The sequence below is a fragment of the Silene latifolia genome, chromosome 2 (assembly GCF_048544455.1).
Source record: "Silene latifolia isolate original U9 population chromosome 2, ASM4854445v1, whole genome shotgun sequence".
NCBI classification, from domain to species: Eukaryota; Viridiplantae; Streptophyta; class Magnoliopsida; order Caryophyllales; family Caryophyllaceae; genus Silene; species Silene latifolia.
The window spans coordinates 42,055,176-42,127,264 of record NC_133527.1 but is presented as its reverse complement, the minus strand read 5'-3'; positions in this window follow the sequence as shown (position 1 = coordinate 42,127,264).

Sequence of the window (72,089 nt, the reverse complement as noted above, 5' to 3'; positions counted from 1 at the left end):
GAATTCATAAAGTTCACTAAACCATCCTTGTAGGTGCGGTCACTCATATTTGCATCAATCATCCAAGTTCGAGTCATTATTCAACATTCGTAATAATAGGCAACTAATTCAGAAAATACAATAATAGGCAAACAAATAAACGAAATTCAGGAAAGCAATTAAGCTAAATTATCAACAAATTAGATAATAACCCAAAAAATCCTATATCTAGTTATAAGCGTTGCTAAGAAACATATATATACCTGATTGATAAACACGATGAGGAGAGAAGACGTGACAACAAAGTGACGGAGATGAAGACAGAGAGACGACCCAGGGGAGGAATGGAGGATGATATAGTAGCAGTATTAGCTTGTGTTTGTGTTTGTAGCGTATAGCAGAATAAAGCAATATGTTGTTCTAAAGATTTTCATAATATTAATAACAACGGTTATTGAGTCTACAACCGTTGTTAAAACGTATTAAAAACGGGTTCTAATATAACCGTTGTGATTACTTTTCACTAATTTGGCGCCAAACCATTAACAACGGTTAAAATTTAACCGTTGTTATTAGTTTTTTCATCAACAACGGTTGTTTAAGTATGACCCGTTGTTAAAACCAATAACAACGGCTAACAACACATAACCGTTGTAATTAAGTTTGGTAAAATTCGCGGAATAAATTCTACAACGTGTTTTGATGATTTTCGTGAATAAGCGTTGTTAAAGGGCTGTTGTGGTTGCCTGTATTTGTAGTAGTGGTCCAATTGGAGGTTACAGTTGTTTATGGCCTTAACCATCCTGCACAAAGGATTCCTTTATGGGAATTTCTTGCTAGCAATGCTCATTGCCCTAGGCATTGGCTGGTCATAGGGGATATAAATTGTGTTTGGAATAGTGAGGAAAGGGTCAGTTCTGACACCCCCCCGATTCTGGCTATGTATGAGTTTAACCAGGCCATTGCTGATGCTGGTTTGGAGGAGATTTGAGCTCAGGGGTGCTGGTTCACATGGACTATAAGCAGGAACATGCAGATAGTAAATGGATGCGGCTGGATAAAGCTTTAGATAATGCTCTCTTTTTTAGGGAGTATCCGGACTCCTTTGATGATGCTTTGACTGCTGGGATATCTGATCATTCTCCCCTTGTGCTATCATTGGGTAATCCTGAACCTAGGAGGAGATAATCTTTCAAGTATCTTAATTGCTGGAGTGAGGATAAGGGTTTCCTGTCCTTGGTCCAACAAGAATGGGGGACTAATATAAAGGGGTGTGGCATGTATCAGTTGGTTCACCATCTTCGTAGAATGAAGGGGAAATTTAGGTCTCTCCACAAGAGTATTTATGTTGGGGTTACTGACAAGGTCAACTTGTTGCAGCAGCAACTCCATGAGTGCCAGTTGAAATTACAGCATGATCCTACAAATCATGATCTTTTTCTTGAGGAAGAAGAGCTAAGGCTACAGTACTGTCAGTTTAGAAAGGTTGAACTCAGTATTGCTTATCAACGGGCAAAAGCTTTTGAGGTTAAAATGGGGGATGCCAGCACTGCCTATTTTTTCTCCAAGATTACTGGGCGCAGGAATTGATCTAATATAGGTAAAGTGCTTGACACTCAGGGGGTTGTCTGTACTGATCAGCAGGAGATTGCTAAAGCTTTCTTAGATTATTATATTGGACTGCTAGGTACTGAAGAAGTAGTACAAGATTTTGATAGTACTATTATGCAAAATGGTCATTGTCTAAATACAGATGAAAGCCTCTCTTTACTTGTGTCTGTTACCACCACTGAGGTTAAAGCTGCTTTGTTTTCAATTGATCCAAACAAGAGCCCGAGCCCTGATGGCTATTCATCTGGTTTCTTTAGAGATGCTTGGCCGGTCATCCAGGATAACTTCACATTTGCTATTCACGATTTTTTTAAAACTGGCAAGCTTTTGAAGGAGGTTAACTCTACACTCATATCTCTTATCCCTAAGGGTAACTCTTCTACAGTTCTTGACTATAGGCCAATATCATGTTGCTCTACAATTTATAAAACTATAAGCAAAATCCTGACTACCAGGCTCAAAAGAGTAATGCCTCTCATAGTTGGGGCAGAACAAGCGACTTTTGTTTCTGATAGATCTATTTTTGATAACACTATGTTAGCTACAGAGTTGGTGAGGGGCTATAGTAGGAAGCTTAAATATCCTAGGTGTGTGGTAAAAGTGGATATAAGAAAGGCTTTTGATACTGTTAGCTGGCACTTTTTAAAAACCATCCTTCCTTTATATGGTTTACCCCCTCAATTTTGCACTTGGATCATTACCTTAGTTACTAGCTCCAGATTTTTCCTAAAAATTGATGGGAGTAATGAGGGTTTCTTTAAGGGTAAGAGAGGATTAAGACAAGGTGACCCCCTATCACCTCTTCTCTTTGTTTTATGTATGGAGGTGCTCACTAGACTGTTCCAGACCATGAAAAATGTCTCCCAATTTAGCTATCATCCCAAGTGTGTCAGACTTCATTTGACTCACCTTATTTTTGCGGATGACCTGTTAGTATTTGTCAGAGGATACCTTCCTTCTGTGATGGCAGTCAAGAATTCCTTAAGTATTTTCTCTAGTTTCTCTGGTCTTACTCCTAATGTAAGTAAGACAAACATCTACTTTGCTGGAGTTAGGAGTGATGTTCATGACCTGATCCTTTCTGAAACTGGTTTTGTTTTAGGATCTTTCCCTTTTAAATATCTTGGTACTCCCCTCCATTCTTCCAGGTTGACTGTTGATCTTTTCCAACCCCTACTTGCTAAAATAAACGGTAGGCTGGGGGATTGGGCTAGTCTACAGTTAACTTATGCAGGGAGAATTTAGCTCATCAATTCTGCCATTTTTGGGGTTGAAGCATTCTGGTGTGCCTATTTACTTCAGCCAAAAGGGGTAGTCAAGAATTTGGAGAAAGCTTGTAGGCAATTTCTTTGGGGTTCTGATTCCAAAAGAAGACTGATCTTCTATAGCTGGGACAAAGTTTGTAGGAGTAGAAATCAAGGTGGGTTTGATATAAGGGAAATCTTGAGTTGGATTAAAACGTTACTATTGAAGGTTGTCTGGACTTTTTCTAATCACTGTACTTCCATTTGGATGGCCTGGTCCAAAGAGTACATTTTCAAGCACCTCTCCTGTTGGGATCTTGATGCTTCCTCCTGTGTCTCACCTATTTGGCAGAAGATTTTTCATATCAGAGATGAATTTATTGAAAATGTGGGATCTAGTGGGGATGCTCAGGCCTTATTTCAGGAATGGAGTATCTCTGGGAGGCTGCCATTGCAGAATATTTACCAGATTTTTCATGGATCCCATCGTGTGCTTAGATGGATAAAGCCCCTCATGGATAGTATTGTTCTCCCTAAGCATGCTGTTGTGGCTACACTTGCTTCTCAGCAGGCACTTGCCACTGTTGATAATCTCTGCAGGAGGGGTTTCCTCCTTGTCAATAGGTGTGTATTGTGCTGTAATGCTGCTGAAACTTCTCAGCATCTTTTTTTTCAATGCCCTTTCTCTAAGAGCCTGATGCAGACGGTCTTAGCTTGGCAGGGTGTAACCAGGGGTGTTCTGAGCCTTAAGCATGAGCTCTATAAGATTGCTCTTTGTTCTGGGACCAGATGGAGAAGGAAGGCTGCCTATTGTTCTCTTGCTGCTGCTGTTTATTATATCTGGCAGGAGAGAAACATGAGGGTTTTTGATGGAGGTAGTCTGAGGGTGGACCAGCTTATGCGTAAGCTTCAATATGATGCATGTGTTCGAATGTATGCATGGAGCAGAGGGATAGACAACTCCCCCATGCTCTCAATGCTTTTAGGTTAACTTATGGACATTGGTTTTCATGGTTTCTTTGTGCATTTAGTTTAGTTGGTCATTTTTGTAAGATCCGAGTTTTCTCTTTATTCTAATGAGAACTTCTGACTTCTTGCAAAAAAAAAATAAAAAAAAATAATAAAAAAAAATAAATAATAATAATAATAATAACAATACCAATAATAACAACAATAACAATAACAACAATAACAACAATAACAACAATAACAATAACAATAACAATAACAATAACAATAACAATAACAATAATAACAATAATAGTAATAATAATAGTAATAGTAATAGTAATAGTAATAGTAATAATAACAATAGTAGTAGTAGTAATAATAATAATAGTAATAATAATAATAATAATAATAATAATAATAATAATAATAATAATAATAATAATAATAATAATAAGGTATTTCTAAAAGTTTCATAAGTGTTTTCTAAAAACTGAAACAATGAGTTTAGATACTACTCTTAAGAATATCAAATTAAAATCAAAGTCAATGCAAGTCTCGGAACAAACCGAGTAAAGTAAAATAACACATGAGCATTCATAGAATGAATTACGTGATACTAGAACATCAAGTGTTGTTACAATTGCGCGGTTGATTGTCGAATGTATGTCGCGCGTGTCTTGCGCACATGTCGCGCGTTTGTCGCACAATTCCCATGACGGTGTTGCCTGGTTGATTTTTCAACATACGGCAAATATATACGACAAAGGCTCGCGTAAGAATCTCAAGATAGCATCTTAGGTCCTTGATCCCACTTATCCTCAAGCTTAGAGTCGATCTTTGACATGTAAAACCTACCCAAAAGCTCTTCTTCATCGTTTCAAAATTTTATATTCAACTTTGGGATCCAAGTTCCGCCATTGTTACAAGCTTCTAGCTTTGTAGCATTGTTATTTCAAACTCGGAACCAATTTTTCTAATCTGATTACAAACTCCCTTGGATAACAAAGAACAAGTGTGGTAGTTACACGATATAACTCATATGACACTTGAATTTTACTAATTCGACCCTCTTATTACATACTTAAACCGTCTCATCACATGCACATCCCAATAAACTTTCCAATAGGTCACCCATTTTAAGACTACTGTCAGCCAAACACGCTTAACTATGGAGTTCTTTTGCATAGATAACCAGAAAAGAAAGTGCACTTTGTTGATTATTTAACTAGTACTTTTAATCCCTTTAACCACTAGTCATTTAAGTTTATCGATGAATCTCTTCAATTAACGTGAGGTGTTAGACTTATGGTGATGCTACGCTACAACCATATAAAATTACCAAAACAACCTTTAATAATAAAACTTATTACAATTTCTTACAAAATCGTCATTATATATTTTATAACATACAAAATGAAGTGAATCAAATGACATCATTATTGTTCTTAGATTATTTTGTGATGTAAATATTCATTAAGCTTAAAAAATAATGGGTTATTCTACGTAGTAACCCTGTGTTTTTCTGAATTCTAGCTGGTAACCCTTTGTTTTTCAACTACCCACATGGTAACCCTGAACTTATGAAAAAAACTTCTCCATGACCCTCAACTTTTATTCCGTTAAAAAGCTCCGTTAGTTTGAATGTTTATCGAGACTTGGGCTTGTCTTTTACACTTTAAATGCTTAAATGACCAAGTAACTATGGTTTTCTCAACTCAATTAAAATAAATAAACCACGAAGTTTGCTAACAAATAATTATATTATAGGTGTGTTAAGAGTATAATTCATAACATTTTTATTATCATTCTTATTATTATCATCATTTTTATTGCTTAACAAAGAATATTAAAGTAGTAAATATATTGAAACACATCTTACTTTTGTTTTTGTTATAAATTATATTAGATTATAATTGATATTATATTATTATTATTTTTATAAAAAAAAAAAACAAAGGTAAGATGTGGATCGGTATTTTTACTACTTTAATATTCTTTGTTAAACAATAAAAATGATGATAATAATAATAATAATAATGATAATAAAAAAATTATGAATTATACTCTTAAGTCTTACCACACCTAGAATATAATTATTTGTTAGGAAAATTTGGGGTATATTTATTTAATTGAGTTGAGAAGACCATAGTTAGTTGGCCATTTAAGCATTTGAACTCTAAAAAACAAGCCCAAGTCCCAATAAACATGCAAACTAACGGAGTTTTTTAACGGAATAAAAGTTGGGGGTCACGGAGAACTTTTTTTGATAAGTTCAGGGTTACCATGTGGGTGGTTGAAAAATGAAGGGTTACCAGCTAGAATTCAAAAAACCACAGGGTTACCGCGTAGAATAACCCAAAAATAATTTACAAAGTGTTGTAACTTCTACAAATTCACAACCAATTAAGTTTCATGATTTATAATTAAAAATGACTTTTTAATTAAATTTTCTAAAAGAGAATATGTTAATGAGTTGATTAAAATTCTTTATTATATACTAATTTTTTGTAATTGGTTTTCATATGATGAAATATCAGTTGGAAATGTTATATATATTTCCTTTTGTAATTGTTATTAATTACTAAACTTGACTTCCATGATTCGCACCATTTAAAATTTACACATTTATTTATTTATTTATTTATTCATTTAGTAGTTATACAAACTAAAAAAATTGTGTAGCTTGATAATATTCTTAAAAATAAATATATTTTAATTATAGTCAACCGCTATAAGTTCAGTAACATAGAATTTCACATCAGTCTAACGATTTTCTTGAAGGAATTAGCGAATTTTGTTAATTTTATAGATGATGAAAACGGTAGGCTAATTAGTTGAGTCATTCTCAATATTTACAGACGATGACAGGATTATTAGTGATGAAGGATGTCGTGTGATATTTGATGATGCATGAAAAGCCGAAGTGTATTATGAACTAATACAATACAAGAGTGACAACATTTTGACTAATATTTATCTTGTATGAGTTTAACAAATTTGAATTTTGTTAATATATATATATATATATATATATATATATATATATATATATATATATATATATATATATATATATATATATATATATATAGGATCTCGTGCGAACTTAAAGTTCGGTGCGAACTTACGAACTAAATAAGAGCCAGTAGATTAAAACAATATATGGTCAAGATTAAAGCCCAATCCCTTCCATAAACTCCCTCCTGCTTCTAATTTAACTTCTTCTCGCTCTCAGATCAATCCTAGATGCCGACAACTGAGCACCGGCGAACACCCTACCATTGCACGTGAGAACTGACGACACGTGTGCGCCGCCGACATCTCCGGTGATCATTCATCGGTCTCGTGCTCTCCGGCGGCCACTCGTTCCTCCGTGATGCTTTTTTTATTCTCCGTTCTCTTATGTTCTCCGTTTTCTCCTCATGCCACTGACAATTCCCATTTCCCAGCGCATGCCTCCGGCCATCTCTCTCCATGCATCTCTTTTCAGCTAGATCTAGTCTCCTTACAATGTGGCTTGGTGATAGCGGTGAGTGATGGCGATGTCGTGAAACGATGGTTATGGTCGTCGGGCTTCACAAAAATCATGTAATACTACGGTTTTCTATGTCTATGAGTACTCTATCGTGTGGGACTTACTCTGTCGAGTAAGTATGTTTTTACGCAAAACAGTAGTCTGCCTGATGGGTACTCGATCGAGTACGTGTGTCACTCGATCGAGTAAGGGGCACTCGATCGAGTAAGTCATTTACTCGGTCGAGTAAGTGTGTGTTACGGGTGTTTTTGATGGGTTTTGTTAATAATGCGGGATTAGTATATAAAGCCTCCGTCATCTTTCTTAATCTCTTTTATCATTCTAAAAAACCCTTTTGAGAAGAAAAGAAGTTACGTAAGTGTGTTCCTCGCATTGTTAATAAATCCCTAAGGCTAGGAGTGTCAGATCATCTTGTTCTTTACGCCGTTGTGATCCTTGTGTCGAGAGTAAGCTTTTTATATAATTTTTATAATGTTTTGTTAAAGTTGGCTGAAACCCTAATTGGTTAATTTGGGGGTTTTGGGGAGTATGGTTGATGTTAGATTGTGATTGTATGATTGTGTGTTTATAGGAGATGATTTCGTTGAAGAACGATTGTGATTAGCTGATTGTGACGATCTTGGTGATTGCTTTCCAGGTAGGGTTTTCCCTACTCAGTATTAATTACATAAGTGTGGTTGGTGATTACTGTTGTTATTGTATATCGTATTGGCTTTGGATTCTGATTTGGTGGTTGTTGATAGCGTAGTATAATTATTGTTGTATAACTGTCTTTGATCTTCGGGGAGCGTCCCTGGCTAAGTGGAGTCACTTGCGGGAGTGGCTTCACGCCCTTGGTTCGCCCTCTGTAGAACCCGCCACAGGAAGGGATGTGCACATTAGGGAAACTTGGGTTTATCGCTCAGTGGTGATGAGCGGGGATTTGGTGGGTACGGCTGCGGTCCCCCACTGGCGGCGTGGAGTACTTGTTGCGATGGGTACTCTGGCAGGGCTACACACTTTAATGTGTAGTCAGTTGTGTGGAGATTGGAGATGGAGACTGGGGATTGGTTTGAGCTGTGTGTGTTTCTGTTTCATTGTGGCTATTGTTTTTATGTAATCAGTACTGACCCCATTAAATGTTTTAAAAACTGTGGTGATCCATTCGAGGGTGGTGAGCAGTTATTGAGCAGGTATGAGACGATGTGCGCGGGATAGTTGGGATGAGTCTTCACGTTGCAGTTTTAGAAGTCTTCCGCTATGTCGAACATTTTGTAGTTGTTTAATAGTTGGCAGTTTTGAGAACCTTGTATTTCAGTTTAACAGTTTTGGAGTTGACATGTAATCACTTTAAACCGTATTTACTTTTAAGTATGTTTCGTTATTCTCTTATGATTATCATTGCCTCGGGTAACCGAGATGGTGACGTTTCCATACTCCAAGTGCCTTACCAGGACCACTTAACACCAACTCCACCAACTACGCCTACCTCCATAAGACGGCTCATGATATCATATCAACTACATTATAGTATCTCTTGACACCAACTCCAAACACTACCAACTACTATCCACAAACGCTGCTAGCCCCGTAACATACACTACTACAAATCCAGGTGTAACACCCCCATATTCAGAGGAGCCTTAACTAGGCCTTTCTTAGCATATAAGGGCGTTACCATCTCGGTTGCCCGAGGTAAGTAATCAACCAAAGTCGATAAAAGAACAATTATAGTTTTATTACAAACGTTACAACCAACTTAACCAAAATAAAGATACAACTCGTGAGCTACACACTATCTATATCAAAACTCGTGAGAACTCCTCCCGCCAGGACTCCAGCTATCAACAACATCAACACCTGCTAAGACCAACTGCTCACCATAAGGGATCACGGCAGACACATAGAAACAACAAGACAACCACACAAGGTCAGTACTGAGATAAGACAAGACAAACCATCAATATCTATCAACACAACACAACACAATCAGTCACACACACAACCATACCCACTCCGATAAATCTCCGTCACCGACTGTCCACTGGACCAGCCCTGCCAGTGGGGGACCGCAGCCGTACCCACCAAATCCCCGCTCATCATACCGAGCGATAACCCTGTCCCATTAATGTGCACATCCCCTCCCGTGGCGGGTTCCACGGAGGGCGAAACTAGGGCGTGAAGCCACTCTCGCAAGTGACTCCACTCAGCTGAGGACGCACCTCGAGAACCAAAGACAAACAATCACAGACAACTGCAATACAACAACAACAACCAACAAACTATATATACCAACCGACTACCGCATATACGCTGCCACACAAACACAACCACAATACAACAACAATGACACGACAACCGACACACTAGACTATCCACAGAAACTGAGTAGGCGAACCTACCTTTAAGCAACTGCAACCACTCCATGCCAACATACGAAATATCCAGCAATCAAGCAACACCTATATCCACAACACAATCATCTATCACTACCAAGCAAACCCTAACTGCAAAGACAAGGATACGGATGATGACGACGACATACCTACAAGAAGAAACCTGACAAAAGACCGCTACCCGACTCAAGCTATGCTCTCCTAAGGCACAAGAACCTTCAAAGGCTTCCATGGAGGTTATATGGTGAAGGGAAGGGAAAGAGGCGACCTAAGGATCTGAAGAAAGGAGGCGGAAATGATTTGCGGATTTAACAAAACGCGATTATAAACCCTCGCTGAAAACCCGTTACTCGATCGAGTGGCCCACATACTCGATCGAGTGTCCCCTACTCGATCGTGTATCCAAGCTACTCGATCGAGTAGCCTCTACTCTATCGAGTACCACACATAACTCACAATCCAAGGTAACTTTGGCACGCACTTCTAAGGACTATTACCGCTCCCAAGGTCAGTCAACGCTGGTCAAAGGGTCTTTAAAAGGGTGGGTATTACACTCTTCCCCCCTTAAAATAACTTCGTCCCCGAAGTTCAACTTACCCAACCAAGGCACACAAAACGGAAACGACACAACATCACTATCTCTTTTTTTTTTTTTTTTTACATAGGTTACTACTCCCCGGAAATACCATCCCCCATGTCATCATCATCACTGTCTAACGCTTCATATAGATCGATCTCTACGAGCTACTACTTGAAATACCAACCGGCACAACATTACGAGATTACCCTTCACAAGCGACAACCTTCAACACGAAACATACTATCAACTCCCCGTATGATTATACCACCATGTTACTCAGCAACGCGATTCTATTCCAACACATGACATCATAACTATCTCTTTGTGACCGACTTTTAAAAACATACTATCAACTTTCACTTTGACACACGAATTACTCAACGAACCAAAGCAAACAATTACAACTTCATACAAGAAATGTAACCAAAGTAATAGAAAATCTTATAAACAAGCAACAAAATAATTGCAATATCGGCCTTGTTATATTGCGACATTACTCTTCCCCTCTAAAAGGAACTTCGTCCCCGAAGTTCACCACCAAATCGTTACACATGTTACATACTACTCACATCTCGGCATGTATCCAAACCATGTTATTTGTTATTGACATTACTTATTAATTAGACAACCATTAAACCATAAAAACGTATGCAACCATATTCGAATAACTAACCACCGTCAAGAATGCATGTATGCCTCAATTGTACATTTATATAGGAAATATACCATTTCGGTGACTTATAAATAGCAGACATTACGGATGTAAAATGAACGCAATAAGAAACAATTACAACTTCACTATTCGTTACAAATACGCACCTAAAATCCAAGCACGACTTCCAACATATGAAATTAACGGTTCAAACATATTACTAATCATCAATAACCATGTTAAACACCAAACATGTAATTATATAACCATTAAACAATTTTAATTTTACGAAAAGTTCCTGTAACAGTGCTACTCGATCGAGTATATAGGGTACTCGATCGAGTGTCTTGGCTACTCTCGATCGAGTGTCTTAGCTACTCGATCGAGTAGCCCTGAGATCAGAATACCTCATTTCTGTCACACCTACAGCTACTCGACCGAGTATGGAGTACTCTGTCGAGTACCTACAAGTCAAAATCTTGGAAAATCCTGTCATAACACCACATATATATATATATATATATATATATATATATATAATCGTCACATAACGCGAGTCGGGATGACTTTCCGACCCGCAAAATCAATCCTGCTACAAGGTCAAAACAGCAAATCCGGCCTTATAGCCATCCGTACAAATCCAAAATAAAAGTTCTAACTAACAACAACTACCAACATCCAACACCATCGACCATAAACAAGGATAAAGAATAGAAGTATCACTCCTGCTGCTGGTGCTGCTCCTCCATCAGCTCATCTCCACCACCATCTCCTCCCGAGGTGCCCGCTCCCGATGACCCAATACCCGCATCAACCCCTGCTCCAGCTCCAGGACCCACATACCATGGGGTCAAGCCACCATAAGCAAAGGACTGAGGTGTCCCCCAAGCTGACTGATCCACCCCGTAAGAGTGGAAAACCCCACTATAGTCCCCGACTCCACTCCACCATACTGGATGCGGTACCTCGGTCCCAATCCGCTGAGTGTACGCCATCTCATGCATATTCCGGAGTGTCAAAGTATATGACACTCTCTTTGCCAAGTAGCTCGAACGCGTCTCTGGGGTGTCGAGGTAAGGGTAACAAGGGATAGGGTGCTGCTGCGGTGGTGCTGCCGGCCGTGGTCTAGTCTCAGCGGTCCTCTCCCCAACCTGGGCCTCTACTCCACTGCCGCCGCGTTCTCCCCCTTCTTCGGCTTAGGAATCACCTGGAGGATCGTGTCATCAATGAGGTACGTCCGCAACTGTCGAGGTCCATCATCATCCTCCTCCTCCTCCTCATCGGAGTCCATAGCCACTACCACCGGGTCTAACGACTCTGTCAGTGGGAGGTGCTCAGGAGCCGAAATCTTCATCCAGCTCATGCCCTACACCCTCCAAGCTAGGCTGCCATCAGCTAAAGTTCTCAACCATTTCAGGTCGAGGTAGTAGTCTCGGTCCATAATAGGCACCGGTGTAGCCAGAGGAACATACTCAGAAGAAGCCTCAAAGGAGGCTAGCTTTTCAGCTAGCCGAGTGGCGATAGCACCACAACTCAGGTACCGGGTAGTGGAAGTAGCCATCAAGGCAAGGCTAGCACAGACCATGGCAGGAGCATTAAAGACCACCCTCTCGGTCCGCTCCGGGTTGAGATAAGACATCAAAAGCAACATCTCATGATTGTTCAGTTTACTAATATCCGGTCTATCATAAAGGAGGTTCGAAATTGAACGAAGAAAGATCCTCAAGGTAACATGTTGAACATCATTAATCAACATGTTGCTTGAGGTGGAGCCGCTTTCCGGTAAGACAAGGCATTAGGCGGCAGACACCGCACTCAGAAGGGATCTCACTGATGGAATCCTTGGGAGGCTTGGCCAACCCAAGGTGAGACGCAAAAAGGTCCATGGTCAACAGGAAACTGGTGTTCATCAAACGAAACTCAATAGTTTGTGCAGCTGGCTCGTAATTAAACGAGCTCGTAAACTCCAAGGTAAGAAAAGGGTAAGAATGCTTCCTCAGCCGATACACCCCCGTAAACCCCAAAGTCTCAAAGATGTGACGGACATCCGTCTCAATTTCCAAGTCAGTAAGAAGTGTGGTATCCACACAATGGGTATGCCTCATTTTGCGTTTCTGTAACGCCACAAATCGCTCTCTCTGTTTAAAGTCTACAAACACCACCGAAGGGTACTCCGGTACCGCGGGTACTATAGGTCCACTACCTTCCCCAAGATCGGGCTGTGAAGCCCTCCCCCTCTTGCTCTGACGGGTCCCTATGTTCAGTCTCGGCATCTGTTTCAGCATATGGTTTAAACAAACTTGCATAGGCATGTAAAGCACATAACTCACACGATTGAACTTTGAATACTCATCTAGGTACACACTTTCACCAACAAATTCCAATTTGATACATAAATTCAGTTTATAGTAACTCAGACGATCTCGATAGTTATGAAAAGTTTAGTATGATAAACACAATCTACTCAACCAATTCGGATATCATGGCATGACTCAATATGCTATTTCATGTAATTACTTGATATCATGTAAGATATTCATATATGTTCATAGAAAGGCAACTTAAAGCATGTCATCATCAACCTTCAACATTAGAAGCAATTAACTCAACTAGGCTAGTCAGACAGTCTCTACAACTGTAACAAATTGACATATTCATCAACAATTAACATCACCATTATCATATTAAAAGCTTAACTCTTGCATATGCATTCATATCTAACACAAAATCTCAATTATAGAAAACGAAATTCAATTTGGGGCACTTTTAAGACGAAATTTTAAGGCAAGTTTTAAGGTGAAAATCACCAAAATCCATCTTTCAACATGATAGATACAGCATATAGTGCTCAATTTCATCATCTAACATGTACAAAACAACCAAAAATCAACTTTGATTTTGTAAACCCTAGAAAATTCATCCCCAATTTGGTAATTTCTATGCTATTTTTGGAGCAATTAATCATCAATAATCATGAAAGGGAAGCACATGAATCACATTACAACAATCAAAAGCAATTATTCGTCCATATGGATCGAAATTTCAGTAAATTTTACCATTCTAATAAGGTCAAAGTGATAAAACATGTAAATAAGGAAGAAGTTCATACCTTGATTAGATAGGAAAGTAAAAGAACGAAATTAAACAAAGCAAACAACCCAACTAATCACCACCAACACAAGAAGAGGAGAGTTTTGAGAGAGATCTAGGGCTTAGGGTTCGAATAGAAGAAGAAATAATGAGAGGAATAAGAAGAAATAAGGGTTTTAAGAAACCCGTAAGAGGCTCTGTACTGTAGCCTACTCGATCGAGTGCCTAGGGTACTCGATCGAGTGCCCTCTACTCGATCGAGTAGGTGCTATTTCGTCGAGTATCTGCAGAAAATTTCCACATCCCGACGTCATAGCTTCCCAACTAGATCGGGTGTGGTCTACTCGGTCTAGAAATCACTCGCACTCGGTCAAGTAAGGTCGATTACTCGGTCAGAAATACGAATTAACTTAAAGATTCCTGCAAAAACAATATCGCGTGTCGATTCCAAACTATGTTCGGAATTCGTCACTAGTTATCATACTCACTCATGTATTACCATTAATACTCAGCATATCATATCGTCTCATCAGACAAGATTCATGTCATATTACGCTACAATAAATTTACCCAACTTGGTTTACCTGCTTCCGAGTCAATCATATACATAATCACGTCATCATACCATATCTAAACTCGTCTTGCCACATTGTTATCAGCTTAGTCTCATGTTAGTGTAAAACATATATTTAACGATAATTATTCTTCCATATGTCATTCAAAGGTATTACTAACATGTTCCAATTTCAATCATAAGAAAATTATTCTACACAAATTAATCATTACACAGCGGAAACTTTCAACCACAAAACATTGCACAACCGCATCTCTATTTGTTATTTCTCACATTATAACTCAACATTTTTTAACTATCCTCATTATAGCTAGAGTAGGACTTGTAAACTCATATAGGATTACCATTACCGACAACTTGAAACAAACACCAACATATTCACTTTTCATACTACAGCATACACTTCCACATTTTTCACGCATTCCTATTAAATAAAACCTACATCGCATAAGCTTACTAATTCTATCCAACTTCACCATATACGATACAAGTGCAACTATCATGCTTATACCAACTTCAACAAGACTCATCCACAGGTAGTCCCAACGAAATTAACATACACATTAGACATACACACGGACTCCACATTCCCATATCCAGTGACTGGCTTAAGTACAATGAGGCCAAGATTTTGAAATGAGGGCGCCTACTCACCCAAAACCTAGCATCAGCTGGGGCTCTCATCATACATACACCAGGTTCATTTTATTAGACTCACTACGTTCATTATTTTCATTGGTTACAGGCTCCAAAATCGTCGCTCTGATACCACTTTGTAACACCCCCATATTCAAAGGAGCCTTAACTAGGCCTTCCTTAGCATATAAGGGCGTTACCATCTCGGTTGCCCGAGGTAAGTAATCATCAAAAGTCGATAAAAGAACAATTATAGTTTTATTACAAACGTTACAACCAACTTAACCAAAATAAAGATGCAACTCGTGAGCTACACACTATCTATATCGATACTCGTGAGAACTCCTCCCGCCAGGACTCCAACTATCAACAAGATCAACACCTGTTAAGACCGACTGCTCACCATAAGAGATCACGGCATACACATAGAAACAACAAGACAACCACACAAGGTCAGTACTGAGATAAGACAGGACAAACCAACAACATCTATCAACACAACACAACACAATCAGTCACACACACAACCATGCTCAATCAATCAATCTCCGTCACCGATTGTCCATTGGACCAGCCCTGCCAGTGGGGGACCGCAGCCGTACCCACCAAATCCCCGCTCATCATACCGAGCGATAACCCTGTCCCTTAATGTGCACATCCCCTCCCGTGGCGGTTCCACGGAGGGCGAAACTAGGGCGTGAAGCCACTCCCGCAAGTGACTCCACTCAGCTGAGGACGCACCTCGAGAACCAGAGACAAACAATCACAGACAGCTGCAATACAACAACAACCAACAAACTGTATATACCAACCGACTACCGCATATACGCTGCCACACAAACACAACCATAATACAACAACAATGACACGACCACCGACACACTAGACTATCCACAGAAACTGAGTAGGCGAACCTACCTTTAAGCAACTGCAACCACTCCATGCCAACATACGAAATATACAGCAATCAAGAAACACCTATATCCACAACGCAATCATCTATCACTACCAAGCAAACCCTAACTGCAAAGACAAGGATACGGATGATGATGACAACATACCTACAAGAAGAAACCTGGCAAAAGACCACTACCCGACTCAAGCTATGCTCTCCTAAGGCATAAGAACCTTCAAAGGCTTCCATGGAGGTTATATGGTGAAGGGAAGAGAAAGAGGCGACTAAAGGATCTGAAGAAATGAGGCAGAAATGATTTGCAGATTTAACAAAACGCGATTATAAACCCTCGTTGAAAACCCATTACTCGATCGAGTGGCCCACATACTCGATCGAGTGTCCCCAACTCGATCGAGTATCCAAGCTACTCGATCGAGTAGCCTCTACTCTATCGAGTACCACACATAACTCACAACCCAAGGTAACTTTGGCACGCACTTCTAAGGACTATTAATGCTCCCAAGGTCAGTCAACGCTGGTCAAAGGGTCTCTAAAAGGGCGGGTATTACACCAGGCAACTACAACGGCCCTTTAACAACGCTTATTCACGAAAATCACCATAAGACGTTATAAAATGGATGGCGCAAATTTTACTAAACTTAATTACAACGGTTATGTGTTGTTAACCGTTGTTATTGGTGTTAACAACGAGTCAAACTTGCACAACCGTTGTTAATATAAAAAATAATAACAACAGTTCACTATGTAATAAATTATAACCGTTGTTAATTATTTGGCGCAAAATTAGTGAAAAGTAATTACAACGGTTATATTAGAACCCGTTGTTATTAGGTTTTAACAACGGTTGTAGACTCAATAACCGTTGTTATTGAAGTTATGAAGATCTAAAGAACAACAGATTGCTTTATTCTGCTATACGCTACAAAACACAAACACAAGCTAATACTGCTACACAAATATCATCCTCCATTCCTCCCTGATCGTCTCTCTCCGTCTTCATCTCCGTCACTGTTATCACCGTCTTCTCTCCCTCATTGTGTTTATCAATCAGGTATATATGTTTCTTAGCTTATTAACTATTTCTTATTAAGATTTTTAAGCTATATATAGATATATGATTGTTCAATTTCCTGGCCTATGAATGTCGATTATTTTTGAATTTGTGAATTTGTTGGGTTATTATCTAATTTGTTGATAATTTAGCTTAATTGATTTCCTGAATTTCGTTTATTTGTTTGCCTATTATTGGATTTCTGAATTAGTTGCCTATATATTACGAATGTAGAAAAATGACTCGAACTTGGATAATTGCTGCAAATATGAGTGACCCCAACTATAAGGATGGTTTAGCTGAATTTTATGAAGTCGTTTCGAACAATTTGAAAGGTTCTTCTAGTATTCCATGTCCTTGTGAAAGATGTAGAATATTAGGTATATCGCTTCTTCGGACGTTAAAATACACCTATAAAAGTGGAGATTTAGTAGATCCTATACACGTTGGATTTTTCATGGAGAACCATTAGAAGACGAGAATAGTTTGGAAGAGTTGGAAGCAGAAAAGTTGAATGTTGGGTATATATATAATGAAGAGAATGATGATTAGTCGAATACTTTTCAAGATGTAGGTGATGACACTATTAATTGGGATGACATTAACAACATGTATGAGAAGTTGTGTGAGTCTGAAGCACCTCTTTATCCTGGTTGTAAGTTCACAAAAATGTCGGTTGTGGTGAAGTTGTATAATATTAAGGGGGCAAATGGGGTGAGTGACACGTGTTTCACTAGTTTTTTAGCTTTGATAAAGGAGTTGCTTCGAGATGGTATTGTTCTACCTGTTAAGACATATGAGGCTAAAAAAATAATAAGAGGAGTAGGTATGAATTATGAGAAAATACATGCATGTCCAAATGATTGCATATTGTATCGGAAATTATATCAAAACTTAACCAATTGCCCTAAATGTTTGGAGTGGCGTTATAAGGATAAGGAAGGGATCCCGCATAAGGTGTTGTGGTATTTTCCAGTGATACTAAGATTCATAAGGATTTATGCGAATCCCGATAATTCAAAAATGTTAACTTGGCATGAAACTGGAAGAATACATGATGGAAAGCTAAGACACCCGGCATATGGTATGCAATGGAAATCGTTCGACGCTAAGTATCCCGAGTTCGACAATGAACCTAGAAACTTACGTCTAGTGCTGTCTAGTGATGGAATGAACCCACACGGAAACATGAGTAGCCAACATAGTACTTGGCCAGTAGTAGTGTTGGCTATTTATAACTTACCTCCATATGTGTGAATGAAAAGAAAGTATTTGATGTTGTCGTTGTTAATTTCCGGCCCTAAACAACCTGGGAATGATATAGATATCTATTTGGAACCTCTTCTAGACGATTTGTGAATGTTGTGGGATAGTGGAATAGAAGTATTTCATGCATATAAGAACGATAGTGGATAGTGTACAATATCTGACTATCCGGCTTATGGCGACCTTTCTGGGCACACAGTTCATGGGAAAAAGATTTGTCCATTGTGTGGGGAGGATATCGAGTCTGAATACTTGAAGTATTCTCGTAAGTATGTGTATATGGGAAATAGGAGGTTCTTGTATCATGACCATTGTTATCGCAAGATATAGAAAGCATTCAATGGAAGACAAGAACTTCGTCAACCTCTTAGAATTTTGAGTGGGCATGAAGTTTATCAGAAAGTAAAGCATATTGAGATAGATTATGGGAAGAAGAGCGGCTCTAAAATGTCTACTCGTGGGTATAAGAAAAGATCCATATTTTTTGATAAACTTCCATATTGGCCTGTCCTGGAGGTCAGGCATTGCCTCGATTTCACGCACATTGAGAAAAATGTCTGTGATAATATTATCAATACCCTTCTGAATGTTCCCGGTAAAACAAAGGATAACGCCGCAGCTAGGGAAAATATGAAAATTTTGGGTATTAGGCTAGAGTTGGCACCACAGAAGAGAGGTAATCGTACATTTTTACCGCCAGCAGCTTATACCCTTTCACGGAATGAGAAAAAAGAGTTATGTGCATGCTTGAATAGAATTAAAGTGCCACATGGTTATTCGTCGAACATCAAAATCCTAGTGTCGATGCAAGACCTAAAACTCACCGGGTTAAAGTCACATGATTGTCACACTTTGATGCAACAATTACTACCTATGGCTATTCGTTCCATTTTACCTGAAAAGGTAAGATATGCTATAAATATATTCTGTCTCTTCTTTCAGTCCATATGCGAGAAAGTCATCGATCCCGATGACGTGGATTCATTGCAGGACCTCGTTGTAGCCTCTCTTTGTCAGTTGGAAATGTATTTTCCACCTTCTTTCTTCACTATCATGATTCATCTGACCATTCACTTGGTTAGGGAGATTTTGTACCTTGGGCCGGTGTACTTGAGATACCAGTATCCTTTCGAAAGATTGATGAAAGTCTACAAGGACTATACATCTAATCGATATCATCCGGAAGGTTGTATTGCTGAACGCGCTATTTTAGACGAAACTCTTTCATATTGTTACGCTCATCTCTCCCCTGAGGAGTTGATTGGCGTTCCTAAGAATCATCATAATGACAGAATGACCGGAAAAGGTATTAGGGGCCGGGTTGAAAAAATTGTGACACGTGAAATGTTGCATTTAGCACATACGTATGTGCTAAACAACAAAGATGAGGTGCAACCTTATATTCAACAACACAAAGATGAGCTCAAATACGATCACCTAAACAAGACCGAGAAGTGGATTGCAAACGAGCATATGAAGACGTTTGGAGAGTGGTTTAGGAATATTGTCTTAGAGTGTATGAATCAAACTGGTGATGACATCTCTCCTAGGCTACTACGTCTTGGTTTAGGTCCAAATGCCAGGGTCACCTTTTACAGTAGTTTTGCCCTTAATGGATATACTTTTACACCCGCGAGCAAGATGAGTTGAGCACAATGGAAAATAGTGGTGTGAGTTCTGAATTTGAGGCAATGCACTTTGCTACTTCAAAAGATAAAAAGCCTATTTGGGGAAAATGCCTTTATTATGGTGTTATTCAAGAAGTATTGGTATTAGATTACATTAATTTCACAATGCCTTTATTTCGATGTAACTGGGTTGATAACAACATCCACTGTGTCCGAAAGGATTGGATGGGATTTACGCTGGTCATTCTGGGTAAGGTTGGCAATAATAAGGATGATCCTTTCATAATGGCATCCCAAGCTAAACAAGTGTTCTATGTCACTGATCCTATGGATAAGAAGTGGTCTGTTGTACTGTCTATAAGGAGTAGAAGGAGTCGTCCATCCGATAATGGTGATGATGATCAAGATGTCGTTTTTGAGGGAATGGATCACTCTACCACTGTATCTGATTTCGACGATGTTGACACTGATCATAAGGACACTGAAAGTATCTATATGCGTGATGACCATGGTGAAGGTATTTGGGTTAACGAAGAAACTATGACATCCAAGAAACGTCCCCGATCATGAGATGGTCTATAATGTAAGTTATTAACTTTTATTTTTATTTTTATTTTTTAAATATATATATCTTCCTTTTAGTTTTTTTTTTTTTAAATAACTATCTCTACTGAACAGATTTTCATTTAGGAACTGCATATTTAATACAAACGTAAAGCACTGATACTCTCGAGGCTACTTATACAACAGTACTGGAAATCTTACAAGACCACAGGGTTACACATTACCTTTATTTAAGTTGCCTTTTCATACAGGCTCACGACACTGCTTATGATAGGAGGATACAGATACACACAGTTTGACACTCAACAAATAACACACGACGTTGCTTGGAAGTTTCAGCCACAGACACAGACACATTTTGTAGGGGTTTTAGTACATTGCTTGGAAAACAGCCACAACCTGGTTGTAGGCATCAACGCTTTCTGACCTGGCCGACTGCTGCCCATCAAAAATGGTCGGATACGGCACTTGGACATAGTCCACGGTATTCTTCAGAAGCTCGGCATCCTCGTCTGTGGCTACCCAGAGGTATGGTTCGAGTGTTGATCTATTCGGAGCATTCCAGTCGTTCCTGCCATGGCGTCTGAGTTGAAACATCATGTCAAGCTTAAATGCCGATTCTGCATGTGCAGGTGATGTTCCAAACTGAATGAGTAGACTCCTTTTGAAACCCCATGGCCCCTCATTGTGGCTTAATTTTGCTGACCGAGTATCCCAGCTCAATAAGCTTATTCCTCAAAGGATTAAAGCTTTTGGCAGCAAATTTTCCATTGTCTATATCTATGTGGCCTGGGGCATTCATCAGGACACAGTGATATGGACGACCAACATTTTGAGTCATTTTCAGACCAGTAACTTGATGGTTTATTTGTGAGTTGTGGGGAGCTAATTGATACTGAGCTAATGGGATGTCTCTTTTCTGAATTTAGAGCAAATTTAAGATGTGTTGCTGAAGTGTATGTGTAGATACCTCATTTTTGCACCTCCCGCAAACCACCCGGTGATGATTGGGCCGCATGTTTGGTACACGGAACAATTTATGACAGTTCGTAAGTTTATCGTAAAGTGATAGCTCAAACACTTGTGTCTACCTCACGGTTGTCATCTAGGTGTCATTACGGTCGTTTTGGCAGTAATTAGATTACATTTGGAGTCCGGGTCAAAAACCGTCTTCATTTCCTAAAACCGTCAAATCCCGAGTCAAAGCAACGTGCTTGTCTACCTAAGGTTAAGATGTCAGAAAATGTTAGGAGTATATCTCATTTTGAGTCACATGTCACTTCATTAGGCTAAACTTAAAGTTTACATTACAAAAAGTGCATTTCATTTAGTTAAAATGACAACCCGACCTTTAGGCCCGTGTTACGAGGTGTTAACGACTTTTTTGGGTCAGGCCTATTTCACATAAAGTTCTAGACCTCTTTCTTAGCTTTCCAACGCCACCAAAATCACCTTATTCCGAGTCTTGTAGAGAAAGTTATGCCTAAACTACGACAGGCTGTCAAACGCGCTTTCTTGCGCAGGAGGAGACCACTTGGGAAAGGACGCAGCAAGTGCTGCGCCTCTTCCAAGGAACGCAGCATCTGCTGCGCCTTTTCCTCAAGGTTTTCTTTTTGTCCAAGTTTCAGTCTTTAACCTAAGTCGGTTGTTTCCGGATCTTTCCTTCCGTATCCTAGTCTTACCATAATTCCGTCGTGTGACTATAGTATAAATAGAGACCTTCGGTCTCACATATTTTCACGCGAGTGTCCGCCCTTCTCTTCTCCCTTTTCATTCTAGACCACGTTCTTACTTTTTGGCGTCTACGTGCTTGAACTTTCGACCACGTAAGCTTGGATCTTTCTGAGTACCAGCCTCGTTTTGCATGACCGACCAATTTGACCAACTCCACATCAGTCAACATTAATCAACTTTGTTCGTTTTCCTCCTAGAGGGCACTGTCGTCGTACATTCGAGTCGAGCATCACTAAACGTTAACTTAGTTCATCTCGTTTCGTCAAACATGTAAGTCTGAGGGTGTAAATCCTTCTTTTGTTTATTGTTCTTTATTATCGTAATTAATATTGTAAGATTTATGTCGAAAGGATTCTTAAAACCGATTTGTAAAACCTTGTTTAAAAACCCTTTTTACGGATTATCAGAAGACAACCGTCGAGCAAGGACGCAACAACTGCTGCGCCTCTTCGAAGGGACGCAGTACCTGCCGCGCCTCTTCGTGAGGCTGCCGCAGTTCCTGCTTCCTTTCTTCTTCCTTCGTCTTTTGTTCGTCCTTTTGTTTTTCGCTTTGTTATTAACTGTTCATTGTTTCGTTAACATAACAATTTGAATGTGATAATTTTGACATGTAGTTCATTAATGATCATTCATTAATTCATCTTTCAAAATCCCGACTTAAATCCCTTATAATCCATATTTGCGAGTTTTCGTCATTAAAATCAATCCGGGTTTTAGAGGTTCGATTCATCGATATTAAGTCTCTGGAATTCACCTTTGATATACTTTCATCTGTTATTTATCATCATCATCATTAGTTCATCATTAATATCCTGTTTAACCTAATTAATTTGTCTTAGTTTGTTAAATTTGTAATTAATTCATTTGTCTTGTATATAATTCGTTCTTCATTAATTTTGTTCATGTTTTATCGTTTTTATGACCTCAATCACATATAAATAATTTGTTAATTACTTCCATCCGAGTCAAATACCATTAATCAAGCATTAAATTCATCAATGAACATTAACGAGATGCGGTTCCGGCTTCACAGCCAGAACTCAACCCAGGAACAGACGCAGCGACTGCTGCGCCTCTTCCAAGGGACGCAGCTCTGCTGCGTCTGTTCCCTGGTGATTTCTGTCCCTGAACTCCCGTTTCTACCTTGACCTACTTTATTCATTACGTATCTAATTAACTATTATTCGTATTATCACCTAATAATCTGTTCGTTTATTCATTCATTCTTTCTTTTCTAAAACCACCCGTTTTAAATGTATTTTCGACATAAATCAATAAATTCGATGTAATTATTGTAATTTTCTTTATTGTATTTTTATTGTATTTCTTTTATCATATTGCTTGTATGCACTCACATGCAATTAACCTAAATTTCTACCTCGACATTAATTGTATGTTAAATTACGTGTTTACCGACCCAGTTAATTCACATGCTAGGATTAATTTAATGGATGTTGCATTGCATGCATATAAATCAACAGCATATCGAGTATAGACAATTTCGCTAATCATTAGTAGAGGCCGCTATCGAGGCGGACGGGATTAGGTGTTCGATCAAAAGAGCTTCCTAATACGTACCTCACCCCTTACTCCAGATCTCTGTGAACATCCGTGTTCATTGGCATCCACGAGAGTCATTCTAGACATAGAATGCTAAGGGTAACGAGTGCTTAGTGTTCATGTCACTACTTTGTGTCTTGGCATGGCACGAGATATTCGAACGGTTTCCAATTTTCCACAATAAATTGGTGGCGACTCCACAAATGCAAAACAAACAAAGAAAAAAAGCTTGCTCGCTTTTTGCCCCCGTGGGCCCGCGTCCAGAGTTTGGCGACTCCGCTGGGGAATAATACACTCACGTGTAGCCAAGGGTGAAACTTGAACAAGGTTAGGGAATAGTTTGTACAAGATAGTTGTTGGTTTTCATAACTCGGTCTTCCTAGATCGTTTTATTCGGCCTTCTTAGGCCCAACCCAACCCATTCGACCAATCGTCCCGTCTAGACGGTCCAAATTCTTATTTGGGCCTAAGGATGGATAGCGATTGACGTCATCCATACCATGGTACTTACTCTTGTTTGTATCAAGGGCTTTCACTACTCGAGGAAATGGACTAGGAATCGGCCTTACTCCTGTTTGGTACGAGCCTCTCCACAGACCCCGGGTTTGATCGTTCGGTGTGGCAACCCACCCTTTTAAGCCAAAACCCTTTTAAATGCACTCAGCATCCCGTTATAATGCCTGTATAAATGCTTGTATGTGATCACCATTTTCTAAACGAAACCATGACGAATTTTGTGAAAATCAAAACCTCTTTCAAAATGTAAAATTTTCGAAATAGGCAAATATTAGCGCAAAACCAGTCAAAACTATCTCCAAATGTCAAGTCAAACTTCGAGCCTAAAACCCATTTCAAAACTAAATACAAAACAACAACAAAAAAAACGAAAAAAAAACGTAAAAAAAAAAGTCAAAAAAAAAAAAAATCCGATAAAAAAAACGTTTTATTCAAAATATTTTCAAAACATGTAAATGTAAATATGTAAATTCGATTGGGCTAAGTTAGAGTCAAAATTCAAACCGACTATGTCCTAGTCGGAACTCAGTTGGGTGATAAACTCGTCTTCCTTTACATTTTGGGTCTTTTCAAAATTCAAGTCAAGTCCTAAGGCGTCACGCCGTCATTTTGGACCCCCTACCCCAATTCAATTAGGAGCTAAACATTTCCACACCTAGTCTCACACACTCGAGGCAAACACATCGAGACATTCCCAGCATGTCCGTTTCTTGAATTCTCCTAGTACACGTTTGGGACACACATACCCGAACCTCGAGTCAAGTCAATCTTAAACACACGAATTAGAATTAACACGTGTCGCCAATCCCGTCAATAAAGTCAACCACATAAATGTCACTCTGTCAAAGTCAACACTCGAGTCTAGAGGTCAAGGTCAAACACCGTGAGTCCAAACACGAGAAGTCACTCACGACCTTTCCTGAATTCACAAGTCAAGAGTCTAGTCATCTCGTCTCGTCATGTATCCTTTGTTTGTTGCTCTAGTATGCGTGATCCCATGTCAAATCAGGTCGTAATGCGTATCATTTTATTCTCGGTAGGAATTCTGCAATTTTCAATGAAAGTGTTCATGAACGTTTATCTGTCGATGTCGAGGGACTAAGTGCTGCAGTCATTAAGCTTCAGGCCACCGTCGAAGACTTGAGAACTCATGTCACCGATATGGAAGACAAGATAGACATGACGAAACCTTTACCATCCTCTCATACCCCAAGGCCAAGTTATAGCTACAACACGACTCACTCATCTAAGAAGGCCAATGAAGACAAGGGAGTCAGCCTCTTAGAAACTCTACTCAGAAGGCCGGGACGAGCTCAAAGGGAATTCCTTGACCTCAGAACCACATACGAAGTAGCTCTACAAAGACTAGTTTCCCAAGGAAAACTTCATCCAATTGGCCCAACCCCGGATCCCGAAAAGATACTGCCTAGGTGGAAGAGGAATTCATATTTTCAGTACCATCGAGGTAGGGGACACGATACGGAGGAATGCTTTTGTCTAAAGCATATTATTCAGGATATGATCGAGGATGGCAAGCTTCCAATGCCACCATTTGTGGAGCAATTCGATGGTGTGGACAGCGGGCCGCCCACGGGGGCGCTTGGTGAAGGGGCTCGAAAACAAGCGTTTGCATTTTGTAAGGAGTCGCCACCAATTTTTATGGGAAATTGGAACCGTTCGAATACCTCGTGCCATGTCAAGACACAAAGTAGTGACATGAACACTAAGCAATCGTTACCCTTAGCATTCTATGTCTAGAATGACTCTCGTGGATGCCAATGAACACGGGTGCTCACGGAGATCTGGAGTAAGGGGTGAGGGTACGTATTAGGAAGCTCTTTTGATCGAACACCTAATCCCGCCCGCCTCGATAGCGGCCTCTACTAATGATTAGGGAAGTTATTCGTACTTGATATATCATCGGCTATATGCATGCAATGCAACATCCATAGATTAATCCTAACATGTGAAGATTTAACTAAGTCGGTTGACACGTAATTAGCATACAATTGGGTCGAAGTTGGATTTAATGTTGATTTACATGTGAAAACATACAAATGATAAAAGAAAATACAATAACGAAAATTACAACGATTACATTGGATAGGCGATTTATGTCGAAAATACCTTTAAAACGGATAATTTGATAAAAAGAAATAAAAGAATAAATCAAAGAAATTAACGAACAGGAATTAGTGATATTACGGATAATAGTCAGTTAATACGTTGACTAATTAAACTACGTCAAGGCAGAAACGGAGTTCAGAGACAGAACTCATCCTGGAACAGGCGCAGCAGGCACTGCGCCCTTTGGAAGAGGCGCGGCGATTCTTTGCGTCTCATTCCAAGGGTGAGTTCTGGCTGTGAAGCCGGAACTGCAAACCGTTAATGTTAATTGGTAAATTAATGGATTGATTAAATTATTTGACTCGGATGAAAGTTATTAGCAGATTATTTACATATGATTGAGGTCATAAAACAGTAAAACATGGATGAGACGGAAATAAACGGATTAATTATGTGAAGGGTCGATGCTAATGAATGATTAATTAAACTAACTAACTAAACGAATTATTAACTAAACATGATGAATGATGACGGATTAATGACTAAACAGGTGAAAATATATCAACAATGAATCCCAGAAACTCAGCATGAACGAATTGAACCTCTAAAACTCGAATTGAATTTAATGACGAAAACCCGCAAATATTGATTATTTGGGATTTGAGTCGGATTTATGACGATTAAAACATGTTAATGATGATGGTTAATATACATATGAATTATTAAACTATCATGATGAAGAATTAATGACGAACAAAACAAAAGAAATAAATTTGATACGAATTACGAGAGGACGGAGGAAGAAGAAAAGAAGCAGAATCTGCGCGGCCTCACGAAGAGGCGCAGCAGGTGCTGCGCTCCTTCGAAGAGGCGCAGCGGTTGCTGCGTCTTTTCTCGACGCCTGTCTACTGGAAATCCGCAAAAAAGGTTTTAAAGACGGTTTTAGAAATCGGTTTTAGAAATCGGTTTTAATGAGGTACTTTCGACATAAACCTTACAATTGTTATACAATAATGAAATATAATAAAAGAGAGATTAATACACCCTCAGACTTACATGTTGACGGAACGAGAAGGACTAAGAAGATCGATTAGTGATGCTCGACGCGAATGCAAGGAAAGAGTGCCCTCGAAAGAGGAAAACGATTTAACAAGTTGATTAATTAGATTGATTGAGTGTAGTGGTCAAATTGGTCGGTCATGCAACGGAGAGGCTGGTACCCGGAAAGATCCGAGCTTACGTGGTCGGAAGTCCAACCACGTAGGCGCCAATTAGTAAGAACGAAGTCTAGAATGCAAAGGGAGAAGAGAAGGGCGGACACTCGCGTGAGAAATATGAGGAACGAAGGCTCCTATTTATACTAATCACGTGAAGGAATAGGGTTTCAGAGACTCTTTGGAAGTGAATCTCGGAAAGATATAAAAAAGATACGTAAATCATGCAAAGAAGGGCCTGGGAAGAGGCGCAGCGAGCCATCGCGTCTCTTGGAAGAGGCGCAAAGACTGCGTCTATTCCCAGGAGGTTTCCTCCTGTTTAAGAAAGATTTCCGCGTTTGAGTTATGGTAGGACGGAATTAATTCGATTATCTTTAATATCTTATGTAAATATTACGGGATATTATTTGCCAAAAGATAAAATTTGAGAAATATGGAATAGAAATATCCGGAACATTCCAACATTCGACTCGGGATTTAACATTATCGAAAAATGGAGACGGTTTTTGACTCGGACTCCGAATGTACTCTAATTACTGTCAAAACGACCGTATCGGGACGTAGATGACAACTAAGAGGTTGACATTAATATTTGAGCAATCACTTGACGATAATCTTACGAATTGTCACAAATCGTTCCGCGAACCAAACATGCGGCCCAATCATCACCGGGTGGTTTGCGAGGGGTGCAGAAACGAGGTGTCTACAGAGCCCCCACTTTGACTGAGGCTTGGACAAGGCGAAAGTCAAAGTATAGCCATCAGGTCAATCGAAGATTACAACCTGACGACTATGGCGACGCGAGGCGGCTCAAAGGGGTCTGAGCCAAGGACCTGTCGTCGGGAACATTTTAGAGTCTGTCGACTATCGGGGAGGGTCGTTTAAAGTCCATTAGACTACGTAAGGAGGCTCGCCAGCCATAAGAAGAGACCATACCTGGGACTTCTTCTCGAGATGCTTTCGGAGGTTGCACATGAGCTAAGGTTTGAGCTTGGGAGCTAAGGGTAAGACCTAAAAGTTATGTAAGAGAGTTGTGCCAGGGTGTGGGACCCTAAAGGAAAGCATCGGCGGGAAGGAGGCCAAATATGAGTTCCGACCTAAGGGGTAAACTAAGTTTTGGGTATAGGAACTTCTGGAGAACGACACCCTGTCGAACTCCGCGGGGAAACAAGAAATATTGGAAGCAGCAGGACGTCGGTAGAAACTGCTGGGGGAACCCGCTTGCGTTGGTCTCAAGCGAACTCGGGTTGGGGAACATACCAACGACTAGGAACATCTTGATCGTCGTAGGGGAAATCTTGAGCGAGCAGTACTGCAAAATACTACTGCGCTGCGGATAGAATATTTTGACGACTAGGAACATCTTGATCGTCATGGAAGAAAACTTGAGTGAGCAGTACTGCAAAATACTACTGCGCTGGATAAAAATAAACTGAGCAATACTGCAAAATACTGCTGCGCGGGATAAAATGAATCTGGACGATACTGCAAAATATTGTTGCGCTGGATAAAACGTGGGCCGGGACGAAAGAAAATCGTCGAAACGGACCAAAATGATAAAATGTCATCGAGGAAGAGGCGCACCAAAGATAGGCCCACGAATAACGAACTCATAACGAATTTTTGAAAATTCGTATGGAGGGAACAAAAGGAAGAGGCGCAGCAAGAGCTGCGTCTCTTGGAAGAGGCGCAGCGCCTGCTGCGTCTATTCCCCAATTTGGCAATTTCCGCGTACAAACGCGAAATCAGGAAGCTTATGTTTCATTATTTCGAAACTCAAATCCTTCAATTTCTCTCTCAAATCTTCACCATTTCCGTCAAGGTTGGATTCAAAAGCTCGCTTTAAATATGACTAATCGAGGTATGTGCTTTAATCTTGCATTAATCTTCCATATTTGTTGAATTTTGAGCCGCGAACATTAGGGTTTTCGACCCTTTTAATCGAAAATTTGGGGCTTTTCCCCCAAATGGATTTGTCTTGCCAAATTGATGCTAGGAATGGATAATAGGTAATGTTAGGAACATAACCATGTATTTGCTTTGAATTTTCGTCGAGTTTTGAGCCCTTGAGCGAATTTTGAGACTAAGTTTCACGACTAGATCGTAAATTGCTTCGAAAATGGCCTTAGGATTGCCCATTTGTGATGAAATTTGATATTTGGGACCCTTGGATGATGGGTAAACTTTCTACCATCTTGGAAGTTTGGTTTGTGACAATTTTTTAGGACACTCTTCTAGGGCATAACCGCCATTATAGCGAAATGCTGCCGAATTTTCGACTTGAACCCGGAACTAGGCTTTGACTCGGACTTGACTTGACCCAATTTGTCACATGAGTGATTGAATTGGTGAGAACATGGCCAAGGATGACCAGAAATGGGGAATTCCCGGGCCTTGAAGGCTCGAAAATTTCTTAACAAAGGCTTGTCGTCATATGATGCGGCCTGGACTTGCTTTAACGTTGCAGGTGACGATGCTTCTACTTCCGGGAGGGGTCCCATGGATGTAGATGCTGCTGTTGTTGAGGAGGCTTTGGAGCAGGCCTTCACTGCTGCGATGATGGCTGCTGCAGACGAGGTTCCCGAGGAGGAGGCTGCTGATGAGGAGGAGATTCCGAGACGGGCCCACCTCGGACGAGGGGGTCGTCAGCTGAGAGGAGCTCCCGCGTGGGCCGAGACCTGGGAGAGCAGGCACCTTGTGTGGGCTGCAGAGGGTCATTTGTCCTACAGGACGGTGAAGAGCTTGGTAAATAGGAATTCACCACTCATTACCTATCCCTTTCTGCCTTTGTTCAAATTGCCTTTCAAATTTACTCAAAACTAAAGATGGCTTTATTTCGAATCATAATAGGAGGCTGGGAACATCCGGTCGTTCTCGGGGTACACGACGGCGATGGAGCACTACGAGCGGCTGTCGGCGGAGGAGAGAGCCATGATCGAGCGTGGAGCGTTCGGTCCTCCGGTTCGTGTCCGGAGGGATATCGTGAAGAGGAAGTTGCGGGCCAACCTTAGCCTGGTCCGCGCTTTCTTGGATCGATTTTGGGATACGACTTCCATGTTTCACCTGCCTTTTGGTGAGGTGGGAGTCACCTTGGAGGACTACGGCATGATTTCGGTCCGCCGTGGGGATCGAGGAGATGGTGTGGCGGAGACCGGGCATGAGGGCGGATTCGGCCGAGGCGAGGAGGTTGATCGGCTGGAACCCTGTCGCCGAAGGTGTTGCGGTGCGGGTTTGGTACCCAGTACCTACGTTCGAGATTACTTTGCGGGGAAGACCCCGGTATCGGTGGTGATCGATGGGAGGGAGACGGCTCCCCCTCCTTGTACAAAGCGAGGGGCTCGTCTGGGCTTTGGTGGTTCTTGTCTTCGATTTACCTCGGAGACAAGGGTGAGAGGCTGTCGACGAAGCTTCTCCCCTTTCTTTCTGACCTGATCTCCCTAGGGCGTTGGGACTGGGTCACTGCTGGTTTTGCGGTCCTCATCCGCTTTATGAGGGCCATGGTTCGTCCGGAGTTGATGGAGAAGGGGACTTCTCCTGGTGCCGTCGGACCTGGACTACTGTTGGAGGTATGAACCTTCCTTTAGGCCAGAGTCAATTCTTTCTTTATCGACGACCGACAGATCATCATTGATTATTATGCTTTGCAGGCGTGGGTGTACTCTTACTTTCCGGGCCTCGCGCCCAAGAGGACGGAGCCGCTGGAGAGGGCCTACCCCGTGGTGAGGGATTGGGTCATGTGCCGGACGAAGAGCAAGCGTTCTTCTCACAATGTTTACCGGCGGGATGTGAACGCTCTTCAGCTGAGCAGCGTGAGTATCCCGCTCGTATTTACATCTCTCGTACTTGCTTTCACTTGATCATAGGAATGATCTTTGCCTTATCTTGTCGCAGTGGGTGCCCAGACCTTGGGCGGAGTACGCTGGAGCGCCTCCTTTTGTTGCTGAGGTCCTTCGACCTCGGAGCTCGAGTCGGCTGCTGTTGTGGACGTCGATGGGTCCTGTGTGGTATCTGGGCGAGCGGTTAGCTCGTCAGTGTTTTCGGGGCGCGTTGACGGTTCCCATTGACCCTCCGAGGACGATGTTCAGGGAGCCTACTGAGGCTGAGAGGGAGGCGGACCTGGCTGGTGCCGGTGGCGACGACCTTCTTCTCCCTGACGAGGATTACTCGGCATTCCTTTACGGGAGGTTGGCGTATTGGCCGGTAGTGGTGAGTATCTTTTGTTTCTTGTTGGATTTTGATTTTTGAGAATCGCGACGAAAGATCATCGGTTAACGAGAGCCATTTGTCTTTGCAGGAGGTTGAGGCGGCGGGCATCGAGCCCCCAGAGTACCCCGAGACCCTCGAGTACACCGACGCCATCTCGGGAGGACGACGATCTCCGAGCTGCGTGACTTTGACGTGGCTGTGACGGATGCTGGCCTAGATGACTGGCAGCATCTGATTCGGAGGGTGAGTTCTTATTTTGCATAGTTTTCGTGTAGGAACACATTCGATTGAACTTGTTCAGTTTACTGAGAATTTCTTTGAAACGCAGGTCGCGCCATCTCGGTTTGTGGCACTATGGAGGGTGGCCAACCGGTTACGAGCTACGGCCATCGAGGCACTCGTCGGCGGTCGAGGTCGTCAGGTATGAACCTCATTTGTTTTTCCTTGATCTTTTGTTTTTCAGTTTTGTTTGAATTGATTGACATGAGCCAATTTCTTGTTGTCCACAAAGCCGATCGCGAGCCGGAGCGAGAGTTGACCCAATCTCGGGAGGAGACGGCTCGTTTGTCGAGGGAGCTCGAGTTTCGGGATGCCGAGATTTCGCTCTTATGGCGAGGGTTGCCGAGCCGGAGGGTGCCCAATGATGAGTCTGCGTGGTTTTGTAGATTTGATTTTGAACATTTTTTGGATTTGTTTGGGCGCAAGCCCCGATTACTTGGATTTGGATTTGTTTGGGCGAAGCCCCGATTACATTTGGACTTGTTCGGGCGAAGCCCCGTTGCTTGTACATTTGCTTTTTTTGTTGTATATACGACGGCCGAGTGCCTTTTGCTTTCGGGGTTGTGTTATTTGTACCGCAGTTAGCTTTTGAACAAGTTTGGTAGACAACGGTTTACACCGTCATGCTGCCGAAATTTACATAGAAAATCACGTAACACATACATTTTTACATACACATAAGGCCTTTAATTAGTGCAAAATGAGACTCGAAAGGACGTGAAAATGCAAAAATTTTGTCGGAAATGACCGGACGGTAGGGAGGGTTACCCCCGAAAAAAAAAAAAAAGAAAAAGAGAAATCTATAAGTTAGAAAATGGAAAAAATAGAAATTAAGAAAAAGAAATGACTAAGTAAATGTTGAAATAAAAAAAGAATTAAAATGAAAACTAAATACAAAAGTGTGAGAAAAATGGCGGAAAATGTCGATGTCGCCTCGAAATGCGCGCTTGCGGATTAAGGAAACCTGAAGCATGGTAAATTTCTCGGATTTACCAAAATAAAATCCCGTAGGAATAGGAAATTATTCGTTTATAGAATTAGGAAAGATCCAAACGCGAAATCACGAAGTGAGGTCAGGAAGAGGCGCGAGCATGAGTGCGTCCCTTTGAAGAGGCGCAAAGAGTGCCGCGCCTGTTCCCAAGCGGTCGGTTCGACGGATTTTTGGAAACAAAGAATTAGTATAAATAGAAGCGTCGACGAAGCTTTAAATCATATAATTCTTCCGTCTCTTCTTCGTCGATTCACACATAAAAACTCCCAATAAATTTTCAAGAGAAAATTATCATCATGAATACCCTAGAGATTCGCTTGAAGGAATGGACTAATGAGTTTTCGAACATTGAGAAACATGACATGGGCGCTTATAACCTTGGTTCTTTGTTGAGTTTGAAACTCATTAAGGTTGTAAAACCGTTCTTGGATGCTTGCCTTGATTATTGGGACCCAAATTATCATGTTTTTGCGTTCCCGGAGGTGATATTTGTCCTTTTCCTGGATGAAATTGTTTGCTATTGGCGGGTGGGACCCCGAACATTTACCCGCCATCCCTTCTACTGCTCAAGGGTATAAGAGCAAGTTTAGAGATTTGCTTGGACTTACTAGACTTGAGGTAGATCGTCTCGTTACTCCGAAGGGCGTGAGGATGCTAGATTTTATAGACCGATTCATCAACAGGGCCGACCCCACTGTCTCTTATGTTGCTAGGAGGAGAGCATTTGGCTTCTGTTTGCTTCATGTTTATGTCTTTCAGGGACATGTTGATGAAGATTTGAGAGGTGATCCCCGTCTATTGGGTCTTATTGAGCAAATGGAGTCGCAGAGAGCCCACTTGTCTATGCTTAGGGGAGATTATCTTGGGCTTGGACAATAGGAAATCCAACCGCGATCTTCCATTTTTGGGGAGTCCCGTTATCCTACAGGTAAAAGACACCCTTTTTTTCTTTCTTTTTTTTTTTTTTTTTTTTTTTTTTTTTCGTTTTTTTTTTTTTTTTTTTTTTTTTTTTTTTTTTTTTTTTTTTTTTTTTTTTTTTTTTGCTTGCGGGTGTCTAATACCTGTTTTTTGGTAGGTTTGGCTTATGGAACGGCTCCGATTGCTCGAGCCCCCTGTTCATGCACTTTCCTATCATGCCCGTATGATTTCGATGAGGACACGGGCATACATGGTGGACTTCACCCGGTCTGCGATTATTGGACGAACAAGTCAAGAATGATGATGGCCCGCCGATCGGTGGGTCGTTCCGTGGTGGCACCTCAAGTCCGTCACCTGGAGTGTCTTCTTTGGATCCTACTAGGTCCGTGCGCATTCCTGGATTGGAGTTCATGGTATGCATCTTTCCTGAGAGATTGATGAGGCAAGTCGGGTTGAAGCAGATGATCCCTAGGCTTGACACCGTTCCGCAGATTGCTATGGCGCTTACTACAGAGAGCCGAAGAGAGTGGGCTATGAAGTGGGCCCAAAGAAACATGTGGTTCTTGAACTTCTCCTCCAATACCTTGTGGGTGTCGGACTCTTATCTGAGGTGGAGGAAGGCCGCAACTTCGGAAGAGCGCGAAAGACTGAGGAAGCGCGAGCCCGTTGACTACAAGGTGCGCGAGGGAGAGAAAGAGAAGGAGAAGCATTTGACTGAAGGAGAAGAAGAAGCCGGGTTCCAAGTCATTCATCCTTCGAAGAAATCGAAGACTACTCCTGTCGCAGAGATGGTGGTTGGCAAGAATGGAAGAGTCAGGCCTCGAGAAAGACCGTTGGTGATTAGGTCTGAAATGGTGCAAGAGCGCCCGGCTCGAGGTCGTGACAAGAAATATGACAAGAACGACAAGGGCAAGGGAAAGATGGAGGAATAGCCCAAGTCTTATTTATTATTTGATTATTATTATTATTGTTGTAATAAGAAAGGAGGGATTTTTAGAATCCTAGCCTAGTCTATTTTTATTATTTGCCGTATTATTATTATTAGAAATTGAATGAAATAAAAAGGTTAAGGGGTTATGAAACCGTTGTGATTTTCTTTAATTATTCTTGTCGAATTTCAAATGCAATGCTAATGTCCTTCTATTTACATTTTAAATATAATAGTGGTGGGTTGAATCCCGTGAAGGATTGCCTACGTATTCACTTAAAAAAAGCGAAATCAAACCCTTGCGCGTAGTTCGAGTAAATGTAAAAGAATAATTGTTCGAAGCAAGAGCTTGTAATGAACATAGAAAATAAGCATGAGCTTTTGCTTACTCTGGAGGTGCGAATTTAGTTTGTTTGATGATATGAGGATGACAAGTTTGCCAAGATGCAAGAGCATAGTGACATTCAAATGGGCCAGGGGCCGTTTATTTAGTGCCACAAGAGCAACACGTAGGTTTACGCGAGGCGCGTTTTTGTTCCTGTTCTAGGCATAGTATCGTTTCAGTTGGTCGAGATTTGTGGGGTTTGAGAACTCATTCCCGTCTAGGTCTGTGATTCTAACCGCACCCCCTGGGAGTATTGATTTGACTAGATATGGTCCGGCCCAGTTAGGTTTGAATTTTCCCCTTGGGTCGACAGGTAAAAGAGCTCTGACCGATTTGAGAACTAAATCTCCTTCTTTGATGTTTCTTGGCCTAACCCTTTTGTTGAAAGCTCGTTTGATACGTGCTTGATATGTTTGGACATTATGTAAGGCACGAAGCCTACGTTCATCCAGGAGGATGCGTTCTTCGTATCTATCTTTCTTCCAATCGGCCTCCGGGATTTGACTCTCTAGTAGGATGCGCAAGGATGGTATTTCTAGCTCGACTGGTTGTACGGCTTCCATGCCGTAAGTCAAATAGAAAGGAGTAGCCCCAGTGGGCGTCCTGACGGATGTTCGATACCCCCACAAAGCGAAGGGTATTTTGCTTGGCCAATCTCTATAATTGTCAGTCATTTTCTTGAGGATTGTGACGACATTCTTGTTAGCCGCTTCTACCGCGCCGTTAGTATGTGGTCTATAGGGCGATGAGTGATGATGCTTGATCTTGTACTTGGCTAGCAATTGTTCGGTTTCGGCTTGGAAGTGGGACCCATTATCGCTAATGATCTCATGTGGGCAACCATATCGACAGATGATGTTATTTTGTATGAACTTGGCCACATTTTTGGCCGTAAGAGCGGTGTAGGAAGCCGCTTCTACCCACTTGGTGAAGTAGTCAATTGCTACTAGGATGAAACAGTGACCTCCTGTTCCGGCTGGGGTTATTTTCCCAATTATGTCAATTCCCCATGCGGAGAATGGCCAAGGAGATGTCATCGTATAGAGCAACGAAGGAGGGACATGTTGTACATTCCCGAAGATTTGGCAATTGTGGCAATGTCTCACATATTTGATGCAATCGGATTCCATTGTGGTCCAATAGTACCCTAGACGTGTGATCTTCTTTGCCATCATAGGTCCACTCATGTGAGGACCGCATTCTCCGTCGTGGACTTCTTCCCTCACCTTTCGTGCCTGTGAATGATCAAGGCAACGTAGGACTACACCAAGAGGTGTTCTTTTGTATAATTCTCCTTGCATGAGAACGTATTGTGAAGACAATAGGCGTATAGCTCGTTGTCCCCTCTTGTCCATATCTCGGTGGATAGGTACCATTAAGCTTGAAGTTCAGATTGCTTGGAACCGGGGTTCCCGTGCGATTTCTTCTTCATTGGTAATTTGATGGACATAAGCCGGCTCCGACCGTCGTTCGATACACAAAGGCATTTCCATCATGTAATCTGGCATGTTTATCAAAGATACGAGTTTCGCAAGAGCGTCTGCAAATTGATTTTCTTCTCGAGGTAGGTGTAAGTAGGTTACGTGATCAAAGAATTGAGCGACTTGGTCTATCCTAGCCTGATAGGGTGCTAGGCTTTCGCTTCGGATTTTCCAGGATCCTGTAACTTGATTGATGATCAGTGATGAATCCCCATGTACTCGGAGGTTTTTGATGCCTAAGCTTACTGCCGCTTGCAGTCCAATGAGGCAAGCTTCATACTCTGCAGCGTTGTTTGTCACCTCGAAGTCGAGTTTGACGGCGATTGGTGTATGCTCACCTTCAGGAGAAATGAGCAACACTCCTATTCCGAATCCTCTTAAATTTGATGCTCCATCAAAGTATAGGTCCCACGAGTCTACGTCTGTTTGAAGTATATCCTCGTCGGGAAATGACCAAGTGTCTATGGTTTGTGCGTCGTTGATAGGATTTTCTGCGAAGAATTCGGCGACGGCGCGACCTTTTATGACTTTCAGTGGCACATATTTGAGGTCGAATTCTGAGAGCATCATGGTCCATCTTGCCAGGCGTCCGTTGAGGACAGGTTTCTCGAAGAGGTATTTGACTGGATCCATTTTGGAGAATATCTTGACGGAGTAGCTAAGCATGTAGTGACGTAGCTTCTTTGTTGCCCACACAAGAGCGAGGCATGTCTTTTCGAGTTGTGAGTATTTGCACTCGTATTCCAAGAACTTTTTACTTAGATAGTAAATAGCTCTTTCTTCACTTCCTACGGTTTGAGCTAGCATGGCACCCATGGCGGTTTCGGTTACCGTGAGATACAAACCAAGAGGTTGATCTTGTTGTGGTGGCATGAGCACTGGTGGTTTAGCCAATATCTCCTTGATTCGGTCGAACGCCTTTTGACAATCATCATCCCACATGGTGTGGTCTGTTTTCTTGAGTTTCTTGAAGATAGGCTCGCAAATCATCGTAAGTTTCGATATGAATCGACTTATGTATTGAACTTTTCCCAGGAATCCTCTGACTTCTTTTTCTGTTTGAGGTTGTGGCATTTCAATCAGAGCTTTGATTTTGGAAGGATCTATTTCTATACCTCGTTGGCTAACGACGTATCCTAGGAGTTTGCCAGACGTTACCCCAAATGTGCATTTCTGAGGATTGAGTCTCATGTTGTACTTCCGTAGCCTTGCGAAGAACTTGCGAAGGTTCGCAATATGTCCCTCTCTCTCCTTGGATTTGACGATCATGTCATCTACATATACCTCAACTTCTTTGTGCATCATGTCATGTAGGAGTGTAGTTGCGGTGCGTTGGTATGTAGCTCCGGCGTTGATCAATCCGAACGGCATTACTGTATAGCAATAGGTTCCCCATTGGGTGACGAACGCGGTCTTATGCATGTCTTCCATGGCCATTTTGATTTGGTTATAACCCGCATATCCATCCATGAAGGATAGTAATGCGTGGTCTGCAGTATTGTCCACTAATATGTCGATGTGAGGCAGAGGGAAGTCATCTTTTGGACTCGCTTTGTTCAAATCCCTAAAGTCAACACAAACTCGGATTCTCCCATCCTTTTTGGGTACGGGTACTATGTTAGCTACCCAGTCAGAATAATCGGAAACTTTGATGAATCCGGCTTTGAATTGTTTGTCAACTTCTTCCTTAATCTTTAGAGCCCACTCTGTTCTCATTCGTCGAAGCTTCTGTTTCACAGGTTTGAAACCTGGCTTTATCGGAATTCTATGTTCGGCAATATCCCTGTCGATCCCTGGCATGTCTTTGTAGGACCAAGCGAAGACGTCTTTGAATTCATTCAGGAGGTCTATGAGGTCGGCCCGTTCGGTAGAGCTCAAGGTAGTCCCTATCCTAAGTTCTTTGGGTTCTAGTTCAGTTCCTACATTGATGGGTTCGGTGTCCTCAATTACTGGTCCCCCATCCCCTTCCTGTAGTATTTCTTTGGCTACGTAGGGAGGTATTTCGGTCAAGTCTGGGTCTTGGTCATCCTCAGTATCATCATAAACAGAATTGCACTCAAGATAACGCAAAGAGTAAGCAGAACCTGATTTATTCATATTAAGATTCAAGTAAAGTTGAAACAAAGAAGCCAACCGATCCATGGTCGGTGGCGGTAAAGGGACGATAGTGGGGCATTTCCCGAACTACCGTGACTACTTGAAAATAAGCTAGGAGAAACGAGGGGAGTGGGGATGACGACAGGAGTAGACTCTCTAATGACTTCTCTAGACTCTGACTCCGACTCCGACTCTGATTCTGATTCGAACTCGTCGTCTTCTGGTTCTTCTTTGAACATCTCTCCTTCTCCAGTGGTGAGCTTGAAGAGTCTTCCTTGATTGTCGGTCCATTTGATAGATTTTCTCCACCCTTTCTGTTGCTTTGTGTCGATTTCCGTGATCAATGCGGTGGGGTTGAAGCGATCGTCTTGAAGTATCGTAGTAATGATCTCATCTGCGCGGCCTTAACAAATCGGTCCTCTCCAAACAGAGGCTCACACTTGCTCGTCTAAGCAAGGTGCTTGACGGGTTTTGACGGTAGGAACCGTTTCCGGAGGGATGAAGTAGCAATCGTGAAAGATCTCGATTCCGGCTAACTTCCTCTCAAGGTAATGCCAAGGTTCGGGAAACCCGTGAAAGAGTTCTGAACTTCCTTCTTGAACGAAGTATCCATTTAAGGTGGGGAGATATGGCCTCATTTGGACTCCTACATACTTGCGATTTTGGACTTGGGCAAGCATTTCGAGAACTTCTTCTGTTGTGGGTTTGTACCCTAGTCCAAGTGGTATTCTCGATGAGTTGCCTTTCTTGTATGGCGCGAAGGTGTTCTTCCGAATCGGGTTCAAAGGCATTCCAGGGAAGTATCCCTGATTTTTGAGTATGTGGTTGACCACCAAGTTAGAGTAGGGATTATAGTATAAGGGTGCCAACTCACTTTCTATGACATTTATGCTTTGGAAGCCCCCAAGTTCGTATATGGGATCCGCAAGGACTTGATTGTTTGATTGCTTCTCAATTATTGCCTTGATAGGTGACGAAGTGATCGTCACAACTTTGCCATTGAGTGGGATCTTGATCTTTTGGTGAAGGGTGGATGTTACCGCTTTGGAAGCATGAATCCAAGGCCTTCCCAGAAGTATGTTAAATGAAGCTTCGATGTCTACTATTTGGAAGTTGACTTTTCGCTCGATTGGTCCCGTTGCTATGGTTAGGTTAGCAAGTCCTACCACTTTTCGTCGTGTACCGTCATATGCACGTACACCTTGACTTGTAGGGGTCCAGTCCGACTCTTTCATGCCTAGTTTGTATGCCGTTTTGAGGGGTATGACGTTGATCATGAGCCATCATCTACCAAAGTCATTGGCACATTCTTCTTTAGACAAATGACGGTGATGTATAGAGCAAGGTTGTGACTAGCGCCAAAAGGTGGCAGGTCTTCATCTGAGAAAGTAATAGGATTACTTAGCTTCGGTGATTCTTGGAAGACCAAGTTGACTACATCTTCGGGAGTAGAGTTATGCGCTACATTCAATTTGGCCAAAGCTTGCAGTAAAGCTTGGCGATGCGGAAATGAGCTTGCCACTAGTTGCCAGACTGAAAGATCAGCCTTGGTTTTCTGTAATTGCTTGAGCAAATGATCAGTGGGGTCGTCTTCGTTGTCATTTGGTGTGATGACATTGGTTGGACCGTTTTGAGTGGTGCTTTGGTATGGACGACCCGAGCGAGTTAGGTGATCCACATCTTGGTCTTCGCCATTTTGGACTATTTCTTTGACTAAGGAGTTTTCGATGAGATACTCGTCCTCGTCGTCATCGGCCCAAACCCCATTGATTGCGGCTAGTTCCCTCATTCTCATGATGTCACTTTCTAGTTGTATGATTTGATCGACTAGCTTGTTGACCACGGCGACTACTTCTTGCATAGTGGCATTTCGAGAGAAAGTCAATGGTACGCGTTCTTTAAGCGTTGCCTTGGGATCGCGTAAGGTTGTTACCATGTTTTCTAGTTCCCACACTTGTCTATCTACACTCCTTGCCCATGCGATGAAGTCGGAAATGGTAGGGGAGATGGTAGAGTAGAGTCTTTCTTTCTCAATTGCATGAATTTCATTTTCGGTGGGAGAAATGAGATGTGAGCAATCTAAGGTAGATTCGTCACTTGTAATCACTAGAACTCCAAGAGGATTCTGAGTGTTGTTGGGCTTACCTCCCGGTGGAATTGGAAGTCGACCATCTTCAATCATATCCTGAAGCACGTGTTTCAATTTGTAGCATTTTTCTGTGTCATGCCCCTTGCCCCTATGGTATTCACAGTAGGAATTTTCATCCCAGAATTTGGGCTTCCTTTCAGGTTCGGGAGTAGGCCCAATGGGTTGGAGTTTACCTTGCTTCATTAGTCTTTTTAGAGCGTTGGAGTACGTATCTCCAAGGTTTGTGAACTTCCTTGGTGGGCTGGTTTTCTTGGATGGCTCGAGTAGGTTAACTTCGTCGGTCTTGCTAGTAGAGCCGTATGAACGACTTGTGGACCCTTGGTATCCTCGACCTACCGTTTTGGACAAGAGTCCTTTACGGATGTCGTCTTCAATTCGTGTCCCTAGTACAGTTAAGTCCTTGAAGGTCTTGATGTTTTGATATCTCAAATGGTTGGCATATACGGGCTTGAGATTGTCCACAAACTTTTCTACAAGAGTAGCCTCATCCGGGCGTTCAACTAGTTGGGTACTAGTCTTCCTCCACCTACTTAGAAAGTCGGTGAATCCCTCCTTGTCATTTTGGGTAAGAACCTCTAGAGTGCGCATGTTGACTTGGATCTCGGCATTATCCGCGTATTGTTTCGAGAACTCGATGGCGGCGTCTTCCCAAGTAGCGACCTTTTTGTGATCTAAAGTGTAGAACCATTGCTTTGGGATGGTGTCAAGAGATGAAGGAAAGATCCTTAAGAACATCTCGGGTTTGATGCCTTTGATAGACATGTAGTCCTTGAAGGCGCGGATGTGGTTCAAAGGGTTCTCATGTCCTTTAAACTTAGGGATATCCGTCATGCTAAAGTTAGTGGGAAATTTGGAATTGACGGCTTCATACTTACGATTGTTCTCCCTGTAAATGTCATCCCCCTTAAGGTACATCAATTGCTCCTCTAGGTATTGGAGTCTTTTCTCAGCTGCGGTTGTTCCTATGATTGGATTCTCATCCTTAGACTCGTCATCGGAAAATTGTAGTACTTCACCTTTAATGGGAGGCAACTTTCCCTCTACATCAAAGATACGGCCTTCGATAAGCTCAAGGCGGTCATAGGTTTGTTCTTGAGTGATTTGCATTTGGGCTATCGCGGCTAGGATTCGATCATTACTCTCTTGAATTTGCTGGAGGTTCGTATCATCACTTGACCCAGGCATCTTGGAAACTGGATAAGAGATCGGCGACGAATCAAAACACGATCGACCATTCTATCACACTTGCTAAAAGAGGAAAAGACTTGACTCGTGAAGTGGGTGTGTGCCACTTGTGTTGAGTGAGTTTTGAAGAAAGACAAGGTCTTTGAAAATGTATGTCCTAGCCAACTGTAGTGTAGTTGTAGGAGTGGACTCGAAGTGAGGTTTTGAAATGGGCTTGTGGCCCGAATTTTGACTTGACAAACGGACAGAGTTTTGACCGGATTTTGTACTAATTAAAGGCCCTATTTCGAAATTCTTGATTGAAAACGGGTTTTGATTTTTTTTTTTTTGAAAACTCGTCATGATTTGTTTTGAAATGGTGATCACGTAAGGTTTACATATTTATACAAGCATTATAACGGGATGCTGAGTGTATTTAGAAGGGTTTTGGTTTAAAGGGTGGGTTGCCATACCGAACCATCAAACCCGAAGTCTGTGGAGAGGCTCGTGCCAAACAAGAGTAAGGCCGATTCCTAGTCCATTTCCTCAAGTAGTGAAGGCCCTTGATACAAACAAGAGTAAGCATCATGGTATGGATGACGTCAATCGCTATCCATCCTTAGGCCCAAATAAGAATTAGGACCGTTTAGACGGGACAATTGGTCGAATGGGTTGAGTTGGGCCTAGGAAGGCCGATTTAAACGGTCTAGGAAGACCGAGTTATGAAAACCGACAATTGTCTTGCACAAACTTATTCCCTAACCTTGTTCAAGTTTCACCCTTAGCTACACGTAAGTGTATATCCCAATGAGTCGCCAAACGTGGACAGCGGGCCGCCCACGGGGGCGCTTGGTGAAGGGGCTCGAAAACAAGCGTTTGCATTTTGTAAGGAGTCGCCACCAATTTTTATGGGAAATTGGAACCGTTCGAATACCTCGTGCCATGTCAAGACACAAAGTAGTGACATGAACACTAAGCAATCGTTACCCTTAGCATTCTATGTCTAGAATGACTCTCGTGGATGCCAATGAACACGGGTGCTCACGGAGATCTGGAGTAAGGGGTGAGGGTACGTATTAGGAAGCTCTTTTGATCGAACACCTAATCCCGCCCGCCTCGATAGCGGCCTCTACTAATGATTAGGGAAGTTATTCGTACTTGATATATCGTCGGCTATATGCATGCAATGCAACATCCATAGATTAATCCTAACATGTGAAGATTTAACTAAGTCGGTTGACACGTAATTAGTATACAATTGGGTCGAAGTTGGATTTAATGTTGATTTACATGTGAAAACATACAAATGATAAAAGAAAATACAATAAAAGAAAATACAATAACGAAAATTACAACGATTACATTGGATAGGCGATTTATGTCGAAAATACCTTTAAAACGGATAATTTGATAAAAAGAAATAAAAGAATAAATCAAAGAAATTAACGAACAGGAATTAGTGATATTACGGATAATAGTCAGTTAATACGTAGACTAATTAAACTACGTCAAGGCAGAAACGGAGTTCAGAGACAGAACTCATCCTGGAACAGGCGCAGCAGGCACTGCGCCCTTTGGAAGAGGCGCAGCAGTTGCTGCGTCTGTTCCAAGGGTGAGTTCTGGCTGTGAAGCCGGAACTGTAAACCGTTAATGTTAATTGGTAAATTAATGGATTGATTAAATTATTTGACTCGGATGAAAGTTATTAGCAGATTATTTACATATGATTGAGGTCATAAAACAGTGAAACATGGATGAGACGGAAATAAACGGATTAATTATGTGAAGGGTCGATGCTAATGAATGATTAATTAAACTAACTAACTAAACGAATTATTAACTAAACATGATGAATGATGACGGATTAATGACTAAACAGGTCAAAATATATCAACAATGAATCCCAGAAACTCAGCATGAACGAATTGAACCTCTAAAACTCGAATTGAATTTAATGACGAAAACCCGCAAATATTGATTATTTGGGATTTGAGTCGGATTTATGACGATTAAAACATGTTAATGATGATGGTTAATATACATATGAATTATTAAACTATCATGATGAAGAATTAACAGACGAACAAAACAAAAGAAATAAATTTGATACGAATTACAGAGGACGGAGGAAGAAGAAAAGAAGCAGGAACTGCGGCAGCCTCACGAAGAGGCGCAGCAGGTGCTGCGCTCCTTCGAAGAGGCGCAACGGTTGCTGCGTCTTTTCTCGACGTCTGTCTACTGGAAATCCGCAAAAAAGGTTTTAAAGACGGTTTTAGAAATCGGTTTTAGAAATCGGTTTTAATGAGGTACTTTCGACATAAACCTTACAATTGTTATACAATAATGAAATATAATAAAAGAGAGATTAATACACCCTCAGACTTACATGTTGACGGAACGAGAAGGACTAAGAAGATCGATTAGTGATGCTCGACGCGAATGCAAGGAAAGAGTGCCCTCGAAAGAGGAAAACGATTTAACAAGTTGATTAATTAGATTGATTGAGTGTAGTGGTCAAATTGGTCGGTCATGCAACGGAGAGGCCGGTACCGGAAAGATCCGAGCTTACGTGGTCGGAAGTCCAAGCACGTAGGCGCCAATTAGTAAGAACGAAGTCTAGAATGCAAAGGGAGAAGAGAAGGGCGGACACTCGCGTGAGAAATATGAGGAACGAAGGCTCCTATTTATACTAATCACGTGAAGGAATAGGGTTTCGGAGACTCTTTGGAAGTGAATCTCGGAAAGATATAAAAAAGATACGTAAATCATGCAAAGAAGGGCCTGGGAAGAGGCGCAGACCACTGCGCGTCTCTTAGAAGAGGCGCAGCACTGCTTGCGTCTATTCCCGGAGGTTTCCTCCCCGTTTAAGAAAGATTTCCGCGTTTGAGTTATGGTAGGACGGAATTAATTCGATTATCTTTAATATCTTATGTAAATATTACGGGATATTATTTGCCAAAAGATAAAATTTGAGAAATATGGAATAGAAATATCCGGAACATTCTAGAACATTCGACTCGGATTTAACATTATCGAAAAATGGAGACGGTTTTTGACCGGACTCGAATGTACTCTAATTATCACAAAACGACCGTATCGGGACGTAGATGACAACTAAGAGGTTGACATTAATATTTGAGCAATCACTTGACGATAATCTTACGAATTGTCACAAATCGTTCCGCGAACCAAACATGCGGCCCAATCATCACCGGGTGGTTTGCGAGGGGTGCAGAAACGAGGTGTCTACAGATGGGACCGACCCTCTTGGGTCTAAGAGCACTAAACACGATGAAGAATCATTCCTAGACTTTTCTCATCTCCTCGATCCTCGTGATGACAAAGAAATCAAAGCGCCGAAGGAGGACGATGTCCAAAGTGGAATGCTCATGCTTTCCAAGATAGAGGGAGCCATTAATACTCTAAAACTCTCGGCTTTCCCACATGGGGAATCAATTTGCTGAAATGGATAAGAAGCTTGAGACCCAATCTTTCAAGATGAAGAGTGTCCAGACAAACCCTCAACCTCATGGTCTCGAGGAGAAAGTAAAAAGTGAGCTATCTATTCCGAGTTCTTCTCATCCAGGAGTCAAAATCAAAGGCAACCTCATGGAGCCTTCGTCAAAGAAATTAAACAACTCTCCCAGGTCATTCACAAATCTAGGAATGCCTTATGTCCTAGCCTTGAACAAATTATCCTCTTTAGGTCTTCTTCAACCAATAGGACCTACACCAGATCCAGAAAAGGAATCTAAATTGTGGGATGGCAATTCATATTGTCAATACCATAGGGGTAGAGGGCATGGTACCAAAGATTTTTATAAGCTCAAGCATGTCATACAAGATAGAATCGAGGATGGTAGGATTTCTGTCTCACTCCTAAAATGTTTGGGTACAGAAGTTAAGCAATCTTATAGGGAGTTCAATATCACAGATGATCAAAAATATGAACGATCCACCAATCATTTGGTGAAAAGAATAAAAATAGTGTTCCGAGTGTAATTCCAGAGCAAGTATCGTTACCACCCGTGGCTTGTAGAATAATGTCTTTGGTTGGATCCTTCTTGTCCTTATCGTTCCTCTCGGCCTTTCCTGCAACAATGAACGAACTGAGGGCTTGGCTTTGTGCCAAGCGTACTCACTCCGACGCTCAAGTCAGTAAACTCAAAGGATTAAGTTGTGTTACTTGGCTAGATATGTATTGTAGAGAGATAAGGAAGATATTACCAGATGAATAGTGTATTTAGGTTTAGTTGTGGGATCCTTTCCTCAATGAAGGTTGAGGAGTATTTATAGGCTTTCACCTTTTGTCACGTAGTGGCCAAGTGGCCAAGTGGCTTATCAGGTGGAAAGACCGTTCTACCCTCGGCCGATGGACCTACGGCAGGCCGGCCGAGGGTCTTGGATGTGAGTACGCGGATATGTGCCCCGGTTTGGCGGGTTGCCATGCCGAGACCACCGCTAGCAGGCCGATGGGTCGCATCGGCTAAGCGATCTAAGTCGTTGACTTGTCTTGTGGATATCTTTGACCTTGCTCGGTGTGTTGACTTGGTCGGCGGTGCGAATATGCCCCATCAATTTGCCCCCAGCCGTAGTCTATGCCGTGGTATGGGCTCCGATGTATCTTTGAGCGTATATTCTGCAGAGTAAATTTCAAAATCTTTCAGACGGTGTCTCCTTGTGTATCGGCGTGGCTCTTGTTAGGCCGCACCATATACCATATCCCCCCTCCACATGGATGCGTAAAGGGTATCCGATGTGGAAAAAGAACATGACGCCGGCCGAGACCAGGTGAGAGTGCTTAGGTTGATTTTGATTGCCCCCTACCGGTACTCCATGGCTTGGTTGATCGGTAGCCGGCGGATACTAGATACCTAGGAATTTGTTTGAGGGAGATGAACAAATAAGAGATGTGAATAGGCGTGTTGAAGACGTTTGGTCATCATTGCATTGATTGACATTCAACCGCTGTTGACGATTGACATTCCGCGGTTGCATGCTTGACACGTGTGTGTTCGCTGATTGGTTGACGCTTCATGGGCTGTGCCCTGATTGGTCTTTCTTCATGGGCTTTTCTCTATAAATAGGGCAGTTATTCCGTGATTTTGGCCTCCATTTTATTTTCGAAAATTTTCTCTAAAATCTTCATCTCTCCAAACTTTCAAGGGTTTTCTTCTTCTTAATCTTCGGAGTATTTGATCCGGCGAGTGTTTTTCTTTAAGGTAAACAAGCAAACTTTTTATTTTCCTTGCTAATAATTTGTTGTGAATCATGTCTTCTGCTGATGCTGGACCTAGTAAACCTGCGTCGGGGGGCCCTAGGTCTCCTTCTCCTGAAGTTGATCCTCAAATTCTGGAGGAATGGGAGGATTCTGACTCTTTTGGTGATCTTGGTGATGATTTTGGTGATGATGCGGAAAGGTCTCGTCCTAGTGAGGGGAGACAGTACGTCATGGATCACGGCTATGTCTGTAAGATCCACCTTGATCGTGCTTGGTCCCGTAAGCTTGCCCGTTGTTCCGGCGGGAAACTTCTCGAGGATCATTTTTTCTTTGGTAGGGGGTACGAAATTGTTATCCCTGAGGAGGGTCAGGCCGTATGCTGTCCTCCGTCGGGCTGTCATCTTGGCGTATACCCGCGGCATTTGGAGTACGGGCTCCGGTTTCGCCGAATGGGTACGTTGTGGCCATAATTAGAGCCATGAATGTTCTTTTGCCCAACCGCACCCGCTGGCCATGAGGACCATAATTGGTTTTGTCTGGCTTTGTCTTTTTAAGGGAGAGGCTCCGACGGTGGATTTATTCCGCCGGCTTCATCATCTCAAACCGTCACTTTCTGGCCGTGTTGGATGGTACAGTATACAAACGGAGCAGGGTTATGTCTCTGCTGACAAACCCTCTTCTTGCAAGGACTGGCAAGGTCGGTGGGTGTATGTTAAAGTGCCGGAGGACTATCCGCTGCCCCGCTCCTTCCAGCATCAGGTTAATTTGCGGTGTGAGACTAGGGCGGAGCATGACAGATGGGTCACTCGGAGGCATCTTAAAATGGATGCTAGCAGGGTCCTTCTTAAGGAGGATGAGAGGCTGGCAATGAGGCTCCTTGAAGTGGACAAGAGTGGGATGCCGAAAAGATGGATTCCCCCGACGCAGATCATTCTTCAGGATGAGCCGCTTTGCTATGTCGGCCTCATACCGGCCCTAGCACGGGGTGAGTGGGGTCGGTGTGAGGCCCACCGCCGCTCTCAATGTTTCTTTATTTTCGGACTTTGATTCACTTCTTCTACCTGACTCTTGCTTTGCTTCTTTTGCAGACCACTTTGGACCGGACCTATCTGAGGATCTTCTTCGGAGAATGGGCTGCACAAAGATAAAACCGTTGCTGACTTGCATCCCAAGGCTCTAGCCCATGACCGCAGGATGTCGCCGAACGATCTCATGGAACAGCGGCTGAAGGTAGGGATGGCAATGGGTAGGGTCTGGGTAGGGTCCGTCTAGACCCGGACCCGACCCGAGATTTTTCCTTTGGACCCATACCCGACCCAGACCCGTAAGGGTCTAAAATTTGAGGACCCATACCCGGACCCTATGGGTAAGGGTAGGGTCTGGGTCTACTCGTGGGTCCGAGTTTCAGCCACTTCAGTAACAAGATTAACAGCTATGAGGTGTATAATATTAAAAAAAAAAATTCATACTACTTTAACATTATGAGTTTATTAATCTGCCGTTAATGGTGGTTGTCGGTCACCGGCTATTAAAGAGGTGGTTGTCAGTCGCGTATCAGTGTTGCGGTGGTGGTTTTCTTGCGTCAGTGGTGGAGTGGTGGTATTGTCAGAAGAGTTTGGTTGGGTTTTATCACTTTATGGGATGAGGGAAGAGAAATAGACTTTAGTTGGGTTTCTACAGTCTGCCAGTATGAATTCAGAAAAGTTGTAATTTTTTGTTTTTTTTCTTTAATAAAGGGTCTAAGGGTCGGGTATGGGTCTCATAATTTAGACCCGGATCCGGACCCGAAATATTTTCTTAAGACCCATACCCGACCCATACCCATTAGGTCTGAAAAAATGAGACCCATACCCGACCCATTAGGGTCCGACCCTCAGGGTCTGGGTCGGGTCCCCGGCCCACTGCCATCCCTAGCTGAAGGTCTTGAGCAAAGAGGAGGCGCAGGCGAGGGTTGTTAGCGGCGTGGTGCGTCGGACGCGGAAAACAAGGCCCTTGGTGGCAACGGCGTCGACACCGGTTTCAACTCCCATCCCCTCCCTTAAGAAGATGGAGATTGTTGAGATTCCCGATGAGGGGGATTCTGACGCAGAGGGATCTCCCCTTATCCGTAAGAGGAAAGGGACAGCTTCTACCGCTGGCAAGGAAGTGCCTTCTCCGGTCAAGAAGGCCAAACATGGTACCTATCTAGCTCGTGGCTTAAATTCAGCCGTGCCACTAGGTATTTCTGATAGGTCGATACTGATACTGATGTTTTAACTGAATTTCTGCAGATCAGCCGCAGTCGGCTATTGCTCACGTTGGGCAGCAGGCCGTAGGGTCCTCTGCACAGGTTGGTGATCAAGGCACCACCGTCAACCCTTCATCCCAGAAGGCTTTTGTCTCCCAGCCTCGGGCTAGTGGTCAAATTGTCGCCACCGTCCCTTCATCCCAGAAGGCTTCCGTCTCCGAGCTTATAGAGGAGGGCACGAAGCTAATTAGGGAGCTGGCGAGGTGGAATGTGGTTACCGGTGCTCGTCTCATGGAGCAAGAGAAGGCCGTGGCTCGGGCCGTTCATGAGCGTAATGCCACTAAGCGGTGGTGCAGCGGCGAAGTTGGGTCTCCTTAATGAACAGAGGCTCAGGGTAGAAGCTGAGAAAGCGCTCTTGGCCGAGAGAAAACTTAGGGAGGACGCTGAAAAGGAGGTCCTTGCTGAGAGGGCTAAAGCCGAGGCTGCGGCTGCCGAAGCTGCGGAACTGCTGAGGAAATGTGAGCTCGCTCAGGGGCGCGCCGACCTCTACCTTAAGCGAGGAACGAGTCCCGGACTGTTTAAGGCTCGGGCGGAGGTGGTTCGGGCGAGATGCCATCATCAAGCAGAAGGAGGCGGACATCGAGATGCTGCAAACCGACATGCTTCCCAAACTGTGCGCCAAGTTCCGGGATTTGGCCGAAGATGCTGCTAGGGAAGTTATCGGGGAGCTTTTCCCTCTTGATGGTTCCTTCCCGTGGGGCAGGTTCGACGCGTTGCTTGATGACAAGCTCGAGGCTAAGGAGAAAGCCGCGGTGGAGGAGGCCAAGGAGGCGGTGAAGGCAAAGATGGAGAGGGAGGCGGCCGCGGAGAAAGCAGCTCTTGCTGAGAGGGCTCGGGTGGCTAAGGAAGAAGCCGAAAGGATGAGGGCAGCTGAGGCTGCCGAAGCCAAGGCTGAGGCTGCTAGAATAGCTGCTGGGTTGCCCGCTGAAGAAGATGCGGCTTGATGAGAACAAGTTTACAGCAGATCTGTTTCAGCTCCTCACATGTTACCATGTGTTGCTTGATGAGAACAAGTTTACAGCAGATCTGCTTCGGCTGTCCGGGGGCCAGTTACTCAGCCCTTCCTCCCGTTATCTCTTTGTACGTGAACATAATAGTAGTTTTTGTCTTCTTTTTTGTACAACCTCGGTAGGTTGTGTTTCGGCTTATCCCTATGGGGACGGCCGTCGTCCGTATTCTTTTCACTTGTAATTTTGTAACTTATCTTCTGATAATGGTTCGTTTCTTTCGCCTTCGGCTTGGCCGAGGTCTTTATCTCATCTTTGTCAGAATTGTCTTCCTGTATTCCTAATTGAGCGCCCCTTTTGTTTCCGCCTCGGCTTGGCCGTGGCCGTTTTAGAGTGCGTATCTCAACTGTGTTTCAACGCTTCCAAGACACTTCGTCTGTTTTTGCGAGTGTAGTGTGCGATGGCCGTTACTGTCATGGTATCCGCCTTACGAGGGTGATTGCCGCTCTTGTCGGATTGACAGTGTGAGCCGGCACTGGTTTCTTGACAGAGACTGCCGCTCTTGTCGGTATGACAGTGTGAGCCGGCGTTTGTTTCTTGATAGCGTGTTACGTGGCGTCTACCACTTGGAGTGACTGCGACGGCATCAAACCTCTTGGGGTGACTGCCGTGGCGTCTACTACTTGGGGTGACTGCGACGGCGCTAATTCTTGATGGAGACTGCCGCTCTTGTCGGTATGACAGTGTGAGCCGGCGTCTATTTCTCGATAGCGTGTTACGTGGCGTCTACCACTTGGAGTGACTGCGACGGCATCAAACCTCTTGGGGTGACTGTCGTGGCGTCTACTACTTGGGGTGACTGCGACGGCGCTAGATTCTTGATGGAGACTGCCGCTCTTGTCGGTATGACAGTGTGAGCCGGCGTCTATTTCTCGATAGCGTGTTACGTGGCGTCTACCACTTGGAGTGACTGCGACGGCATCAAACCTCTTGGGGTGACTGCCGTGGCGTCTACTACTTGGGGTGACTGCGACGGCGCTAGATTCTTGATGGAGACTGCCGCTCTTGTCGGTATGACAGTGTGAGCCGGCGTCTATTTCTCGATAGCGTGTTACGTGGCGTCTACCACTTGGAGTGACTGCGACGGCATCAAACCTCTTGGGGTGACTGCCGTGGCGTCTACTACTTGGGGTGACTGCGACGGCGCTAGATTCTTGATGGAGATTGCCGCTCTTGTCGGTATGACAGTGTGAGCCGGCGTCTATTTCTCGATAGCGTGTTACGTGGCGTCTACCACTTGGAGTGACTGCGACGGCGCTAGATTCTTGATGGAGACTGCCGCTCTTGTCGGTATGACAGTGTGAGCCGGCGTCTATTCTTCGATAAATAACTGATGGGAAAATTTTTGCTTTGATGGAAGGCGTGGGTGGTTTTTCACTAGGTAAAAACATGCGTTGGGGTGCCCACAGCTATCTCGGACACCTCCGTAGCTACATAAATTTTTACAAGATTACCAATGCCCTAACGGCTCCTCACAAGCACATCCCCCCAATCAGCCACTAGTTGTGTCCATGAGGTCGCCCCCCTGCTGTAAGGACGGGCTTTTTCCTTTTTCGGACTTCTTCGCCTCTTTGAGGGATTGCATGTTGCAACCCCGGGCAGCTATCTGGACGTTGACCACCTCATCCTTCTCGTCTTTGGAGACGAGCTTATGCGCTTCCCCCCGGTCCGAGACATACATCAGTGTTAGGGCCCGGATGGACATCACTGCGTCAGCCTCGCTCAGGGTGACTCGGCCTATGAGAACGTTGTAGGCGGACGAGCCGTCAATGACGACGAAATCAGCTAGGATGTTTTTAGCCGCGTCCTTTTCGCCGAACGTCACCGGGAGTCTAATTGATCCCAGCGGCACCAGACCGGCCCCAGAGAAGCTGTATAGGGGGTTGGTGCAGGGGCTTAAGTCCTTGATCTTCAGGCCGAGGCCGAGAAAGCACTCTCTAAACATGATGTTCGTGTATGCACCTGTGTCAATCAGGCACCTCTTGACCAGGTGGTTGGATATGTCCAAATTGACTACAAGCGGGTCGCTGTGAGGGGCGATGACCCCTTCGTAGTCCTTTCTTCCGATAGTCATATCGGGGATGCTTGCAGAGGGGATCCTTGAGTTGGGCACAAAGTTGATGGCCTGATATAGCTCGTTTAGGTGCCGCTTGTGCCCATGGGCGGACCCTCCGTTCTCGTTGCCCCCGATGACAACATGAATCACGCCTATCCGCTCGAAGACGGACTTCCTATCTGAACTGCCGGCGTCAGTCTTTTGGCTTTTTGCAACGTACTTGCCGAGGCTTCCCTTCCGGATCGCTCCTCTATGGCATTCTTCGGATGGCGGCGATTTGTTGGTTAAATGGCCGGTGTGGCCGTGGTACTCACGATCTTGGCTCGTGTCACTTTGTCACTTTTTGGCTTGGGGGTCTCTCCCACTTCTGGCCCTCGTTTTTGCTCAGGGCGAAGACTTCGGCGGCTGATACGACGAGAGGGGTTTTTTCACTATACCGCCTGCGGTGGTACGTTCTGAATTCCACCCGGCGCCTGCCGAGTCTTGCTTTCGGTCGGATCTGTCCGACCGTGATCTGTTATTCTCACGGCGTCTACTGTCGGACCGCGAGCCGTTGTTGTCGCGGCGTCCTTCGTCCTGACTGTCCTGCCTGTGACTCTTCTTTTCTGATTGCTCGGATTCGCGGGGATCTTCCCAGGTCTTGTGGTAGTCTTCCACCTTGATGGCTTGGTCGGCCAACTTTCTGGCGGCGTCCAGGCCCAGGCCTCCGCTCTTGATGAGCTCGTTTTTTAAGGCTCCCCTTGGGAGGCCCTTCATCAGTGCGAAGGCCGCCAGCTCGGGATTAATTTCTCGAATCTGCTGGACCTTTCCATCGAACCTCTTCACGTAGCTCCGGAGAGACTCGCCCCCCTCTTGTCTGATGGTCAGGAGGTCAGATGTCTCTACGGCCCTTCTCTTATTGCAGGAGTACTGGGCTAGGAAAGCGCCCTTCAGGTCGGCGTAGTAGTACACCGAGCCATCAGGAAGCCCTTTGTACCAGCTCTGAGCCATCCCATGCAAAGTTGTCGGGAAAATTCGGCACCAGACCTCATCGGGCTGCTCCCATACCGACATGTAAGACTCGAAGGCCTCAGCGTGGTCGACTGGATCACCATCTCCCTTGTATGACAGAGGTGGCAGCTTGAGCTTATTCGGCACCGGAACTTCTAGGACGTAGGCGTTGAGGGGTTGTCTAACCACGTGTCGAACGGCACGCGGCGATCGGCTCCTTGCGTCCCTAACCTGGCTCCTTCCCCCGTAGCGGGAGGGGCTCCTTCTTCGACTCGGACTTCTTCTCCAACTCTGCTGAGTCGGACTCCTCTGGCTTCTTCGGGGTGAGCCTCGTTCGTGCGGCGGGGACGCTGTCCTCCCCCGGGTGCGGGAAGGACTTAGGTCTACCGCGCCCACTTTGGGCTCCCCCGGCGACTTGGCTGGGTCAGCTTCTCCTAGTGCTCCGTTCAAATTTCTCGGAGTCACATTTTGGGCCCTGGTCTCCCGGACAGTTTCCGCCGCTCTTGTCGATGTGACAGTGTGAGCAGGCGTACTACTAATTAGGTCTAGGAGCATTTTCAGTTTTGCTACGTCAACCACATGTCCCATGACGGTGACCTGGTTGGCTGGCAGCGGCGTGTCGGGTATTGATGGCATCCCGAACTCCGGTTGGATTACACCGCCGGTGGAGGGCTGTATGACTCCAGAATTGTTGAAAGTATCATCTTGGTAAAATGCGGTTTAGTCGATTCTGACCGCATCTTGTTGTTTCGACATTTTCTTAGCTTTTTGGGTGGGTTTTTGTTGGGTTTTTTTTTTTTGTTTGGGAATGAATGTGACTAGCTTCTAGTGTCTTTCCCCACAGACGGCGCCAATTGTTCCGAGTGTAATTCCAGAGCAAGTATCGTTACCACCCGTGGCTTGTAGAATAATGTCTTTGGTTGGATCCTTCTTGTCCTTATCGTTCCTCTCGGCCTTTCCTGCAACAATGAACGAACTGAGGGCTTGGCTTTGTGCCAAGCGTACTCACTCCGACGCTCAAGTCAGTAAACTCAAAGGATTAAGTTGTGTTACTTGGCTAGATATATATTGTAGAGAGATAAGGAAGATATTACCAGATGAATAGTGTATTTAGGTTTAGTTGTGGGATCCTTTCCTCAATGAAGGTTGAGGAGTATTTATAGGCTTTCACCTTTTGTCACGTAGTGGCCAAGTGGCTTATCAGGTGGAAAGACCATTCTACCCTCGGCCGATGGACCTACGGCAGGCCGGCCGAGGGTCTTGGATGTGAGTACGCGGATATGTGCCCCGGCTGGCGGGTTGCCATACCGAGACCCTGGCTAGCAGGCCGATGGGCTGCATCGGCTAGGCAGTCTAAGTCGTTGACTTGCTGTGGATATCTTTGACCTTGCTCAGTGTGTTGACTTGGTCAGCGGTGCAGAATATGCCCCATCAAATAGATTCACAAATACCCGACCAGTCGAAGGAGGCGATATTGGTTGAGGGCGTTATTGACTGTCTACACCCAGTTTACACCTCTCATTTGAAAGGTGGCATCAAAACCGTCGAAAACTTATCGTCAGAGATTGTTCGTATCAATGAAGTCATCCAAGGAGGTTCACCGTCCACATCTACACCCAACAATCAAACAATCTACATTACCGACGTAAAGGTTATAGAACCTTCACCAGAAAGAGGAACTCGATATTCAAGGTCATACTCCAATTTAGGCATGCCTTATACGGTAGCCTTTAAAAGACTCTTTGCCAAAGGACTGATCCAACCAATCGGTCCAACCCCAGACCCTAAGTACGAGAGGAGAGGCCGCTTCTGGGACGGTTCTCAATATTGCTTATTTCATAGGGGTAATGGACAAGACACTGAAGAATGCTCCAAACTCAAATATACCATCCACTATATGCTCGATCACGGCAAGATATCTTTATCGACCCTCGATCCGTTAAGAGGAAAGAATGACCCTCATGGGTGTCTTACTCTTCAAAGACAGGAAGGTCTCTTGGGCCTTTACCCTTCTAGTATTCCCAATGATGAGGACGAGGTGTTCAAATGGATGAATGCTCAAAGCCGGATGTCGAAGCCAGTTGCTGGAATAAAAAATGTTCAAGCATGGGCCGATGATTATGAGTCTAGATCTAAGATCGAGTCAAAGTCCGCGTCCGAGTCCGAGTCTTAGGCTTTCTTTCCCCAATTGTTCTAGTATCTTTCTTCATGTCCATTTTCATTCCTAGTGACAACCCGGGGGCTGTCCCACGAGTCACATGTCTTCTCGAGTCTATATTAAATACATTTATTATTCATTTCAATAAAAATACAATTTTCACTCCACATATTCTATCCTATCTCCTCCTTTACCATTTCCTGTGACAACAAGAATTGATTTGAAACATTTTTGAACAACCACACGTTCCAAGTCGATGTGAGTGCACTTAAATGATTTTCCATTCCAAGTTGTAGAGGACCTGAAACTCCGTGTTCTTTTCTTACCTATTCCATATCTGGCAATAGAAACCTTGCTATAACCTCAGTTTCGGACGAGACTATCTCAAGAGATTCTAGGACGAATCCAGATCGTCTCCCTTGTTAACAATCCATGACGGAAGGCAAGCCCATTTCCCACAATAAATAACCCGTGTTACTAAAAAACCAACCCGTTTCCCGCCAAAGGTGCTAGTCTGGCTCAAATACATGGTAGCAAACAAATCCAAGACGATACAAGCCATGATCAAAGACAAAGACTCAATCAAGAGAAACTGGTGCCAATATCCAAGGCCGCAGTTATGCCCATAATCCAAGACAAAAGAGTCAAAAGAACAAGGCTCAATAAAGCAAACCAATGTCAATGTCCAAAGTCAAAGTTATCTTCAAAAACCCGAATCAAGAATCTGAGCAAAATCCGAGATATATTTCTAGATCAGACCAATAATCTATATAGAATCAAGACATCAATAAAGATGGTTAGCTAGCAACCCACTTAGCCTTTCACACATCACACACCCTAAGTCCTTCTCAATACCGTTACCAGGGAGATAGTAAGGAATTTTGAGAATCCTCTCAAGCTTGTCAAATATACCAATCCTTTAGAGCCAAGACATGGAAACTTGATCCCATATCATTTTAACCTACCTTTATGTCCTCGGGCTATATCAGGCCAAGAGACTCAATTTCCAAGCCATAACCCCATAAAAGCCTTAACTCCACAAAATCAAGCTCCAGAGATTTGTTCATCAAAGCCTCTTATTACCGAGCTCCACATTCCAAATATCCAATCCAGTTTCACCTTGACCTAGACACGGAGTCTTCAAATACGTTTCTACCTAGGACGGGATATGCCCCATATCATCATTAGGATCCACTAAGTGTGCTCACATGACAAGGAAACTTTTACAAACTTAATTATACCTCTTTGGTCTATGATCAGTGGGAGTTATCTCAAATCAATTCTTCGAGACACCAAAGGAATATTGCCCTTGTGACCCCTGCACATTAAGGTCCTAACAACATAGCTTAGGCATACACCTGAACTACGATCTGGTTTGATTTCATCTTTTCATGTGGATACGTAGGCAGTCTTTTCTTACACAAGAAGGATACTGTAGATACCTCATTTCTGCACCTCCCGCAAACCACCTGGTGATGATTGGGCCGCAAGTTTGGTACGCGGAATGATTTGTGACAGTTCTTAAGTTTATCATCAAGTGATTGCTCAAACACTGATGTCTACCTCTTAGTTGTCATCTACGCGCCGATACGGTCGTTTTGACAGTAATTAGAGTACATTTGGAGTTCGGGCCTAAAACCGTCTTCATTTTCTGATAACCACTAAATCCCGAGTTAGAATGTTCTGGAATGTTCCGGATATTTCTATTCCATATTTTATAAATCTTTCACAATCTTTTATTCTTTGGTAAATAATTTCCCGTAATATTCATACAAAATATTAAGGAAGACCAAATTATCTCGTCATTTTATAAATTAAACACGGAAATCTTTCTTTCGCAGGAGGAAATCACCCGGGAACAGACGCAGCAGGTGCTGCGCCTCTTCCAAGAGACGCAGTGCATGCTGCGCCTCTTCCCAGGTCCTTTTCTGCGTATTTTTTCGTATCTTTTCATATCTTTTCGAGATTCACTTCCAAAGTCTCTCCGAAAATCCTATTCCTTCACGTGATTAGTATAAATAGGAGCCTTCGCTCCTCATATTTCTCACGCGAGTGTCCGCCCTTCTCTTCTTCCTTTGCATTCTAGACCACGTTCTTACTTTTTGGCGTCTACATGCTTGAACATTCGACCACGTAAGCTCGGATCCTTCTGAGTACCAGCCTCGTTTGCATGACCGACCAATTTGACCAACTCCACATCAATCAACTTAATTAATCTTAATCGTTTTCCTCTTACGAGGGCACTTTCGTTACATTCGAGTCGAGCATCACTAATAATAAACTTTGTTCATCTCGTTTCGTTAAACATGTAAGTCTGAGGGTCTGAATCCTTCTTTATTTATTGTTATTTACCTTTTGTATCATTAATGTAAGGTTTATGTCGAAAATACTTCTTAAAACCGATTTATAAAACCACGCTTTGAAACCCTTTTTACGGATTACCAGAAGATGATCGTCGAGAAAGGACGCAAAGCGCGCGCCTCTTCGTGAGGCCAGCGAGCTCGCTTCCTTTCTTCTTCCTTCGTCCTCTGTCAATTCGTCGTTCGTTATTTGTTTTCGTTTGTTCTTCAATTCTTTGACATAATAGCATAATAATTTCACATGTATGTTATTTATCATCATTAACACATATTATTCATCATTAAATCCCGACTCAAATCCCAAGTAATCCAATATTTGCGGGTTTTTGTCATTAAAATCAATCCGGGTTGTAGAGATTCAATTCTTTCATATTGAGTTTCTAGAATTCGACCTTTAATATATTTCCATCTGTCTATTGTCATATTCGTCATTAATTTGTCATTAATTTGTCATATTTAACCTATTTAGTTCACCTATGTCACTAATCAATCTTTCATTCATATAATTAATTCGTTTGCCTTCATCTCATCCATGTTTTATCGTTTTTATGACTCATTCGCATGTAATTAATACGTTAAATCACTTTCATCCGAGTCGAATATCATAATTAATCCTTAAATTCACCGATTAACATTAACGATTTGCAGTTCCGGCTTCACAGCCAGAACTCACCCTTGGAATAGACGCAGCAACTGTTGCGCCTCTTCCAGAGGGCGCAGCTCTGCTGCGCCTGTTCCAGGTTGACTTCTGTCTCTGAACTTCCGTTCTGCCTTGACCTAGTTTAATTAGTACGTATTTAATTAACTATTAATCGTATTATCACCTAATTCCTATTCGCTTATTTGTTTATTTTTGTTCGTTCTCAAATTATCCGTTTTGAAAGTATTTTCGACATAAATAATTGAATCCATTGTAATTATTGTAATTTTTCTTTATTGTATTTATTGTATTTCTTTTATTGTATCATTTGTATGCCTTCACATGTAATTGAATCTAAATTCCTACTTTGACATTTATTGTATGCTAAATTATTGTTCACCGACTTAGTGTAAATCTTCACATGCTAGGATTAAAACTTTGATGTTGCATTGCATGCATATAATCGACAATATATCAAGTATAGATGATTTTCCCTAATAAGTAGTAGAGGCCGCTACCGAGGCGGGCGGGATTAGGTGTTCGATCAAAAGAGCTTCTTAATACGTACCCTCACCCCTTACTCCAGATCTCTGTGAACATCCGTGTTCATTGGTATCCACGAGAGTCATTCTAGACATAGAATGCTAAGGGTAACGAGTTCTTGGTGTTCATGTCACTACTTTGTGTCTTGACATGGCACGAGGTATTCGAACGGTTTCCAATTTTCCACAATAAATTGGTGGCGATTCCACAAATGCAAACGCTTGTTTCCCAAGCGCCCCCGTGGCCCCATGTCCACAGATACAACCATAACACCCAAATAAAATTAACCAAACCTCAGAACTACGATCATGGTTTGATTTCACTTCACGTGAATACGTAGGCAGTCCTCAAGGACACAACCATCCCCACTTCCAACTTTCAATCTCAATTATCAACCACCTCAACCATCAACTTTCAACCTCTATTTCAACTTTCCAGCCTCAATTAACATCCATTCCACAACCAACACCTCTTTACTAGGGGCTCCTTATTGTCGCCCAGCCTCTTTTTTTTACCAAAGTCCAGAGTCATCTTCTCATCCTGGGGGCTTCTCTTCCAAGATAACACCCTTCCTTTATTCCTCTAAGTCTAGCTAGTACTCGGTCCGGACAATGACAAAGATCTTAGATCAATTCTCCAAGTCATCGTGACTCAAGAGGGGTCTCTTTTACAGCAAACGGTGGTGAAAGAAGTCCTATTAGACAGATGGTCTATGCCTCATGCTTTGCCTTTATATACCTTCATCATTCTTGAAATTCTTATACCTTTGGAACTGATATGCATTGTCACCCACACTTGGCTAGGGGCTGCGTATACTTAAACAAAGTCTGTCGAAGTCATCCCTGTGTCGCGTCAAATCTAAGTTAGTCAGTCAAACCTAAGCCTACATTTCGCGTCGCGTCCTAATAGATCTGTGTCATGTCAAGTCCTATGTCTAAAGCCCATTGAATATGCATATCGCATTACAAACGACAAATTTCTTTAAACAAGTTTTAAACAACTTTTATAAAGAAATAACTTTTGCAAAGCCTATGTGTTTCCTCATTCGAGGTCCATGTGATAATCGCTTACGTGCATATATTAGATTGCATTCTTATGTGGCTACTAACCATGCAGGTAAGTATCAGAAGCAATACTTTATCAAGACCTCGCTTGCCACAACGAGCGAATATTCTTTGACAGGTGTTTCGACACACCTCTATTCTATTACCCCAGCGAGAGTAAACAGACAGCCAATCGCCCCTCTCGAGATATGGAGATCAGTTCCCGATTATGTTCCCCCAGCGAGAGTACACGGACAGACAATCATCACTCTCAATACGTGGAGATCAACATCAACCCCAAGACTTATCGAAGTTTGTTTGAAGACGACCCAAGCAGATTTCTCCCAGCGGTTTCTACCGACGTCCTGCTACCGTCAACATTATTGTTTCCTCGCAGAGTTCGGCAAAGGTGTTATTCTCCAGAAGTTCCCAAACCAGTGCCTCCTTCCTTAAGTTCGTAAACCCAAAGTTTGGATTCTTACCCTTAGATTCTTAGATCCCAAAATGGCTTCCTTTAGGTTCATAAGCCTTTAAGCTCCCACACCAACGTCCTTAGGTTCATAAACCCATAAATCCTTTTGGAGTTCTCGTACCTCAGAAAGCTTAAACGCACGTGTTTAAAACAAGAATTAGTAATCCAGTAAGTTCCTAAACTTAAGCCTAGGATCCCAAATCCTCTTAGGTTCAGAAGCCTTTAAGTTCTCATACCAGCCTGTCTTTTCCTTTTAGGTTCATATACCCAGGTTCATACACCTAGCTCATTAGGTTCCCAAACTCCCTAAAGTTCATATACTTATACCCTTTAGGATCATATTCCTTTAGGATCACCTTTTTAGAATCACACTTCCTTAGAGTTCCTACACTCAAACCTTGGTTACCCCTTAAGTTGAACTTATATTTGACCTCCTTCTCGTCGATGTTTTCCTTTAGGGTCCCACTCCCTAGCACAACCTCTATATATCCTTAGGTCTTACACTTATCTCCTACGCTTACCCTTAGCTCTTATGCACCTCCGGAAGCATATCGAGAAAGAAGTCTCAGGTATGGTCTATTCTTATGGTTGGCGAGCCTCCTTACGTAGTCTAATAGACTTTAAACGACCCTCCCCGATAGTCAACAAACTCTAAAATGTTCCCCACGATAGGTCCTTGGTTCAGACTCCTTGAGCCACCTCGCGTCGCATAGTCGTCAGGTTGTAATCTTCGATTGACCTGATGGCTATACTTTGACTTCCGCCTTGTCCAAGCCTCAGTTAAAGTGGGGGCTCTGTAGATACCTCATTTCTGCACCTCCCGCAAACCACCCGGTGATGATTGGGCCACACGTTTGGTACACGGAACGATTTGTGACAGTTCGTAAGTTTATCGTCAAGTGATAGCTCAAACACTTATGTCTGCCTCATGGTTGTCATCTAGGTGTCATTACAGTCGTTTTGGGAGTAATTAGATTACATTTGGAGTCCGGGTCAAAAACCGTCTTCATTTCCTAAAACCGTCAAATCCGGAGTCAAAGCAATGTGCTTGTCTACCTAAGGTTAGGATGTCATAAAATGTTAGGAGTATATCTCATTTTGAGTTACATGTCACTTCATTAGGCTAAACTTAAAGTTTACATTACAAAATGTGCATTTCATTTAGTTAAAATGACAACCCGACGTTTAGGCCCATGTTACGAGGTGATAACGACTTTTTGTGGGTCAGGCCTATTTCACAGAAAGTTCTAGATCTTTTTCTTAGCTTTCCAACGCCATCAAAATCACCTTGTTCCGAGTCTTGAAGAGAAAGTTATGCCTAAAACACGACAGGCTGTCAAACGCGCTTTCTTGCACAGGAGGAGACCACTTGAGAAAGGACGCAGCAAGTGCTGCGCCTCTTCCAAGGAACGCAGCACCTTCTGCGCCTTTTCCTCAAGGTTTTCTTTTTGTCCAAGTTTCCGTGTTTAACTTAAATCGGTTGTTTCCGGATCTTTCCTTCAGTATCCTAGTCTTACCATAATTCCGTCGTGTGATTAGTCTAAATAGAGACCTTCGGTCTCACATATTTCTCACGCGAGTGTCCGCCCTTCTCTTCTCCTTTTGCATTCTAGACCACGTTTTTACTTTTTGGCGTCTACGTGCTTGAACTTTCGACCACGTAAGCTCGGATCTTTCTGAGTACTAGCCTCGTTTTGCATGACCGACCAATTTGACCAACTCCATATCAATCAACTTTAATCAACTTTGTTCGTTTTCCTCCTAGAGGGCACTTTCGTCGTACATTTGAGTCGAGCATCACTAAACGTTAACTTAGTTCATCTCGTTTCGTCAAACATGTAAGTCTGAGGGTGTAAATCCTTCTTTTGTTTATTGTTCTTTATTATCGTAATTAATATTGTAAGATTTATGTCGAAAGTATTCTTAAAACCGATTTGTAAAACCTTGTTTAAAAACCCTTTTTACGGATTATCAGAAGACAACCGTCGAGAAAGGACGCAGCAACTGCTGCGCCTCTTCGAAGGGACGTAGTACCTGCTGCGCCTCTTCGTGAGGCTGCCGCAGTTCCTGCTTCCTTTCTTCTTCCTTCGTCTTTTGTTCGTCCTTTTGTTTTTCGCTTTGTTATCAATTGTTCATTGTTTCGTTGACATAACAATTTGAATATGATAGTTTTGACCCGTAATTCATTAATCATCATTAATTAATTCATCTTTCAAAATCCCGACTTAAATCCCTTATAATCTATATTTGCGGGTTTTCGTCATTAAAATCAATCTGGGTTTTAGAGGTTCGATTCATCGATATTGAGTCTCGGGAATTCACCTTTGATATACTTTCATCTGTTATTTATCGTCACCATCATTAGTTCATCATTAATATCTTGTTTAACCTAATTAATTTGTCTTATTTTGTTAAATTTGTAATTAATTCATTTGTCTTGTATATACTTCGTTCTTCATTAATTTTGTTCACGTTTTATCGTTTTTATGACCTCCATCACATGTAAATAATCTGTTAGTCACTTCCATCCGAGTCAAATACCATTAATCAAGCATTAAATTCATCAATGAACATTAACGAGATGCGTTTCTGGCTTCACAGCCAGAACTCAACCCAGGAACAGACGCAGCGACTGATGCGCCTCCTCCAAGGGACGCAACTCTGAACTCCCGTTTCTGACTTGACCTAGTTTATTAATTACGTATCTAATTAACTATTATTCGTATTATCACCTAATAATCTGTTCGTTTATTCATTCATTCATTCTTTTCTAAAACCATCCGTTTTAAATGTATTTCCGACATAAATCAATAAATCCGATGTAATTATTGTAATTTTCTTTATTGTATTTTTATTGTATTTCTTTTATCATATTGCTTGTATGCTCTCACATGCAATTAACCTAAATTTCTACCTCGACATTAATTGTATGTTAAATTGAGTGTTCACCGACCCAGTTAATTCACATGCTAGGATTAATCTAATGGATGTTGCATTGCATGCATATAAATCGACAGCATATCGAGTATAGACAATTTCCCTAATCATTAGTAGAGGCCGCTATCGAGGCGGGCGGGATTAGGTGTTCGATCAAAAGAGCTTCCTAATACGTACCCTCACCCCTTACTTCAGATCTCTGTGAACATCCGTGTTCATTGGCATCCACGAGAGTCATTCTTGACATAGAATGCTAAGGGTAACGAGTGGTTAGTGTTCATGTCACTACTTTGTGTCTTGGCATGGCACGAGGTATTCGAACGGTTTCCAATTTTCCACAATAAATTGGTGGCGACTCCACAAATGCAAAACAAACAAAGAGGAAAACTTTCTTCGGTTTTCGCCCCCGTGGGCCCGCGTCCACAGTATGTATGTTGTCTTTAGCTTTTGGTAGATTTAAAAAGCCAATAGAAGCAATGGTCATTGTTAAAGATTCCCAAATTTGGCATGGTAAATCCTGTAGATATGCAGTATGCAAGCTGCTGTTGTTGTTGTCTTATTTTCTTGATCTTATTATTAGATGTGGATGTTGTTGTTGAAATTGTTGATTAATGTTGTTGTTTATGCTGTTACAGTTGTGATGTTGCTGTATTGTTACAGGTTTGGACTGTAATGTGACAAGTCTGTCGTATACCTATCAAAAATAACTAACTAAACTAACTATATAGCTAGGGAAGTCAGGTCGATCTCCTTAGGGAGGCAAGATATCTGTAAGAGTTCGTCTATTTGGTCACAAATGGGGGGGAGGGGAGGGGGGGAGAGGGGTTTATAATTTGATTTCTAAACTAAAAGACTCGAAAGGCAAGAGAAATAAAGAAAGAGCAATTAAGGCAGAAAGCAGAATTAAACTATCAATAGAGAAGGGACATGTCAGGATTTCGGTTCACTACGGTAGTCCAGTGACTCAACTGTAAACAACTTAGATAAATTACTACGAGACGGATATGGAAAGGTCCTTCCGGTCCACTTTCTACCCTAAATTACTACTAACTTAACTTCCGTCCTCGTCAGGGTAGTTTACTGTTCATAGCAGGTCTATTTAGTCCAATATTCCGATCCAGGAATAAATTTAACCAGATTAAAAGGGTGACTCAGAAGCGTGCACTCAACTAAGTCTGTAAATACAGTTATATTGCTATGGGGACAGAGTCTCACAATTAATTCATCTAACCTATTTACTACATCGTCACGTTTCTACCGTAGATTCCCTAATCCTAACATGAAACAGATTAGCTACTCATATCGCTAATGTTGTTAATAATAACAATATTGAAATAACTAATAATAAGCATAATGAAATAATAATTAAACTGCATAAACAAAGATTAGGGCAGAAATTAAGAAGGAGCATAACAAGAAATTAAGATGAACAAATGAAAGATTAATATTAAAAAGGGAAAAAGAGATTACAATCGCAAGAATCCGGCGTAAAGATTAAAACAAATCCGAGCTAAATAACCCCGAAAACAAAGTTACAGTGAAGGAGAAAAGCAACGCAGTCTTTTTTTGTGAATGATGAATGATAGGTGAAACTTAGATAGAATAGAATATATTCGATAGCTAATGACCTAGTAACGTGTGTTTAAATCGAAAAACTGTAACACCCCCATACTCCAAGTGCCTTACCAGGACCACTCGGGTATAAGGATGCTACCATCTCGGTTACCCGAGGCAATAATAATCATCAGAAAATAACGAAACAACATTTAAATAGTATAACTTTAGTGAAAGGTTACAATCCAAAACCAAAATACGAATACAAGTTCTCAAAACCAACTGTCTATCAGCTAAATGAAATGTTTATTAAACTACTAAAGCTACAGTGGAAGACTTCTATCATCAGACGGTGGCACATCCCAACTATCCCAGTAACTCGACTCATACCTGCTCAATAACTGCTCACCATCCCCGAATGGATCACCACAGTTTTTAAAACATTAAATGGGGTCAGTACTAATCACACAATTTATATAACCAACAACACAGTAAACAAACAGCTCAAACGATCACAAACACAATCACACCAACTCCAATCAATCTCCGTCACCGACTGTCCACTGGACCAGCCCTGCCAGTGGGGGACCGCAGCCGTACCCACCAAATCCTAGCTCATCATACCGAGCGATAACCCTGTCCCATTAATGTGCACATCCCCTCCCGTGGCGGGTTACACGGAGGGCAAAACTAGGGCGTGAAGCCACTCCCGCAAGTGACTCCACTCAACCGAGAACGCATCTCGAGAACCAGAGACAAACAATCACAACCATCAAACAACAATCAATTCAACCAACAACCGTCACAATACGAATACGATAATATTCAACAATCACGAAACACCAACAATGCATTATGGGACTAATACTGAGTAGGGAAACCCTACCTGGAAAGCAACACAATCAGACGGTCTCACAGCAACTTTAACGAAATATAACAAAACCCCCAAATCCCAAATTAGGGTTTAACCAACTTTAACGAAATACTATAACAACGGTACGTAGATCTTACCCTCGATGCAAGGATCACAAAGGTATAAAGAAAGGTAAAGTCCGACCTTCCAAGCTCCGGGATTTGCCAACAATGCGATTGATGCGAAGAACGTAGTTTGTTTTCTCTTTTGAAAGCAATTAGGTTGTAAAAGTGTTTAAAGAAAAGTGGCGGAAGTAATTATATATTTAATCGCATTATTAACAAAACCCAACAAGTCATCACCCCGAAAACAGGACTCGATCGAGTAGCTGAGGTACTCGATCGAGTGCCCCCTTACTCGATCGAGTATCAAGGTTACTCGATCGAGTACCCAACAGGTCAAAAACTATTTTTAAAACGCAACACACCCTTACTCGACAGAGTAAGGCCTACTCGATAGAGTACCCAGAGACTCATAAAACCGTAGTATTACAAAAACTACTAAGTCCAATAACTAAAACAAGTTCACGGGCTAATTAAAGCCCACGAAGGCCAAAACCCCTCGATCGAGTAGTCTGAAACCACTCGATCGAGCAATTCTCCAAAATATCTACTCGATCGAGTACAATTGTTACTCGATTGAGCAACCTCAATTTCCAGCACTTCTTGATCGAGTAGAAAACTTCTCGATGGACCAACTCCAACCATAGAAACCACTCGATCGAGTGATAAAACAGCTCGATCGAGTAATCTTCCTTCAAATCAGCTCAAACTAGGGACTGACTGCCTCGTAGACCGTTCCTTCACGCATCCCAATGCAAGTTCTCACTCTGAAAAATCCCGTCACCTCAAAATGCATGCAAAAAGGACGAAAATGGTACGATTCCACTACTTTCGCGTTCATTTCTACAAAAAGGACAAAACGAACCAAAGTAGCCAATTCGGGGGCAAAATGCAATATAAACAGTACGAAAGTACATAGAAATACGTGCTAAATTAGGCTAAAAAGACTATACAAAATGCACGTATCAAATCTCCCCAAACCGAACCTTTACTCGTCCTCGAGTAAAATAAAATGCAACTAATGGAACGGAAATGAAAACTCAGAGCTAGCTTAACTTGTCTACTTGAACCAATTTAATGCAACAAAAATTAACAGTCATAGCTAAGCAGTCAATACGCAAACGAGTTATAAGCTGTTCAGAAATATAGCCGACCTATCGACCTTGCAAGACCAACAAAATCGGACTCTCACGTGGTCACTCTTCTCTCATGAAGCAAAGGGTGAATAATATATGTGTAAGAGAGAAAGAGAAACAGTCACTCACCTAACTGCGACCTACATAGCATGCATGCAACAAAAATGAAAGACAATTCAAGTACTAATGCACACACTCCAACCATTAATGTCCGTCACAGCCGAGGGCTTACAAATGATATGGGAATAGTGAGGTTCAGGTGAGAAAAGGCAAAACAAGTTATGGTAATGTGGAGGTCAAAGCGTCAAGCTAGTTCCTAAACAGGAACATATAAGACCATCCGAATCTCAACTGACTGAAAATTAGAGTACAAGTGCCCTCCATTTGGCACACAGCTCACTAATCTCATACACAATCTCCTCAAAAATATGGAATAAAACGGAGGAGTTAGACCGTCACAAGGTAGAAAGTGAACACAGACGACTCAAATGGATAACCAGCTCAAATTTTTTCAACTTTTCTTCTTCCTGGTTTTCATCACTGATAACGTGATATTCTGATTTTTCCATTTTTTTTATTTTTTTTTCTTTTCACGTTTTCCTCTTTTTTTTTTTTTTTTTTTTTTTTTTTTTTCAACTTTTTTTTCCTTTCTTTCTCTTTCTTTATCCTTTCTTTAATTTCCACCAACTCCAATCATATACACACGGGCCAAACAGACGGAAAAATATACCACAAAAGACAAACTAAACTAGCTTGACTAGGCAGGCTCAGTTTGGGATGTAGCTAATGGGTCAAAAAGGCAAGTTTTGGCTTAAGTGGAGCTAAATGGGTGAAAAATATAAGAAAAAGGGAGAATTTGCAAGCACCTCCCTGCATGTGACACCGACCACAAACCCGAATGTGTGCATTTGACAAGAAATCGAATGTCATAAAAGTGCAAAAATGATGAACATGCTATGCAAGGAGTACTACTCTCAATTCCTAATAAATTGGTCATGAATGTCACCAGTTATGGGATCTAAACCTCAGAAATTGTATAGTAGGTTGCCAATTTATCAGGTCAAGTCTAAACAGTCAGCTATATTTGAACAAAAAAACTCGTAGACTATGCGTATGACAAAGCTAAGAACCATCAACAGAAGTGCAAGACTCAAGTAAAATGACAAGTTATAGTGTAATATCATCACGGAAATCAACCGTTCCGACTCAACCTATATGCAAAAGTAAACGTGAATATTTTTGAATTTTTTGAAATTTTCTAATTTTTTTTGGTTTTTTGTTTTTTAATGAAATAAACAAACAATGCGAGCTGAAAATATAAACGTGAATGCAAAGGAAAATGCAAATGCAGACTCAAAAGGATGCAATACCCTCCCCAAACCAAAACGGACAACGCCCTCGTTGTCCTCCAGCATACATCAGCAGATATATACAGGGGAACGGGAATATACAACCAATAAAAAATGAAAAATAATAAAATAAAAAGGAGAGAAAATAAATAAAAGAGCGAGAATAAACATACAAAACACGAACTTCCCCAAACCAGCCAGAAAACTGGGGAAGTGAGTAGACCAGCAGCTACTCGTCAGCCTCCTCGTCACTGTCACGCACGTCCTCCACCGTCACCGTGAAGTCCGGATCTACCTCTTGATCTCTCCTCCTCCTCTGCTCAACTCGAGCTCTCTCCGCCGCCGCCGCCGGGTCCTCGTCCTCCTTCTCCTCCTCACTAGCAGACTCTGGGTACCCCTCAGCTGGGTAATGATAAAAACAAGGGTGTGGCCAACCCTCTGGGAGCGGACGGTGTCACCTCATGTGATACTCGTATAGAGGGAACAAAGTCAAAGCTATGTCCTGCTCCATACGAGCATGTTTCTCTGCAATCTCAACTTACAAACCGTCACGGCGCCCTTGGTCCATGACCGAGGATGCCTCAAAGGGTGGTGGAGGTACAAAATTAGCCGGTAGGACCGGCTGTGTCTGTGTCTAGTCAGCAGGCGCGGGAGTAGGAGTAGGAGTAGGGATCGGGGTAAGTGTGGCCATGGAAGTCTGACCACCCGTGGAAGGTGCGGATCCCTCTCCGGTCTCAAGTATATGCCGCTTCTTAGCGGCGGGTAAAGTAGTAGGTGGGCGGACCCGGAGGTGGTACTGAGGTAGAGGTGGTGGTCGGGCGCCCCGTGCAACAGTAGGCAAAGGAGCTAGACGAGGCAGGGTGTCACAAGGAAGGTCGACGGACAAGGAACCATCTATCTTCCATGTCCGGTAGTCTGTGGTCAGCCATGTCTGCACTACTACAGATACAAGCTATAACAACGGTTAAAAACCGTTGTTATATAAAAAAGCGGATGTTGTTAAAGCGTCCGTTGTAAATGGTTTTAACAACGGTTGGTTTTCTTAAGGAAACCGTTGTGAAAAATATTAACAACGGTTTTAAGTATAAAAACCCGTTGTGGAAAGTGTGACTCAATTTTGGGGAGAAAGTTATAACAACGGGTTGTTTGTAAATAACCGTTGTTGTTTGTTCTTAAAAAATAAAAAAAAATTAAATTAAATATTACTAGCTATAAATATTAAAGCATCCTTTACTAACATATTAAAGCATCCTTTACTAACATTCATTAATTGAAACAACATGGCAATGAACCCTAATTTTATCAACAACGAAGAATGGCTTACACAAACGATTGAAGATGATGGGAAGGTTCTCGCCGGGCTTCCCGCCGATCAACACCCATTAATCAAAGCATCCCTTGAACATCAACGGAATTATTGGATTAAGAGGCGTGAAGCAGTCCGGCTTGTCAACAAAGCCTCATCATCATCATCATCTTCATACCCTCGTCGGCTATTACTCGCAACTTGGTCAAGACCGAGATATGTTGAGTTGTACTCTTCCAACCTTATCTCCACATGCAAGTCGTGTCCTTGCATATATTCAATCTGTTATTGCAAAATATGAAGCCAATGACCCGGAAGTTAGCGGTATACCAGAGTGGCGTGATTGGTGGCAGGTTGAGAAGCGCTTTTTACGCTTAACCGGGGTTGTTCCGGCTTATTATACATCTTTTGATTTCTGATAATTGCTGTAATGTATTTGGTTTAAAATTAAATGAAATGATCATTTTGAAAGTGTTGAGTTATGCTTGTTTGATTTGCTTCCATTTTTTCAACTCCATAGATCTATCACCATCATCAAGATCCAGTTATTACCGCCATCACCGTCCCGAAGATTTGAAGCAACATTGAGAGATATGATGATGCTGATTATGGCACAACTTCCTAACATATATATTAATTAAAAAACAACTCAACCCACACATTAGTATAAATACATTGCATTATCTCAACTAACATGCATTTCCATTATCTCAATATATTCTCCAAACCCTAACTGCTAAAACAAACTCCAAATAAATTAACCCTCTCCTTAATCTTTCAAAACAAACTCCAAACTCCAACAAAATGAATGATATATCATCCTTAAGACTCTTACTATGCTCGATCCGTACTGAAGGACGCTAAAGAAGATGGAAATGAAATAATTAGAAACACATACATGGAAATGAAATAATTAGCAGATGCTGAACGGAACCTAATGGTCGATAAAAACACATACATGGAAATGAAATAATTAGAGAAATAAAATAATGACGATGAAACAAACCTGATAATTACAGAACGTACGTAAAGAGACGACGAAATCAACAGTGACGGCGAGAAGACAAAGCGACGATGAGAAAGAGAGAAAGAGACGATGAGAAAGTGTGTGTTTTGTGTTTGGCTGCTGCTGGGTTTGTGTTTGTGTATTAAGGTTTGTATTTTGTGGCTGCAGCAGACTTGTGTTTGTGTGGTTTATAGTATGGAAGGTATTGACAACGGTTATTAAACAACAACCGTTGTGAAATATGTTTTAACAACGGTTGTAGAAAACACCCGTTGTTAAATAAGTTTTAACAACGGGTTTCAAAAATAACCGTTGTGATTACTTTTCACTAACTTTGCGCCAATTTTGCGCCAAATTATTAACAACGGTTGTGCATGTGTGACCCGTTGATAAAACGAATAACAACGGTTTTTATAACCATACCCGTTGTAATTGATTTTAGTAAAATTCGCGCCATACATTCTACAACGTCTATTGTGATTTTCGTGAATAATCGTTGTTAAAGGGGCGTTGTAGTTGCCTGGATTTGTAGTAGTGCTGAGAGTGTATGACAGCTAGGCTCAGATACTTATCATCGTCTATGTAAGGTAAGTCACGAGGCAAGACGGTGAGGAGAGAACGGGCAAGAAAGGTGGCTATGCCACCGCAGACAATAGTGCCCATGAGCTTCTCTCCCTGAGCCTGGAAGTACCAGGCGGTCAAGTAGGC